At 38.6% G+C, this 72,089-nt stretch overlaps 3 protein-coding genes across 4 annotated transcripts; all 3 read right to left on the bottom strand.

The window, feature by feature from the left end:
• Nucleotides 1–12,604: 12,604 nt before the first annotated feature.
• LOC104417023 lies at nt 12,605–18,319 on the bottom strand. Its single transcript, XM_039299029.1, has 7 exons — nt 17,956–18,319; nt 17,410–17,496; nt 17,088–17,300; nt 15,764–15,928; nt 14,990–15,043; nt 14,747–14,893; nt 12,605–13,015 (listed from the first exon to the last, which is right to left on the bottom strand). The coding sequence occupies exons 1-7, from the start codon at nt 18,316–18,318 to the stop codon at nt 12,638–12,640; spliced, it is 1,407 nt and encodes a 468-aa protein (XP_039154963.1). The 5' UTR covers nt 18,319; the 3' UTR covers nt 12,605–12,637.
• Nucleotides 18,320–40,898: 22,579 nt separating this feature from the next.
• LOC104414162 (alpha-glucan water dikinase, chloroplastic) lies at nt 40,899–58,718 on the bottom strand. Of its 2 annotated transcripts, none has more exons than XM_010025187.3 (34): nt 58,559–58,718; nt 57,789–58,065; nt 56,433–56,477; nt 56,186–56,295; nt 55,999–56,077; nt 55,802–55,893; nt 55,524–55,674; nt 54,808–55,032; nt 54,327–54,671; nt 54,129–54,239; nt 53,887–53,985; nt 53,635–53,784; nt 53,435–53,523; nt 52,534–52,668; nt 52,149–52,311; nt 51,890–51,979; nt 51,635–51,820; nt 50,975–51,037; nt 50,833–50,895; nt 50,681–50,740; nt 50,442–50,594; nt 50,241–50,324; nt 47,863–48,039; nt 47,672–47,778; nt 47,273–47,486; nt 47,086–47,189; nt 46,775–46,913; nt 46,560–46,685; nt 44,847–44,957; nt 44,161–44,259; nt 42,655–42,828; nt 42,478–42,570; nt 42,180–42,295; nt 40,899–41,422 (listed from the first exon to the last, which is right to left on the bottom strand). In XM_010025187.3, exons 2-34 carry the CDS (start codon nt 58,047–58,049, stop codon nt 41,218–41,220), a joined length of 4,419 nt encoding a protein of 1,472 aa, XP_010023489.2. In that variant the 5' UTR covers nt 58,050–58,065; nt 58,559–58,718; the 3' UTR covers nt 40,899–41,217. The 2 variants fall into 2 exon arrangements, with proteins under 2 accessions (XP_010023489.2, XP_010023490.2); XM_010025188.3 differs by having other exon boundaries at nt 56,433–56,474.
• Nucleotides 58,719–67,198: 8,480 nt separating this feature from the next.
• LOC104414163 (putative pectinesterase/pectinesterase inhibitor 45) lies at nt 67,199–68,375 on the bottom strand. The gene is made up of 2 exons (XM_010025190.3): nt 68,115–68,375; nt 67,199–67,720 (listed from the first exon to the last, which is right to left on the bottom strand). The coding sequence occupies exons 1-2, from the start codon at nt 68,249–68,251 to the stop codon at nt 67,360–67,362; spliced, it is 498 nt and encodes a 165-aa protein (XP_010023492.3). The 5' UTR covers nt 68,252–68,375; the 3' UTR covers nt 67,199–67,359.
• Between the last annotated feature and the right edge of the window lie 3,714 nt (nt 68,376–72,089).

Below are 72,089 nucleotides of genomic sequence, written 5' to 3'. Positions count from 1 at the left end.
TTTAATTAAGAGTCGCCACTAATCTATTTTTTGTGGGTCGATTAGAAACCCAAGTAAAGTAATGGGAGATTTACTTTACTTCTACAAACTAGAGATTATGGGTACGGGGACTTGGTTACACTAGATTTCTCTAATGCCCTTTCGGTACCATTCTTTTAATTTCAAAAATGTTTTTGCAAGCAGCTTGAATTGATTTTAAATTCTAACATGTGAGGTGACCATGTCGGTGCGCAAACCACCAATTTAACACTCAAGAAAGCAAATGAATAAATTGCAGGATTTACCTCATAGCAACGAAAGCATCTGCGTTGTTAGATCGAATTCACATCAACAACCCTAGATATGATTTCTAATTAACACGCAATTTCTTTTTTTTTTCTTTTTTGTTTTCACTTAATTAATGAGAATCATGCTTTATGCAATGCATGTCACTAATTTAACATGAAATGATATGACATGGCAACATGACTTAGCTATATGACCTAAGCGATATGACATAACTAAGCATGTAGTCTATCCTAAGCATGGGATGATTTATTCTAAATAATTTTTTTTTGTATTTTCTATGAGATTCGAAATTAAAGAAATGCAACATTTAAATATGCAATCTAAATTAATCTAATGACCTAATTCTAATGACGGGCAATTTCTAATTAAATGCATCTAACAAAAATCACTAAATGACGTGCATTGTATGAAAATAATTCTATATGACGTGCACATGATTTTTATTTTCCTAATAAGCATGCAATGACGTATAAAATGTACTCTAACTCTACATGATACATGCATGATGATTTTTTTTGTGTTTTTGTTTTATTAATTTCGAAATTAAGAATTATCGAATTATTAAACATGCAACCTAAGTAAAAAAAAAAACTAGCAACCTAAATTGATTGATTTGATTTTTGATTTTTGATTTTTGATTTTTTTGATTTTTTTGGAATTCGAAATAAAATCTCTATTCTAAATATGCAAGATAACAAGAAATATTCTAAAACAAACCTAATCCTAACTCAAATATTTTTGGATTTTTTATTTAACAAAATAAAATTGATCCAACTAACGTGACGACAAATTAGATAAGATATGATTGATATCTACAAACCGGCGAACCATATCTCGCGCATGAGATCGGGTTGGCCAATTTTTAAATAAATCGCGAATCGAATCTCGAGCATGAAATCGGATTGGCGATTTTTCCGTGCGATTGCGAGTCATATTTCGAGCATGAAATTGGACTGTCAATCATACGCACGTTGCGAAATTAGAAAAATTTCCTAATTCATGAGGGATCAAGAGATCTTTTGGATATGGCAATATCGATCAAACATTCAAAGAAAGATTGCGATATTACAAATTAGGCAGCGGGATATATGAAAATCAAATTGATCGAGAGTCTTACCTAATTCACGATGTCACACGGGTGACATCTCCAAATTCGGATGGATGATGAGTCACGGGAATCACAGTGAGGAAGACTGACGGTCCGTAGCATGCAAGGGTGCACGGTAATCGCTAGACGTGTTCCACAAGTCTGAGTACTTTGGAATTCTATCCAAGAACTTCAGCTTATCTACAGGCGATGGAATGTTCTTGGACTTCTTTATTTTAATCTTCAATCCACCACTCAGCTTTTGTCTTCTTCTCTTCTACCAAATCTCGACAATTGATGGTGCCACTGTGTGGGATGGACGCTTGATGTCCACCAGAGAAGACAGTGAGCTTGCTGGCCGTGAGAGAGATCTTCAACAAACCTGCAAAACTGAATCAAATCCCAATTGGAAGGACTGAAAAGTAATCGTGGGTGTTAGGGAAATCCCTTATGATGTTTTGAAGATGACAAAATAAATCAAAGGCTACTAACATGTTTGATGGTTGAGTAATAGACCATGCAGATGTTAGAACATGTAAAGGATATTGGCAAAGTCTGAAGACGACCGAAGACGTGTCAAAGTCTCGAAGACTGCCGACTCAAGACTCAAAGTCCGAAGACAGACTCTATGCTGAAGCTGAACCGGGTACGGACTCAGATTGTAAAGTCTACGAGACTCAGATTGTAAAGTCTCAAGACCCAGATTGTAAAGTCTCAAGACTCATATCGTAAAGTCTCAAGACTCGAGACTTTACATCCAGATTCGATGAATCGTAACTCAAGCCCAATCATACAACGGCTAGTGATCTGGTTTGGATTCCACATCAAGATTGATTTGATTGAAGACAAGATCTTTCTATACGAAGAAGCTTTACTTATGGAAACCAAGATTTCGTTTGTATGGGCGATCGGAATCAATTTGGGATTTTACCTTTGTCACTCAACGGCTACCAAATCTTCTAAGATACGTGAGCTGTCCAATGGGTATATTGGAAGACGATTCTCCGGGATGCTGTCCAACGGTAGTTTGGAAGTGGAGGAGTATTTAAGGAGATCATGGACCGATGAGCAAGTAAGAGACGGAGCGTAGAATTTATAATTCCAAAGTCTAAGCGACTTTAGATCATATACTTGTCTCTTGAGAGCTTAAACGTTTGTAATCGTGAGAGAAATACCAAGAGAGTGACTTAGTGAGATAGTGTGATCTACTACTAAGTGTTTGCACTCGAAGTTGTAATCTCTTGTTGATTGCATATTGGAATCCAGCCAAGAAGGCTGTTATCGTGGGAGAGTGGACGTAGGCTTGGATTAAGCCGAACCACTATAAATTTCTGTGTTCTTATTCTCTTCCCTAACTCATTTATTTTGTTCATACTAGCACTCTCAATTGGTATCGAGCCAAGTGCTCGGTTTATAAAAGTGTTTTTTACTTTTGAGCTAAAGATTCTTTATGGCTAGTATGTTGGCACCAGTCTTATGGAAGGGCAAAGCAACACAAGGCCACCATATTTCGATGGAAGAAAATACAAGCAGAATGGCCAGAAAAGAACAAAAAGAAGAAGATGATGAGCAAGAAAATTTATGCTTGATGGAACATTCAGAATCTGAGTCTCACTCGGACAGAGACTCGAGAATCGAGTCCGATTCAGAACCCAGACTCGAATCGATGAGGAAATCAAGGGGGAGAAATCGAATCCAAAAGAAAAGGAAAAGAATCGTGATCACCTCAAAAGGCAACAAATTGAGGGGGAGCTTTGATCAATTATGGAAAAATCTTTTTGATTGATCGTGATCTTATTATGGATGGAAGGAAAGGTAATTGTGTCAGAATTTATTCTACAAAATCCGGTTAGTGCATCTCTTATTACCTTTTGTCATTAACAAATCTTTTATGACAAAAATGGTACGTAAATTTTATGATGCATCCGTGATTTTTATTGGATATTTGCTGATATGATTGAAGTGAGCTATATTGCATATCTTTAATATTCGATTTACTTTATAAAAGCTGATTTGTGAAAATTGTGATTCATGCAAGATATTTGTTATCATTCTCTACGTGAATCCATTATCGCTTTTTGATTATGACAAAAAGGGGAGAAGATATGAATATGCATATGTGCTAATTGGTTGATATTATCTATTGCATAATATTGAGCTGCGATTATTTTCTATATATTCTTATGCTCAATCTATTTGTTATCTTCTGATATCCTTTGATTTAAAAGTATGTTTACAAATCTGCATATTCAGAGATTGTTTTGTCATCATCAAAAAGGGGAGATTGTTAGGGAAATCCCTTATGATGTTTTGAAGATGACAAAATAAATCAAAGGCTACTAACATGTTTGATGGTTGAGTAATAGACCATGCAGATGTTAGAACATGTAAAGGATATTGGCAAAGTCTGAAGACGACCGAAGACTGTGTCAAAGTCTCGAAGACCGGACTCAAGACTCAAAGTCTGAAGACGGACTCTATGCTGAAGCTGAACCGGGTACGTACTCGATTGTAAAGTCTGAGACTCAGATTGTAAAGTCTCAAGACCCAGATTGTAAAGTCTCAAGACTCATATCGTAAAGTCTCAAGACTCAGACTTTACATCCAGATTCGATGAATCGTAACTCAAGCCCAATCATACAACGGCTAGTGATCTGGTTTGGATTCCACATCAAGATTGATTTGATTGAAGACAAGATCTTTCTATACGAAGAAGCTTTACTTATGGAAACCAAGATTTCGTTTGTATGGGCGATCGGAATCAATTTGGGATTTTACCTTTGTCACTCAACGGCTACCAAATCTTCTAAGATACAGAGCTGTCCAATGGGTATATTGGAAGACGATTCTCCGGGATGCTGTCCAACGGTAGTTTGGAAGTGGAGGAGTATTTAAGGAGATCATGGACCGATGAGCAAGTAAGAGACGGAGCGTAGAATTTATAATTCCAAAGTCTAAGCGACTTTAGATCATATACTTGTCTCTTGAGAGCTTAAACGTTTGTAATCGTGAGAGAAATACCAAGAGAGTGACTTAGTGAGATAGTGTGATCTACTACTAAGTGTTTGCACTCGAAGTTGTAATCTCTTGTTGATTGCATATTGGAATCCAGCCAAGAAGGCTGTTATCGTGGGAGAGTGGACGTAGGCTTGGATTAAGCCGAACCACTATAAATTTCTGTGTTCTTATTCTCTTCCCTAACTCATTTATTTTGTTCATACTAGCACTCTCAGTGGGATCGCTAGAAATTGAAGAATAGCTCTCGGAAAGGTGTTGGCTTCTTGCTGGGATCGTCTAGAATAGACACGTCGAAGATGCAGGAGTGCGCTGGGACTCCTTTAAGGTTTATTGGATTCGCTGGTCGTCTTGGTTGAGCAACTCTTGGTGGCAGGCTCAGCAGCAATTGGTCGTCACAGAAAGTTTGGCAACGATGCAAGAAGGTAGCAGCGAATCACCATGAACTTGCGGTGCAGCAGGGACGTTTCTTTCAATGTGTTCTCCCTAAAATTGCCGACGATGGTCGGGCATTGATAATTGCAAGAACAACGTGGGGCACACAACCGCTCGTGTTGGCCTGCAATGGAAAAGCAAAGGAACTTTCTCTTCCCCTCTCGTGTGTTCCCTGTATAATTCGGAATCCCCCCCTCAATGTGGCCGAAAACTTCGTGTAGTTGATCACGACCAGGCGGGAAGTGAACGCCGTTGCTCTATCATCGAGGAGGATCACTGCAAAAATAGGAACTTCGTGGATCGGCGATTGTGCGCAATTGGCAACGACAGGATCGTGGCCGCTTGAATCAGAACGTTGTATGGGATGACTTGTAGGCGAGGCGAACAGGTGGCCTTTGATGATGAGTGAACGCATCGAATTGTGGATTGATCCTTTTTGCCCACACGACTAAATTTGGAGTTCGGACTTCACCACGTTGGCTCGACATCTTTTGCAAGTCGAGAATGGATCTTCTTCATGCAGCAAGCGGAATTGTCTTCTTTGACTGGATAATATTCAACTTGAATACTTTTGGCAAAAGAACCTCTCCTGGAACTGCTGGAACTCAACGATGAGGGTAGAGCTCGGGCACGTCGGGACAGCAGCTCGAGCGGGGCTTCACGGCTTCATTGTTGACGAGGAGGCACGGCAATGGTCACTGTCTCATGGTGCACGCGATATGAAGCTCAGCCGTGGGTTTAGCAAGGTTGCAGCCACGTGATGCTTGGCCGAACCTTCCTCTCTCTCACATGTGTTTTCTCTCTATATTGTGACCGTATATTCAATGTGTGGGGCCTCCTCCCGAAACCCTACGTGAAAACCTTTTTATAGGCTGAAGATTAGGGTTTTATTTTCCTTTTCAAATCAGCATCCGCGAAGATTTCTTTTTTGCACGCAATATCACTTTTCTTTTATTTTCCACATCTCCTGATTTTATCACCTAAAGATAAGATTGCAACCCGATTTTCTTAAATTCCAAAAATCCACCGTAATATTATTTTAAATCTCAATTTAGGTAATTCTTATCATTAAAAGAAAATGGGCTCGGGCCAATTTACTTGCTTCGTGGGCTTAGTCTGGCCTGCCAAATTAAAGCTTAGAACCACTAATCCAAATCCATTCACCACCGATCCAATAAAATGCAAAAAATGTAAATGCACCTGAATCTATATGTAATGCAATTAATTTTTTTTTTAGGGATAAAATTAACCCATAATTTTCTATGCATTAAATAAACGGGCCGCCAAAATTTAGGTGTCAACAGACTTTTATGTCCATAAGACTAAAAGATAAATGAGTGAGTTTTGGGGAAACTTAGTAAGTAAAATTCCTAATTATCTACTAGGAAAGTATCTCATCATCGAAGACTAACAAATACAACACTCACAAATAGTGCCGATGACAGATCAATAACAAACTTATTACTAAATCTCGAATACATGCATATATCCATAATAACATGCTTCAATGCATGCTTACCTTCAGCTTAACAATGAACATATCAACATATCATGCTTATGCATAAGTAGCACTTATGCAAATTCATTTAGTTTTGTCTTGGCTTGACTAGGCCCCCTTATCTTGACTGGGGCTTCTAACTTCTTGTTAGGCTTCCTGACTCGACCAGGGTATCTCGACTCGACCGAGACTTCTCGAGGCTAGATTCTTGAGGCTTCCAAATTTGAGACCTAGGCATTTTGGCTCAATTAGGCCATCTCGTTCAATAAACGAGATATGGCCACCACGCTATGTGACGATAGGCGCTTTTTTCCTTTTTATGTGCACACACAAGTGCATCACACAAGTTGGTTCTTATCTTTTCTTCGTAGCCAACTCATACATGGCCTAAAAGTGTGCTCATTCATATGTATGTGCCATGAATCCTAATATTGCACTATACAACATGTTGGGAATGACTCTTGGTCTGTGACTTGAACCGAACACGCAGCGTCGATCCCTAATCGAATAAGGCTTGGAAACGACACGCCTCAATACCAATCCAAGACATTGAGGCTTAGGTACACCTCACTTTTGTGTAGATCCTAAGCTTGATGGACCTCAGTTTCAATCAGGCGTGAACATGCTTCATGCCATGAATGGCCTATGGATCATGGCTTGATTTAAATGCCTAGCACAAAGTCCCCGTACCAACCAAGGCATAAAACTGGCACACTTTAGTGCCTTATCAAGACCTCATGGGCTTGGTTGATCTCTATATCGATCAAGACTTAGAACCAACATGCCTCAATGCCGATTTAAGAACTCACGGCCTTAGGCAATCCCCATTCCGAACGAGACTTAGATTTGGCATGCTTGAATGCTGATCCAAGGCCTTGTGGCCTTAAGCGACTTTGCCTTGCATTGAACTTAACTTGAGCGAACCTCGGCCTCATTTCAAGCGTGAACAACTCAAGCACACATTCAAGCACAAACATGAGCAAAACCACACAAAAGATCCAACATCTTATCTACCGTTTGACGGGTGAACACCTAACTAGACTCAACAATGGAGTCTACTATCCTAAAGAAGAAATAAGGATCTTACTTGCTTGGATGAGCTTTGAGAACTAGCTTGAATGACTTGATGAGGGGTGATGGTGCGAGGTCGAGAGAAATAGAAGAATGGCGTCTAAAGGGCAAGAAAAGAGAAGAGGGCTCAAGGTGAGAATGTATGGGTGGTTCCCCTATTTATAGGTTCAAACCTCATCATTACCTTTTCAAGTGGCCCAATAGTCTTTCTTGAAGTGTCATGGCTATAACATTGAGGTGGCAAGCCTAGTTTGCAAGGTAGCACGCTTAGGGTCTTAAGAAAACTCTTGCCATCTTCTTATTGGACCACTTACTCCATGCTATCATGCCTTAGCCTATTTGTTTTCTAAGGAGAATCTTATAGTAATGATGACTATATCTTATATGAACACCTACACCAATAAGTCACCAACTTCTTCTTCAAGGTAAATCTTTTGGCCATCATTACAAAATCTTCAAGTGGACACTTAAGCCAATGACAGATCATTCTTATTAAATGCTTAAATTTGGTTAATCATGAGGTTTGGATATTTAGCACATGCCTAAATTAAAGAACTTTCTTTCTAAGTTTTGGTTTTCTAGAATATTCCACTAAGTTCTCTTCTAATCGTTCCACTTAAATCCTTGAATCCTTTGCTTCTTCCCTAAGGAAAATCTTGAGCCATCATTATCAAATCTTCAAGGGACATCTAAGCCGGGTGACCCATCCTTGTATTTAATGAGGCATTCTAGAATCTTCTATTATGTTTTCTCTTGATTGGTCAATTTGTCCAAGAGTCCCTTACTTAATTCCTGAGGTGAATATTTGGTAATCATTATCAAGTCTAAAAATATCTATCTAAAGTGGTGAGTCATCATTCTTCAAGAAGAACCTAGGATATTTCATAAGTTTTTATTTTGTCAATTTCCATAGAATATGGCAACCATGGGAAATAAGCCATTGAAAGTGCAATTGGAACAAGGCAATGGTTTTTGTATACATCCCCTCAAGACCATTTCGATATACCTGAGATTCACGGCGAAGCCACCCTTGGTGTGGTTGTCGTAGGCAAAATTGTCTACTTTGACTAAGTCAATGACCTAGGCCATGGGCTTAATGGCTGGCCATTAGGTCGACTTTAGCTAAGCATACCAGGCCCATGGCTGACTCGGAGCTTGGGATAGGCGTGGGCACAAAAACCTAGCACACAACAAGGTTCCTAGTTGGATCCAAGATCCATCACAAGGGGTCCTTGGCCAGTCCACGACTAGTCCATGGCTAAGCATACTTGGTCCATGGTTGGCTCTCGGTTGTTATGTTGCTATGTGGGTGCGGTCGATCCGTGATCAACGCACGACCGTACCAGATCGACTCATGGTCATCCACGTGACTAAGTGAAATCACCCATGACTAGAACATGACCGCTCTAGATCGATCCATGATTATCCATCGATCCACGGTGATACGTGACCATCCAATGACCAACCTTTATGGTCGAGCAACTGTTCCATGGTCAAATGGCTCAAGTCCACTTGCATGGTCAGTGGATTAGTTCACAGCTGATCCGTTGATCAATCCATGGCCAATCCTTTGCCTCCCTTCTAGTCGGGCTAATCTGTCCATGGTTGATCCTCGGAACAATCCATGACCAATTCTAATCATTGGCACACCGAACTTATAGCCATTTCTCATGGGTCAGAAACTGAATTGTTACACCCTGATTTTGTTGGACACTCTAAAATTCTTCGGATCATGCTCATGTACTTCTTTTGAATTGAACTCATATCAGTTTGATATGATAAATAGCTTATCCGGCGAAGAAGAAGCTTCTTGGAAGGTGAGCTTGCTTATCGAGGAAGCCAATGCCCAACTTAGTTTTATCTGGATTTTAGATAGTTTTTATTTGGATTTTAGAGTGATCCATTGTAATTAAGAAGCAAATAAGTTGGTGGACTGAGTTGACAAAATCTAACGTAAGGGAAGCCTTCATTCGAATTGAACTTTATGTTCCCTTCAAACCCTTTGGGCTCTAATTTGTTAAACGTCTACTTCCGTGTATGTTCATCCTTTATATTAATAAATGAGAACTATATTTCTAACAAAAAGCAAAAAAAAAAAAAAAAAAAACAGATTTACTTGTTGGTAGATTATTTTGGAGAATAAGGGTGCATTTGTTTGTGTTTTGTTTAAAAATTGTTCCAAGAAACAGAAATAGAAAAAAGTGTTTCTGTTCCGGGGAACAATTTTTGAACAAAAAAACGCGTTTGGTAAATTTGTTCCGGGAATAAAAAATAAACAGAAACACGTTTGGTAAATTTGTATAATTTTTTTATTTCTTTTATTTTTTAATATTTTTATTCTATTTTTCTATTTTTTTCTTTTTTCTTTTTCTTTTTTATTTTTTTCTTTTTTGGCCGGTCACCGGCCTCGGCCATGGCCGGCGACCGGCCGACGAGGGCCGCGGCCTCGCCCAGCCACGGCGAGGCTCGCCGGCCCTCGGCGAGGTCGAGCCTCGCCGTAGCTGGGCGAGGCTCGGCCTCGCCGGATCTGGGCGAGATCGAGCTCGCCCACCCCGGCGCGAGTCGGCCTCGCCGAGCCACCGCTAGGTCCGCGTCGCCCGGCGGTGGCCCGGCGAGGCCGAGCCTCACCGGCCAACCTCGCGCCGAGCTGGGCGAGCTCGATCTCGCCCGGATCCGACGAGGCCAAGCTCGCCCGGCCGGCGAGCCTCGCCGTGGCTGGGCGAGCCGCCGGCCCTCGTCGGCCGGTCGCCGGCGACCGGCGAAAGAAAAAAGAAAGAAAATAAGAAGAAAAAGAAGAAGAAATACAAAAGTGTTTCTAAGATTTGTTTCAGAAATAAGAAACACAAAATTTGTGTTTCTTATTTGTGTTTCTTTTTTGTTCCTGGGAACAAAAGAACAAAAAAGGAACAGAAACGCACCCAAACGCGTTTCTGTTCCTTTTTTGTTCCCAGGAACAAAAAAACACAAAAAGTGTTTAAAAACAGAAAAAAGAAACATAAACAAACAGGCCCTAAGTATATTATCCTTCCATCGGAATACCGTGGCCACTTCCACCGTACCGGATTCCACCAGTTTTGCAACATCGAAAGTGAGCACTTCGATCCTTTATTCATTTTAATATATATAACACCCACAATTTATGTTGACTGAATCTTTGAGTGATGATATTGGTTGTCTTCGTCTGGCAAGAAAAATGCGATACATGACAATTTGAATTAGTGGATATTAGTTTACGATTATATTTCTGATTCTCACGCACATGGACAATATTTAGGCAAACCGGCCTTTTGTTCATGTGATTAAGGGTGGGAAAGAAATGTTTGCATGGTCAATATTGAAGCGACGCCACGTGTATCAAGACGAATTTACGTAATCGAGTTCTTTCACACATTAATATCAATAATAATTATTTTGATAACTAGTTTAGAGCTAACGAAAATTGGTGTCGTCACACGCTTTATTATTCTCTAGATACAAGAGCTGTTACAACGCCATTATCATGCTAAATCGGGGGAGGTTTTTTATTCATAAAAAGATTATGATTCCCTCTATTTCTGAGTGGAGGAGACTTCTCTCAACCAAACTTTCAATTGGTTAGTTACGAAGGTAAACCTCATTTATATTTATACGTAGTTAAAATTTGCATGTGAGTGACGTCTGTAACTAGTGATCCTCCAATCATAAGTATAATTAGAGGCAGTTTCCACTGAGCAAGGATGCAGAAAAATATAGCCCTGCAAAGAAAATACTGGCCATGCATAAGCATCGTACGACCAACCACCAGGAGACAAATGGAAGTGTGTGATCTCTCGTATCTAGTATTTAAACAAAACCTGGTACAGAACTTTCAAAAAAGATATGTAAATTGATTTTTGGGCTCTCATTTTGGTGTTGAAGATTTCGGTTATAAGAGGGACCAAGCAAAGGCACTTTCGCAATGGCGTTGTTGGCCTCTGATTTCGAGATCAGACTCTAGAGGAATTCCACCTGGATGTCTGCTCCTCTCCAAGGAACCTCCTTCGAGAAGTCCACAAAAGAAGGATTTCACAGTTTTCGAAGGTCGATTTTTTTTTTTTTTTAATCATGTAGGATGTGAGATTGCTCGGTGTGGTTAATGACCATGCAGTTATAATCCTTCTTAATGTTCGTAGGCTAAACCAATTCATTGGCAGAGCAAACCTGGACTACTCCCGTATCGATAACAAATCAAATAGAGTATAAATTAGAAGGGGAAAAAATTAGAATATCTGCAGGGCAGAATCTTTTACAAATCAGTATGAAGATAATTCTGCCCTGCAAATATTCTGATTTTTCCCTATTTTATTTATTATCTTCATACTGATTTGTAGAAAACTCTGCCCTACAGATATTCTGATTTTTTTTCCCTGATATGACCGCTCTTGTTGTGACGAGCATCATGCAATCTTCTCAAGGGTCTTTCAGATCATACTGGGTCGACTTCTATTTAGCAGCCAAGTTCCAAGGAGCCCCTCCAAAGGCTAATCCCGAGCTGAACTTGAAACTCGACGAGCGGAAAGCACACTGCGTGGCCGTGAGGAAGTTCTCTGGGTTTGTTAGTGATGATAACATCGACGAAGGAATGGAGGCTCGTGTCAAACCGCTTGTCAAGTCAACAAATTCTCTCCACATGCATCGCAAAAATTGGAAATTTGTCTTGGGGCACCATTTGAGGAAAATTAAACAAATCTTTTTTTAATTTTTGATCGTCTCAAGGTGAGACTAATCATGGTTGTTCCCCAAGACGTGCTTCTTCATGGATGATTCGCTGGCCCCACGCCATAATCACATTTGGCATTTTCATATATACTTGGATTTGTAATTTTCTCATGAACATTTTCTACAGTCCCCTCGAAGTTGGCTAATTTATACAGTTTGATTTTTTTTTCCCGTTGAATTTCATCGTTTTAGATGGCCGCTATGTATTTTTAAGGATTCTGTGTAATTTTTTTCCCTTATGTATTGATGAAACATCACAAATCGTACAGAAAAAAGACCCACACAAAACAAAGATTTATTCATTACTTTATTTTCCAAGTACACATCATCAGCCCCTTAAAGGTGACATCATCAGCCCCTTAAAGGTGATGTAACTAGATGACTCGTTAATTGAAATATCGAAATTTTAAGATAAAAAAAAAAAAGACCCATTCGAATAGTCGAAATTATTCCCACCTTTTTTTATTCCCTCTTTCTTCCTTTGTTTTACCCACAACCCCAACTTTTTAGGGACAATTCCCAGACCTTCCGGGTCCTCCATAGAAGAAAGAGTACCCCCAATTTGGATCGTTCCCTCGTTCGAGGTCGTAGCAATTTGGGTAACTCACCACGGTCTCGGCGTTTTGCACAGGGAGGAGCTCGTTGCTCCCATCCACCACTTGCAATTGCTGAAAATAGGCGGCTTTTCTGTACCCTTCTTCGGCGAAATGCCCGCTCCCCATCTCGGTACTCGTATGTTTGCCCATGGCGTTTGTGTTCATGATCTCCCCGCCGAAATTCACCTCGCTCGCGTGGTCATCGAGGTGAGTGAACAAGACCGATGGCCAGTACCCGAGAAAGATGTTTGGTTCCAATAAGAGCCACCAATTCCCGGTATCCAGGTCCTATGCAAGGTGAGAAGGAGGACCATATGAGTACTTGATGTCTAAGGCAATCAAGCACACACTCAGCAAACTCTCTTTTCATGGAGATATTTCAATGGATCGGATGAGGATGTCGTTACTCTCATCAACTTTTCCAAACCCATTAAAATTAACAATTATAAAGAATTTTAGTGTACGCACTAGATTCACCTAATAATTTCTTCATTTCAAGTGCCTTGTTGCATACAAATGAATCAATGCTCAGAAACGGAAGTCCACGTGCATTGTGGTCCATCAAATCAACTTAAAACAACTTAGAAAGGTCTTTATTACTTCCCTATCAAAACAAAGAGATCATTCTTTTGTTTTTCAAGACGAAACCATAGAAAAATTCACACATTACTTCAAATGACTTTAAATATTTGGAATTTCTATTTCTAAATATCAGAGATGTGTTTATTAAACAAAATCAAGAGTAAACAAGAAGAACATAATAAAAGCAAAAAGATCATTGCAATCACCCAAAAATAAATCAACTTTTTCCTATCCTCGTATCCATTTGGTGAATGACACTATAGTATCCAATTTTCAAGACACTGTTCAAAACCTTGAACTTGTCGAATAAGTTGTGAGAATTCCATTTGCTAATACTCCATCACAAGTTAGAGAATAAAGTTGCATTTTCCTCAAAATTGGTATCAAAGCAAGCCAAAGTGATTAAGAAAAAGAAAAAAAGAGAGGGAAAAGTGGGGAGAAATCTTGGAAAGGCAATCAGAGTCATTGTTCCATATTTCCAGTGTACGCGTGAACATATATTTCAAAGCTGTAGCTATAAGCCTTTGTTGGTGACCATCAATCTTATTTTATTTTATTTTTAATTTTAGCGGCCAATTTTTACTCTTTTTTCCCACCTAAATTCAACACCTTTTGGAGCCTCTACAACGATTGCTTTTCACGTTTGATTGAGGCAGATGGCGTTGACATCAGATAGTCCAAGTGTTTGTTAGCGTCCAAGACCGACTACTTCTGTCCATTGTCATTCGCAAAGGTGGGCCCCCTCTAAATCTCTGCCGTCAGCTCATGGGGGGTTCGATGCCTCGTTTAAGGATGAAGACCCTCTTAGGTTGCCTTTTTGTTACAGCCAAGTGATGCAAGCATCGCCAAATAACGGTAAAAACTACTGACAGATAAAGCACTCCCTGGTGTTTCCCTCTGAAAAGGCGTAGCCCTCACCCACTCTATACTTAGTAATTCTTGGTTGTTTGTACACTTCCATTTTAAGTTTATCGCCACAAAAGCAAAGAATATTGCCCTCAATATTGGTATATTCCGACAATTGGTATTTTAGTGCCTAATTAACATCCGAAGTGTGATTTTACATAAATAATGTACACAAGCTACTTAATTCGAGGATCGGATGACATCAAAGATGCCAGTCTCGAGATCATTTTATATCAATTTGAGTATTACGACAATTCTAATTTTGTAAATGAAAATGTAATTTTAATTTATCATGAAGTAGAAAGTAGTTTTTTCTCTGTTATGAGCAGGGTTATTTTTATTCTACTTTTTGGCAACAAAATTACATTCTTTTCATTCAATTTTGAGTAGGTTTTGGATGATGGGTGATTCATTAAAAAAAAAAAAAACATATGTGAACATGTATGCATAGGCATGGACTTTGAATCATAATATCTTCCTTTTTTTTTAATTAAGCAAAAAAAAAAAGTAGGGCTCTAAATTAATTATTACCTTCCAAACCAGCAAGGTTATATCAATTTGAGCGCCACCGTAGGAGGACATAGGCTCAAGTGGTGACCCAATTGCAATCCCATTGTTGGTCTGGACAAATCCCGGGCACAGCAAGTTGTAACATCCTGTTTTTTTGTAGTCATCATTCTGCATGCAATCAAAGTTGCAAAAAACATTAATCTCATGATTTAAAAAAAAAAAACTATATCTAGAAAAATTATTTTATTTTATTTTGTTACTTACAGTCCAATAAATGAAGAGCCTCGTAGTGTCGTCCCCATACAATCCTGGATAAACCTGAAGAAAATAAAAATAAATTTATTCTCTAATTAGTAATCCCGTTCCACACATACTATAATCATGGCTGAAAAGACTTGGCAACATTGTCAACTAACCATTAATGCAATCAGTTGGGAAACTAAATTTGGTCTTTAATGTGTTTATGTTATATAGTCAGTGACTTGCCAACTACACGATAATTGCATGCCACAATAAATTGACCCAAGAAACATAGGATTTTCAATGATTTTGCTGAACATAGACAGAAATTTTTTGCTTCTTGGATTGGACCATCCAATTATGACAACCCTTTGCTTTCCTTAATTTCCCCAACCTTGACAGAGGTAGATAATATTGTAGTTTCTATTTCAAGTTTTTGGCACTTTGTTATAAAAAAAACATCAGTATATATTTTAGATTGGCTAAGTATATTTGAATTTGGCACTATCCCCTACTTAAGAAAGAAAGAAAGACAATGACTTGATTAAAAAAAAAAAACCCAACTTCTGGTGGAAAAAAATTCAAAATCTGTCAACTCAAAATTAGCCAAACATTAAGAGTAAATTTCCATTTAAGAAAAGAAAAATAATTTCAACCCTAAATTTATTTTGTAGCTGAAAAGGGGGACGAGACCAAGAGGGCTAGTCAAAGCTAATTATCTATAGGAAAAGTATAAAAAAAAAATTTAAAACTTTTATTGGGGGAAAAAAGGAAGATAAGAAAAAGATCAAACAGTACCTGCCAGCCAACTTCAATGGTGTTAAGGTCAACGCCATCAGTGCCGGCGCTGACCCACAACTGGGCGACGCTAATTTCATCATCTTGAGCCACATAAGGTTGCCACACATTTATGGTTGCTTGGGCTCCATAGTATTGATCTTGATCCACATACACTATCGCATACTGCATGAAAAAATATATATAATAAATAAATTAAATCAACCATTACACAAGAAAAACACAATTTATAATATAAATTTAAAAGAATAAAAGGAGGCGACTTTTTTATGATCTCACATTGAAATTGAATACCAGTAATTGTCTTATGGCGAAATTGTGTAAGATTCCCGCTACACTTGCCACTTTGGAAATTGGCACATATGCAAAATAGAGAACAATCTACTGAGGAATTTCTAAATTTAATAAACATTGAGTTGGTAAATCCACTTTGGCTTGATTGAGTTCAAAACTAGCATGTACCGTATGTTTTTTCCTTTTTTTTTATTAAATGAAAAACAGGGGAAGATGTTTTTGGTACAAAGTGAATGAATATGTTTCGCTTGCTTGATAATATATAGCCCGCAAAAATTGGAGGAAAGCGCAAGCAAACATAATGGCAAAATTAAAAACCACATTCTGAACGGTACAAGCCGAAAATAAAAAAAAAAAAAAAAATTCCTGTCTTCATGCTATGACTTTTTCTTGAAGCGAAATTTGACCAACTAAAAAAATGAAAAGAAAAAAAAAGGGGGAAAGAAGCAGCGAGACTAAACACCAACATAAGGAAGAAGGGAACAAAGAGATAATTATGTCTGAATTTTCTCCTCTACTTTTGAGACAAAAATAGGCAGAGAGACTTATTTTTAGTTATGAAATTTAGGGATAAATACATTCGAAATCCTAAAACTTTTCAACAAAGTGCATTTTAGGTTTAAAACTTTCAAAAAGTGCAATTAAATCTTAAAACTTGTCGCGAAAGTACAATTGAGTTCTAAACTTTCAAAAAGTGCAATCGAGTTCCGAATCTTATCAAATTGTTCAAATCAAGTCCTTTTATCAATGAAACTTTTTGAATATTCTGGGATTCGATTGCACTCTCTTAACAAGTTTCAGAACTCGATTATATTTTTTAAAAAGTTTTAAGATTCAATTGCATTTTCTTAACAAGTTTTAGGACTTCTAGTAAACTTATCCCTAAAATTTATTTAAACTTAGATAATAATAATTTTTCAATTTGAAATGAAATTGTTATGATTTCTTTTAAATTACTCAGAAAATAAAGACAATGCTTAAGATGTACTAATCTTTGCTCAACTTCAATGGCAAGGTCTCTCCTCTTTACCTCAGGAGAATTGTCTGAAGTGTCTGTGAGGGCATGGCTTCTCACTTTTTTCCCAAACGTTTGAATTGAAGAAGCCCTCAACACGTCTGCTTCGCTCATCCTCCGTATCGGCACCGTCCCTTCTGGGCACACCTCGCCCGACATTCTCCACGGTTGAAGAATCTCTATGGCCACAGTAGTCGAATTATACCCTTTCGGCATCTTTGGTGGATCCTGCGAATTTCATGAAAAAAAAAAAAGAAAGAAAGAAAGGTAAAAATTAAGAGCTTCAAAAGTCATAGAATTGATTTTCTTGTCATAGGTCAAAGAAACTGGGTGATACCAATGGCTTTTGTCCCTTTAATAGAGGATGATCAAAGGCTGGTTGCTGGTGAGATAGAATGCAGTCTATTATATCTCCATCAAGGCTCTGCAAATAAGGGAAAAAGAAGAAGAAAAAGAAACAGAGAGACAATAATGAGGGGAAATCAGGGTCGGTTGGCAAAGAAAATGTAGTTTAGCAGATGAAATTAGTTATATTATTAGTGCAGCATGCGATTGATGGATTCAGGGCGCTGGTCCAAGTTATTTTCTTTTTCTCATGATGATGTTGACAGTTTGATGTCCAAGGTCTCTTAAACACGGCAAATTCAGGGAATAAAAGGCGACATTCTCTTTTCTCAAAAGCAAAAGCAAAAAGAGACAAGTGGATATGAGACTAAGCATAGAAATTTAATTGGGAACGTAAATGGAGCTTGGTAAGATTTAAACCAAAGATCTTCAGCTCTCATACCATGTCGGATTTCATGGGACCACTGGCAGGTATTCTAATTTAAACTGTTAAATAAATGCGTTGTTTATTATTTAAATATTCTAAAAGGGGGTTTGCCTTAATTGTTTTGAGGGGAGGCTTATTGATGTCCTTGAGATGAGCCCTTATCATCTTCAGCTTCTGTAGCTCATCCCCAGGCTGGAAAGTCTGATTCGTGGCGCGGAAGGTGGCGGTTTCCAACGAACGAGCCTGACAAAAGAAGGGAGAAGGGACAAGGAGGAAAAGCACAAAAATGGGAATGATTGGCGACCGGGAGAGGGAGATCTTGAAGGAGGAGGAACGCCAACGACAACAGCTACAAAAAGAGCTGCTCGTGCCACAATCCATGATGACCTTTGAGAAGCTTCCTGCGAGGACCTGTCGTTTCTCTCTTCGGCTACACCCGGTCGCCCGCTCCCCTGCGCGCAGCAACATTGGCATTGCTCTCTTGCGCCCGCACCGATTTCCACTGAGAGATTGGACGCCCCGCACCGCTTTTTATAGTCTAACACGCCTTGAACATCTAGGCACAAGAGGAGCTGCTAATTTCACTTATTATATTTCCAAAAAGTCAACGAGGAATGAACGACGGGGATAGAAAAGAAAATTAAGCTTTTCGCCTTCTCAACATGCTTATCTTTTTAATTAGGATTAGCACCGTGAAAAATTTCAACTTAGTACATTTGTGACAAATTTATCTCAAACTAATTTTTGAGTCGTCAAAAACCTCAAATTGATAAAAGCATGACAAATTTATCTCAAACTAATATGAATTTTCACCTGGACTTGCCATATAAATTGAGTTATTGCTAGATGAGCTATAAAATTTGATGAAAGTTAATAGAGGATATATATGTCATGAGTATACTGATTTGAGATTTTTAGTGAGCTCACAAATTAGTTTGTGGTGAATTTGTCACATGTGTGTCAATATGGGATTTTTGATGACCAGAGATTAGTTTGAGGAAAAATTTATCATAGATGTATCAATTTGGGGTTTTCTGTGGTATTAACTCTTTTAATTACATGTAGGAAGAAGTGCTGCATGACCAATCTACATACGTATGGAAACAGAGAAAATCATTTCATTTGTTAAAAAACGAATTAAATGATTTTTCGCTCGATATGTCCACGAAACAAAAATAGTAAGTAATTTAGAATTATCAAGAAGTGACAGGGGAAGAATAGTCTTTCCTTAATGTTAAATTCAAGGAGTTGGCTAGAAGAGGGGTGTTTTAGGTTGGATTCCCTAGCCTTGACAGTAGAATATTAGTGAGTCTTTTGAACCTATTACAATAAGTTGCGAAGGCTCAAGGTTTGTGGCGCAACAACCCCTTTGTACTCCTTTTGGCTCCACGGCTACTTTTTAGTGGTACCAATTTTTCTCACCATATGAATTTCAAAAACTAAATATGGTTGATATTACCACCGAGGCACTCGACAATCGTAAAATTGACCATAGAAAATATTAATCATTTATTTTTTGACTCTATTGTCCTTGGCAAAAGTTTTGGAATACTTTGCTCAATTATATTGCCATTTTACCAATCATTTTATTATGGTGCCATGAGGAAGCAAATTGCACATGATCAGGGCCTGCAAGTTTCTACAAGTGCAACAGTTATATATGGAGTAGGTGCATGCTCATGTTCGACCCCCCTGGGCCGTGTTGCGATGGGGCGAGCGATCGAACAAAATATAGACGGAAGAAGAAAAATAAATCAGACACCGGATTTACGTGGTTCAGTCGTAAAGACCTACGTCCACGGGGACAAGTAGCAACGAATTTCACTATAGATCAAGCGATACAAGGAGATTACACACTCAAGTCACTCAAACACTCTCTCGGTGTTTCCCAAACCCCAATTTAATCCAAACCCAAGTCACGGCACAAAATTATCACACAAGCTCAAAACAAACGCTGAAAAAAAAAAAACTCCTTTTCTTGATCGTGCTTCAGCTTGAAGATATGTGGCTCCTCCTTTTCTCTCGGACGGGTGCAACAGCAACACCCAAGAAGAAGACCTCTTTCGCGGCTTTGGCAAGCGGTGCGGATGTGCGAAAAACTCCTCTAACGTGCGGCTCCTTTTCTTCTCGGCAGCATGCGGCTTCTTGCGGCTCGTACGTACAGCTGCCACCCACCGAGAAAAAAGAGACAAACCCTACGTAATACTTCTTTCAGCTTTTATACGCGTAGTTGTGAGTGTGCCCCAAGGTCAAAGTTTGACCTTGGGCCCACCTATTTTGTTTCACGCGGCTTCTCAGAAGGAAAGAAGACCTCAATAAAGTTGACTCTGAGCCCACCGTAACTTTCCTTCTTTACGTGCATGGGCTTCGGCGTTTGGATTCCACTAAATAATTCGGCTTCTGCAGGAGCATAAAAGAAAGTTTCCCTTCTTTTATTTTATTTTTATATTTCTTCTTTTCCAGCGAAAAACTCGAGACATAATTTCAACAATCTCCACCTTGGCTCGACGTTTGAGCCAAATTGTTAATCGCTTCGTAAAATTCAAATTCTGCTGCTACTTTCCCATAGCCCCGATGGGCTCAACCGCCACGATATTATCCAAGTTCAAGCATCGCTTGAACTTCGCCATAACTTGGATCTCATCGAATACCAACTCCACATGCACCTTTAGCTGCTCCGCAAGGATTTTAACGCGACCTCCTTAACCGCAGATAAAGCAAAACCATTATTGCATCCATATCTATCAGGAGATCGAAAACGTACCTTGTTAATTTCAGCAGTTACAGCAACCATTGGCTCTATAGGCTCCACCTCGCTACATGCACCATCTGTGTCAATTACTTTGCTAGTACATGTACTCGCTACCTCAGGAGTTTCTGGTTGCAACTCCACCTCAAGCTGAACACCGTTCAGATCCGTATTAACACTACTATAATCACTCCTAGCTAGAAGTATTTGAGACTTGTCAAGGGTAACTTCTCTGCTGTTAATAGGTGAATTTATATCCGGGCACCACAACTGATCACCTCGCTCACCTTGTGCATAGCCATGGAATATGCACCTTGCCCTCCAATCAAGCTTACCATCACTTACTTGAAAATAACACGGGCAACCAAACATTCTAATAATAGAATAATCAGCAACGTTACCTGACCACACTTCTTCAGGAGTCCGCCATTCAATAGCAGTTGATGGGGATCTATTCACCAGGTAGCTTCTTGTACTTAGCACATCAGCTAGGATTCTCCTAGCAATACCCACACTAGAAAATTTTTCGGGCCATCTCTAGTAATGTTCTGCTCATCAATTCTACAAATTGTTGTGATTTACTAGCACTAGTGCAGTGTTTCACTATGCTATCTTTCATGCAGAATTTATTTGTCAGCTCTGAGCAAAACTTCATGCTATTGTCAGTCTGCACATGCTTGATCAACTTACCAGTCTCTGTCTCGATCAAAGCTTTTGACTGCGAGATCCTAACACCAGCATCAAACTTGTGCCTTGGCACAAACACCCAGGTCTTCTTTGAGCAGTCAAAAGACTCTCGAACGGATGCATCCGACGTCTCGGCAGCGAAATTTATCATGTCTCACCTTGAAGTTTATACGGGCCATCATGCTTGATTCCTTTCATTATCACCGGGCACCTCGAACAATCTTCAGAACTCCACCTTTTGAAGAATACAACCAGCTGAATCTAGGGCACCCAAGGAAATTAAGTTCTTTTTTAATTCTGGAACATGCCTCACTCCAGTCAATGTCCTCACGATACCATCATGCATTCTGATTTTAATATCACCAACACCCACAACATCGCACTTAGCGTTGTTCCCTAACTGGACTTTATCACTACCCGTGCACTGATAAGTGATAAACCAATTTCTATTTGGTGTGACATGAAAAGAACAACCAGAATCCATAATCCATCCATCAAACGATGAATAATCAGTGACAGATAAGACATAATCAGCATTATCTGCTACAGCTGCAACATTATCTGTAGAATCAACCATAATTCCCTTACCCTTCTCATTCTTCAGCTTAAGGCAATCCCTTCTAAGATGCCCCATCTTGCCACAGCTCCAACAGACAACATTAGCAGTCCTAGATTGACTACGTCTGTTCATATTAGTACTACCATTACCCACACGTGTTACAGCTCTTCCTCTATTTTCACCTACTAGAGCAGTAGATGCAGATTCGCCAGATTCTCTTCTACGAATGTCCTCGCTCAGAATCAAATCTCGAACCCCATCAAACGTCAAACTTGTTGACCCAGAGGAATTACTAACAGCAGTAACGGTAGTATTCCAACTATCAGGCAATGAGGATAATAGAATCAAAGCACATACCTCATCTTCAAAATCAATCTCAACTGAACTCAATTGACTAACAATCACATTGAATTCATTGATATGATCTGCAACTGACGCACCTTCTTTCATCTTCAAGTTAAACAAACGTCACATCAAACAGACCTTGTTGATCGCAGAGGGCTTCTCATACATATCCGACAGGGCTTGCATCAAATCAGCAGTGGTCTTCTCCTTCAGGATGTTAAACGCGACGTTACGAGCCAACGTCAGCCGAATAACACCCATAGCTCGTCTATCCAGCAAATCCCAATCAGCTTGCTTCATCGTCGCTGGTTTCTCCCCAGACAAGGGCAAGTGCAGTTTCATCTGATAAAGATAATCTTCAATCTGCATCTTCCAGTAAACTAAAATCCTTCCCATCAAATCTGTCGATTCTCACTTTTACTTCTTCTGTCGCCATCGATTCGCTTCAACTCAGCCAAGTCTGGCTCTGATACCACTTGTTGCGATGGGGCGAGCGATCGAACAAAATATAGACGGAAGAAGAAAAATAAATCAGACACCGGTTTACGTGGTTCGATCGTAAAGACCTACGTCACGGGGACAGCGGCAGCGAATTTCACTATAGATCAAGCGATATAAGGAGATTACACACTCAAGTCACTCAAACACTCTCTCGGTGTTTCCCAAACCCCAATTTAATCCAAACCCAAGTCACGGCACAAAATTATCACACAAGCTCAAAACAAACGCTGAAAAAAAAAACTCCTTTTCTTGATCGCGCTTCAGCTTGAAGATATGTGGCTCCTCCTTTTCTCTCGGACGGGTGCAACAGCAACACCCAAGAAGAAGACCTCTTTCGCGGCTTTGGCAAGCGGTGCGGATGTGCGAAAAACTCCTCTAACGTGCGGCTCCTTTTCTTCTCGGCAGCATGCGGCTTCTTGCGGCTCGTACGTACAGCTGCCACCCACCGAGAAAAAAAAGAGACAAACCCTACGTAATACTTCTTTCAGCTTTTATACGCGTAGTTGTGAGTGTGCCCCAAGGTCAAAAGTTTGACCTTGGGCCCACCTATTTTTGTTTCACGCGGCTTCTCAGAGAAGGAAAGAAGACCTCAATAAAGTTGACTCTGAGCCCACCGTAACTTTCCTTCTTTACGTGCATGGGCTTCGGCGTTTGGATTCCACTAAATAATTCGGCTTCTGCAGGAGCATAAAAGAAAGTTTCCCTTCTTTTATTTTATTTTTATATTTCTTCTTTTCCAGCGAAAAACTCGAGACATAATTTCAACAGGCCGAAAGTGTGTAGAGTCAAATAGAAAAATAAATGTCTTTAATAAGACAAATGACTCCTCTAATTTTGACCTTTAACTATTATTTATGTGCCTCTAGATCATTTTTCTATAGCACGCGTCTTTATATAACTAAAATGGAAGCATAAGTAATTGTCTCCAAAAAAAAAATTTCAAGCATGTGAATTTCTTGCTTTTGTTGAATGATTGATGTTTGGAGGTAAATGAATATTACCAGTTTCAAACTAATCACTTCAAATTTCTCATAGACGTACTCCACGTTTAAAGTTCTATCTTCTACACAATTATTAATAAGCTTAATTTTAGAAATATGGACTTGCAGCTATGGCTGTCGATGACGCCAATGCCAAGGTGACCTGGATGCTATCGGTAGTGGTTAGAGGGTGGAATGTGTGTATAAATTATGGCATTTAAAATTAAGGTTTTGGTGATAATGGCATGAGATTATGGTTTCGAAGAGAGTGGTGAGAGAGATAAATTATGAGAACCTTAGATTTTGTGGATCTCATGGTAATGTATTGTCAAAATGGAAATGATGTATAATCAATTTATTACATGTTATATGGTCCGATATATTAAGGAGAATACACAAACCTCAAATTATCGTGTTATAAGCCAACCGCATATGGTATGTGCTCTTGCCCGAATCAATTATTTGATGTTTGATCTTATTCTATGAGTAACATTATATCTTTGCGCCCTATAAATATGTGTATAGATAATGCATCTACGGTGATAATATGGCATCATCAAAGGGATAACGAGACATTAGCCCCTCCTTTTTTGTTAAAAGGAAAACTGCATTTTATCTCTCAAATAATTCACATGACAGTAACGCATGAATAAAGAAGTCAGTCATATACAAGAACTATCAAAGTTTGAAAGCAAAGCTGGTCTCAATTCACATCACCTACAAAATTGGACGGTTGACATGTACAAGAGTATGTTTTCGATAATTTTTTGAAAATTGGACATTCCTTCATTAAATATGCTTGATAAGTACTGCCGAGAGGCACGGGGCACTCGTAAACTTGACCATAGAATATATTAATAATTTATTTTTTGACACTATTGTCCTTGTCGAAAGTTTCAGAATACTTTGCTCAATTATCTTACCATTTTACCAATCTTTTTGTTATGGTGTCATGAGCATGTGAATTGCATATGATAAGGGCCTGCAGGTTTCTACATGTGCATTAGTTAAATATGGAGTGGGCATATGCTCATGTCCAACTTCCCCCTCGCCATGCATCCATGTGGATCATGGAGGGTTTGCCGTCCATAATTAAAGTTTACAAAATTACTTATCAGTATATCAAATTGTGGCCAAAAAACTTTCGGCATGTAGAATAAAAATACCATTGACTTTTCAAATGACCAAACAATTTCTGCCAACTTTTTATTCAAGGGATAAAACCTCACCATTAAATTTATGGTCCAAGCAAGATGATGTGACACATGATATGAGAAAAATGACATTTTTTATAAACAAATTAGTAGGAAAAAGTGCCGCATCAATCTCAAGAAATTTGTGTAATGCAAATGAGTCCTAATTAAGAAGAATCATAAATGACTAAGGCTTAGATAAAAAAATGTCTTCGAGTTTTTGCTGACGTGCCCACGTTCTCTTTTTACCTCAAGATAAGGAGTATTTTTATAAACATTAGTCTAATCAGCCTTGTCATTTACCACATCAGTTGTATCAGTGGATACTTTTGCCCATCAAATTAAAGCTTGTGATTTCTTCTTTTTGGATAATTTGAAAAGCTAAGGTATTTTTGTCTCTTCAGTAAAAGCTGATAGCTTTTTTTTTTTTTTTAGGAAGTGAGATTTATTAAGACCAAAACTTACATACTACAAAAATAATGACTTATGTGGTAAAAAATAATTTGCTTTTGCAAGACAAATTTTTGTCCAAAAATATGTAGAGTCAAATAGAATAAGAAATGTCTGTAGTGAGGCAAATGAATCCTCTACTTATAACCTTTAGCTATTATTTATGTGCCTCTAGATCATTTTTCTAAAGCTTATGTGTCTTTATATAACTAAAATGGAAGCAGAAGTATTTGCCTCTAAAAAAATATTTTCGGTCATGTGAATTTCCCTCTAAAGATCTGTTCGACAAGAATGTGTTTTGCTAATTGCCGAGTACAACTGTTCTTATCTCAAGATTGTTGAATGATTAATGTTTGAAGGTAAATGAATTTTACCAATTTCAAACTAATTAATTCAAATTACTCATAGACGCACTCCACAATTATCTTCTACACAATTACTAATTGATTAATTTTACAAACATGGACCCGCCACTATGGTTGTCGACGACGACAGTGCCAAGGTAACACGGATGCTATCGGTAGTGGCTAGAGGGTGAAAAGTGCACATAAAATATGGAATTTGTTTTCGTGATGATGGCATGGGATTATGGTTTCGAAGAGAGTGGTGAAAGAGTAATTATGAGGACCTTAGATTTTGTGGAGCTCAAGGTAATGTATTGTCAAAATCAAAAGGATGTGTAATCAACTTATGACATGTTATATGGTCCCTTATATTAAGAAGAATACACATATTTCAAATCATCGCATTATAAGCCAACGGCATAAAGTATGTGCTCTCATTCAAATCAATTATTTGATGTTTGATCATATTTTCTAAGTACCATTATATCTTTGTGCCCTAGAAATCTGCATATATACAATGTATCTATGGCGACAGTATGGCACCATCAAAAGGCTAACGAGACATTAGCCCCTCCTTTTTTAAAAGGAAAAATGCATTTTATCTATTGAATAATTCGCATGACAGTAACATATGAATAAAGAAATCAATCATATACAAGAGTTGTCAAAGTTGAAAAGCAAAGTTGGTCTCAATTCACATCACCTACAAAATTTATTTTTTGGCTCTATTGTCCTTGTCAAAAGTTTCAGAATACTTTGCTCAATTATCTAGCCATTTTAACAATCTTTTTGTTATGGTGTCCTAAGCAAGCGAATTGCATATGATCAGGGCCTGCAGATTTCTGCATGTACCTTAGTTAAATATGGAGTAGGCACATGCTCATGTTTGACTTCTCCCTCCCCAAGCCATGCATCCATGTGGATTGTGGAGAGTTTGCCGTCCATAATTAAAGTTTAAGAAGTTTTTTTATCAATATATCAAATTGTGGCCATACAACTTTTGGCATATGGAATAAAAATACCATTGACTTTTCAAATGACCGAACAATTTCCACCAACTTTTTATTCAAGGGATAAAAACTCACCATTAAATTTTCGGTTCAAACAAGATGATGTGACACATGATGTTAGGAAAATGACATTTTAGAGAAACAAATTAGTAGGAAAAAGTGCCGCATCAATCTCAAGAAATGTGTGATGCAAATAAGTCCTAATTAAGAAGAATTATAAATGACTAAGGCTTAGATAGACAATGTCTTTAGGCTTTTGCTGACATGGCCACGGTGTCTTTTTAGCTCAAGCTAAGGTGTACTTTTGTAAACGTTAGTCTAGTTAGCCTTAGTCATTTACCACATCAGTTGTCTTGGTGGATTTTTTGACCATCAAATACAAGCCTGCGATTTCTTTCTTTTTGGATCATTTGAAAAGCTAGGGTATTTTTTGTCTCTCGAGTAAAAGTTGGTAGCTTTTTATTTTTAGGAAGTGAGATTTGATAAGACCAAAACTTACACACTACAACAATAATGACTTTTGTAGTAAACAATAGTTGCTTTTTGAAAGACAGATTTTTATCCCGAAAGTTTGTAAAGCCAAATAGAATAAGAAACTTGTTTAGTGAGGCAAATGACTCCTCTAATTATGACCTTTAGCTATTATTCATGTGCCTCTAGATCATTTTTCTAAATCTTATGTGTCTTTATATAACTAAAATGGAAACAGAAATATTTGCCTCTAAAAAAAAATTTTCAGGCATGTGAATTTCCCTCTAAAGATCCATTTGACAAGAATGTGCTTTGCTAATTACCAAGTACGATTGTTCTTATCCCACATTTGTTGAATGATTTATGTTTGAAGGTAAATAAATATTACCAATTTCAAACTAATCAATTCAAGTTACTCATTGATGTACTCTGCAATTAAACCTCTATCTTCTACATAATTACTAATCAAGTTAGTTTTACAAATATAGACTCATGGCTATGGTTGTCGACGACGGCAGTGCCAAGGTGACTCGGATACCAGCAGTAGTGGCTAGAGGGTCGAAAGTGCACATAAATTATGGGATTTAAATTAGGGTTTTGGTGATGATGGCATTGTCACAACCTAGCCTCGGCACTTATGGCCTAAGGATAGGGTTTATAGGTACTCAATTATGAGAGCTCCCTCATGGTACATTACTCCAAAAGATGTCATCACCTCATCTTTTGGGATCAACCACATGAGTTTGCTCGGTCATAGTTGCAAGCTCTTCCAAGCTCATACGTTGCATGACAACAAAGTAGTGTTGTGATTCATCTCCATACTTATGATGCACCTTGAAAAGGGAGATCGAGTGTGAAATGCAAATTTAGAGGTGTCATCATGGTAGCCCTTTCACTAGCATAACTACCAAAGACGGCATCACTTCATCATTTGGCTTAGACCCGTCGAGTATGCTAAACCAAGATGAGTCTTGTCGAGACTCACACCCCGCACAACGTGTTCATTTCATTATTAGTTGTATTAAACAACCTAAAGAATTAATCTATGAGTCACAACTAGTCTCGTTTTTAGGAGTCGCCTAAAAAACTCAATCGAGGGTCGGGAGTGGTCCCTCGATATTGGTGCAACTAGAAATTCTAAGGTTTGGAAACTCGGGTTACGTTAATATTTCTATTAACGCCCTTTCGGTACCTAATAGATTGTCGTGTTTCCTAAGGTGTTCGTGTGTATCTTTTTACTTTTTCGTGCTAATGAGAAACTAACTAGGTGATCATGCATAGATGACCGGTTTCATGTCATTCTATTTCTATTAAAGAACAAAAAGGAAGAAGACAATTAATTGAAATTTTAAAGATAGTGCAGTAAGTAAACACTCAAAATAATTTCGAGAAAGCAGTAAGTCTAATATGCAATCCAAAAACAGAAAGTAAAACAAAAGAAAGGAACCCACAACTCATCGGGCATTAATACAACACAAAGCAATCCGAAAAATATATCGAGGATGAATGATACAATATAGGGTCAGATTGGATATCAACCAATATCGTCTTCACATCTTTGGGATCACAACCTCCAAGAGCCTATTCTAATTCACCTCCAAGAGCCTATTCTAATTCTATCCTAAGACTAAGACCATGGAATTTACAATATGAAAGAAATGTACATATAACAAGACAAACAAAAACAATCACAATCACAAACAGGCAAAGACAATCACAAGCAAGAAATCAAATCAATGTATTTAGCTAATCAAACATGGTCTCAAGGTTGGCCTTTCATTTTTCGTGCAATGGGTCCTACTAAGACTCCTACCCTAATTCATCATTTATAATGATTTATAGCCATTGGCCACCATTTGTGTTCTCATGTGGCAACCAATGCTAAGAAATTCTCAAAACGGTTTCTAAGTGTGACCCAAGATATCTCACGAGATCATGTCATACATCTAAAAATTATATGCATAGTTAAAAGTAAACATGCATGCAAGCCATCAGGCCTTAGTTCCCAATCAATTAAGCAAATTAGAGAGCCAACATGGGATCACTTATTCAGTCATCAAAAGCCAACTGCAATCTCATGCGTTTTATAAAAACGAACACATCAAAAGCTAAAAGATTCAAGTGATGCCCAAAAGTCATTTGAGAGATAACCAATAAATAGATTGTAAAGAAAATTGTTAATGACATAGCATAGTTACATCATGGCTATGGAACACATTTAGCCACCAAGGTTAACTCAGGTGCATCAATGAGTACATTGATCGAGTTTCGTAGGCGCCCTAAATCTGGTCCAAACCTAAACAATATCAATGCCAAACCAAAAATAATAATTTTGGAAATTTCAATATAAAGCATAACATGAAAGCTTGGATGAAAGGGTGACACGATTTCATCATAACTATGAGGCACATTTTACTGCCAAGGCTAACCAGGGTGCATAAATGGGCACACTAATCGAGCTTCGCAGACATTTTAAATATGATTCAAACTTAAACAAAATTCATGTCGAGTCACTATTCAAACCATGCCAAGCATTTTTAAGAATAAAAGTTTCCCATATGGGCATCACTTGAATGAAAATTAAGTTTGAATCAATTAGAACATGAAATTTTAGACTGTTTTGCAACATTTGGAGAGGTTTGAAAAGTATGGCAAAAAGTTTTTTATTTTCTAGGAATTTTTGTGCATGAAATTTAGAAAATGATGATCAAGACTCATGAAGACAAGTAATCTCAATTCAGCATGCAAATCATTCTAAAAAAATCCTACAATAGAATTGCAACAAAGAATCACAATAGTAAACATCAAATAGGGCAATCAAGATCAGGGCAATTGGAGTATGACCCACGAATAATTGGCTCTAAGAAAAATACAAGACATCAAGCACACATAAGGAACAACTTCCATGAAGGAAGTTTCTTAAGATAAGTTACACGTGAATTTATAAAAATCCAAGAACACGGGACAGTGAACAGAACAGGGCAACGGGACATCATCACAACAACATAATTATGAGGAAGATAAACAAATTTTGTTAGAAACTCAATATCAAAGTCCTCACCAAATAATTCAGACAAAAATGACAAGAGGTCTAACTCAATGAGGGCAGAACAAGCATTTCGAATTTCAATCATGACAGATTTCAAAGCGAAATTTGCAAAAATGGAAAATGAGTTAAATGACATGCAAATGAAACAAATTTGGCATCATTAGAAAGCTTAAGACATGCTCTAAGACTTTCTAACAGACGTCGAGTTCAATTAAGATCAAATTCATGCTCAACTGATAGTAATTGCAAAAACACGCAAGTCAGTCATAGGCATGGTAGAGGACAATGCATAATAATAGGCTCACTAAGCTACCTAAATGATGCATGAAAATGGTGATATTCAAACATGACATAAGAATAAATGCGACGAAAAGGTTTGATTAAAAGATCTAAACCTAGATAGTGCACAAAAAATCAAACAAATATATTATCAATAGAAGACTTATCATTAAGAAGCACTTATGACATAATGCATGACAATTTCAACAGTAACATACTTAATAAATGGTTTTCACATAGCAAACAACCTTCAAATGATGCATGCTATAACCGTTTTGAAGCTTGTGATGTGCTCTAAGTATGTCTAGAAGGCATCATCTACAAATTTCTCTCTTAAGGAGCTCAATCGAAGACATTTTCATAGAGACATAATCGGTCACAATTACAACAGAGATGATATAGATCATGGATGATTTTCATTGATCTAATGACATTGTAAAAATCCACGAAAATTTCTATGTATATAATGCAATGTCATGATCATTTTTCATGAAGATATCGAGGTCTAATTTGACTCACAAACATTTACATGGAAATGGAAAATCAGAGCAAAACATTCAACATCTCAAATTGCAGCAGCCCAAGCATGACTTTGTGCAAGCAATTGAACTACCAAATGATGACCGTTTGATACAATTTATACCTTGTTAGAAAGCTTATAAAAGTTCTACAACTTTCATGAAGGATAAAAATCCAATCAAGCATGTTTACTAGCTTATTTTTTAACAACACACATCAAGCTCAGATAGGACAAATCAGTACAAGGACGATTTTTTGAGAATTTTCCTAATCAAATATATTTCAAAAATTCTTGAAAATAAAACAGATATATCATGACCAAAGAAATTTCACGCAACTTTCATGAAGAAACCATTTTCAAAATCAGAACACAAAAATTGGCAAAACATTAACAAACATTACAGACCACAAATCAACAAAACAACAAGCAAATAGCTGATTCTAGACTCAACTTTGGACAGGCAAAAATCATATCAAACAACATGGTGCTTGCTGAACCCAAATCTGACTTGCTTCCATTCTAAGTTACGCATTTTGATTGGACTTTCCAAAGTCACTTAGCGATAATGATACGCTACACACACACACACACACATGCATGCGCACGTGCATGTAGAGAGGTGGTACTTAGAATATATTGACAAATTAAAGTGGAATAATACAAATCAAGATAGAAGTTTGAATGGAATCAGATATTGGAACACTGTTTAGGATCTGTTATGCAGTAGAACAGACTTTATGAGTAACCTGTAAGTGTGCAATAGACTATAGCATTGACAAATAAGAACGTAAGGATGAGAAAAATTGCACACAATTTATAGTGGTTTGGCTTTAGTTAAGCACATATATATTTTTCCACGCTAATAGCTTATTGGCTAGATTCCATTATATGATCAGCAAAAGATTACAATTTTGAGTACAACACTCAGTAGTATATCACACTATCTCACTAAGTCAATTTCCCTATATTTCTCTCACAATGACAGATGGTTGAGCTCTTGAAAGACAAGTGTATAATTGAAGTACGCTTGGACTTTGGAATTTCATATTCTACGCCTCGTCTATATTTTGCTCATCGGCACCTTGATCTTCTTATATACTACACTTCCAAACTAGTCATTAGACAGTCTTTTGAGGATCGTTTTCCATTCTAAGGGATGGACAGTATTGTATCAAGAAGATTGGGTTACCGTTAAGTGACAGAAGATGAACTCCCACTTGACTCTAGTCGCTCGTACAACTAGAGTCTTGGTTTCCATAAGTAGAGCTTATTCATTTAAAATAAACTTATCTCTAGGATTGATTTGTCAATCAATTTGATTGAATAAACCTTTGATATTTGTATGAAATTCAAACCAGATCACTAGCCATTATAAAATCTATAATGGTCTCATTTTGGACATGTTTCCTTGGATGCGTGCTAGGTTCAGAACTTGTTTTGTTCTAAACTATCCACATATTGAACTAACTACATTCTGAACATGTCATGATGCAAACAAGAATGTTCTTCTTCGTCTGAGTTTAGAGTGAAAACTTGAGAATAAGTCTGAGTGAGTTCGCTTTAAAGACTTTACGAATTGTACGAGATATTTCCATTTCTCAAGCATATACCTAAATTAACATTCTTCAAGACAATTAACAAACTTAATAGAAATTATTTGACAATTTTGTCAACTTCAAAATCTATTAGGAGTTTTCTCCAACAACACACACACGTAATCTTTAAAATTTTAATGAGCTTTACTAGCATGATAGTCTTTGAGCTACTTTGTGAGAAATAATATATTGTGAGCTACAAATTCTTGAAAAATGGAGCCCATAACAATTTATAATTATTTGTTATTCATTTTTTTTGTGGTCTAGAACAAAATGTTCTTCTTATAGTAGATTAAAAACTCTCACTTAATCATTTCCCTTTTGTTTTTTTAATTTACCTAATCAAGTTGTTAGACTTGCATAATTTGTCAAATCAAATTTCTTTGGCTCACAAATCTGTTTTATTTGGAAATATTACATCTCCTTGTAGCCAACCAGATTTTGATATGGAAATCTTGAGGACAACACCAATTTTGAGATATTTTATTGTTTTTGGTTAAGTTACAACTCAATCTTCAAGGTTATGTTACCTATTAGTTTACGATAATAAAAAGTTTTATTAACTTATTCTCTTGCTAATTCTAGCTAACACATCATCTCTAATTAATTGGACGTGGAATGGAGGGGCTTGAATAGCAAAATTATGCAATTTCTAGACTTGATGAGGCAAATTTATAGTTCTAGGATTTGATTTAAAAAAGTTAAATTAAGGATTAAAAATGGACTTATACCAAAATAGTTACGTCCTTCACTTTATTTGTTTGTATAATTCTCCACTTTATCAATTAGGTATAAGTATACCATAGTTCTATACTTATAAAAAAAATACAATTAAATTCTAAAAATCTAAAAGAGTATAACCAAGTCCCCAAAATTTGTACAAATAGATTGAATTAACTTTTTTTTGATACCTTTGTCCATTCTAAGTGGCATAAAGTTCTGATGTGACTTAATTCAATATTTTCAAGGACATTCGGCGCTAATATAATACCTAATAGGTGTCACGTCAACAAAATATAGAGGGGTGGGGTGGGGGCTACCGATGGCTAGGGCTAAAGGAAAGGCCTAGAAGGTCTCAAACTCATGACATGGCATGCTGGTTGTCCTAACAGAGACTCAAGTGAGGGTCATCAACCATCATCATTGAAAGAGGGCTAGCAGCCCCTCACCCTCCCTTCTCTCTTTGGTTTATATAGCTTTTACTCTTATGTGTTGGTGTCACACCATTTGATGATATTTTAACATCAAATGTCCTTGAAAGCACTTAAAACAGTCATGTCAGATTTTTTAATCATCACAACAAAAACAAAGAACTTACTTATTGTTCTTTTAAGACAAATTTAGGATTTGAGTTTTCACCTTTTTGAAATTTTAGAATAATATTTTGATTGACGTCAATTGTATTCATAACCGAACTTAATTTGTTGCCGAAATGCACTGCCAAAAATTAAATCCAACCTTTGACACAATGATATCAATTTTGATGCTTAAAAAATCAATTACTCATTAAGGTCTCTCGTCTGAAAGTTATGGTAAAGTTAGAAGACGGGCAATGGAGAACTACAAATGAAAGCTTTTCATTCATAGAAAGGGAAAGCTTTTTCAAAGGAAAATTGCACCCGATCCAGTGTGTACTCTCTACAATCCGCACCTAGAGATGATTAAACATGTTCTACTGCTTTGCCCCTTGTCGTCAAAATTACAGTGTCACTCGGCCCTAAATGTCAACATATTTGTCTAGAATTGAGGAATGATTGATTAACTTTCAAACATACATCGGTGTCTTTCGGAATTTTTTTTTATGTTGTTCTATGGTTAATTTGGAAGGAAAGGAACAATTTTAAGTTTTGAGCTCAAGTCCCAAACTTAGGGAAGCTATTGGAAGCTACTTCCACCTTGTATGATGGTATTGCTTGAGGGACAGCTAGATCTAAGAAAAGAATTGAGCATAGACAAGCTTTGGATCGAGTTTGAGAAAACCTTAACATAGCGCTTTGAGGGAAAATTACCCAAAAAGTTCTCAACATATTATAATTATACAAATTCAATCATAATTTTTTTTTACCAATTGAGTCCTAAACGTTTTATATTTGTGCTAATGTAGTCTATCCAATCAATTGTGGCCGGAAATCACTCACATGAACACTAGCCGTCCTACGTGGCATGCCAACACTAATATGGACAATTTTACATAATACTTCAATTATTTTTCCTTCCTTCTTTTGTTCCTCGTTGTGGACGACGAGAGTCGTTGGAGTTCACCGACCACTAGGCAAGGCCATAGCAACAGTAGGTGAGGGGGGCCTCATCGGCCATAATCGAAGGTGGCTTCACCAGTGGTTGGCAAGGCCATTACTGCCTTCGCCCGCAGTCGGTGAGGCCCTAGCGAGGTTGCCCTCATTTAGATCTGGGCAAGGCCAGGCAAGGGTCGCCACCCTCGCTGGCGATCGGCAAGACCTTCGTAGCCCTTTCCCAATGGATAGTAAGCTCCAACAACCCTCGCCAGCCATAGTGGGAAACAAAAGAAGGAATAGGTGGCCAACACCACATCAGTGATTTTCAGCCAAAATTTGCCAGATAGACTGAATTGGCACAAATATAAAAATGTTTAGGACTCAATTGGCCAAAAAAAAAAAATTAGGACTAAATTGTCACAATTGTAATAGATTTATGATTTTTTTGGTAATTCTTTCAATGGCTTGAAGTTAAACATTTTTGGAGCTTACATGGAAGGGACTTATGAAGGAGCCATAACATGTGTGTGTCGTAATAGCTCTTCTAGTGCATGACTTTGCACGAATTTATGATGTGTCTATAGCACAAATTGAGTAGCTCTATTGAAAACCCTAAAATTCTTCATATCACGCTCAAGTACTGCTTTTGAAATGAACTCATATCAGTTTGGCCCCATAATGGCTTATCCGGAGAGGAAGAACCTTCTTGGGAGGTGAGTTTGCTTATCAAGAAAGCCCATGCCCGACTTAACTTTTATTTGGATTTTAAAGCGGCCCATTGCAATCAAAAAGTAAATAAGGTGGCGGACTAGGTTACCAAAACCCAATATAAGGAAAGCCTTCATTCTAACTAAACTTTATATTCCCTTGAAACCTTTGAACTCTAATATGTTTAACATCTACATCTATGTATGTTCATCCTTTATATTAATAAATGAGAACTATATTTGGGGAAAAAAAAAACCCAGAAAACTTAGTGGTAGATTATTTTGGAGAATATGTAGTGGTAGAAGCCAATTTCCCTCCGCTGGAAACTATCTAGATAGCTTCATTGTTGGTCGCATAAAAGATAACGGCTTCATCCAATTGAACCCACACTAAAAGAGGACCACAGTGTAAGCTCCGTTGCCCGAACACAATTGGTGCTGACCACCGCGCCGTCTCCAACATGGACCCGGTGAAATCGAATTCTCCATATTGAAATAAAAGTCTTTTTTTTTTTAATTTAATATAAGGGCTGCAATGTAAGTTGGACAAAAATGGGGTGAATTCGAGAGTCTTGTGAGCATCTGTTACTTTTTTGGTCTGGGAGTCCTTACTTTTCTTTTTCTTGCCCTAACATAATTCGGGGCTATCAGTTCCGTTCTTCTCTCTCTACCCCTTCTTTTTGACCTAACTAACTTCAAAATCTTTTATGCCCGGTCATTGTCTTTCCATCGGAACACCATGGGCACTTCCTCCGTACCGGATTCCACCAGTTTGCGAAATCAAAAGTGAGCACTTTGATCCTTTTATTCATTTAAAAAATATGACATCCGCAATTTATGTTCTTGACTGAATCTTTGACTTATGATATTGGTTGTCTTCGTCTGGCAGGAAAATGGTGACATATGACAGCTTGAATCAGTGGATATTAGTTTATGATTATGTTTCTGATTCTCACGCACTTAGACAATGTTTAGGCAATCCAGCCTTCTGCTTATGTGATTGAGGGTGGGAAAGAAATGTTTACATGGACGATATTGATGGGATGTCACGTGTATTCAGAGGTATTCGTGTAATTGAGTTCTTCCACACGTCAATATCAATAATAATGATTTTGTAAATTAGTTTAGAGCTAATGAAAATTGGTGTTGTCACATGCTTTATTGTTCTTTAAATACGAGAACCGTTACAACGCGGTTATCATGCTGAATGGGGAGAGGTTTTTCAGTTCATAAAAGGATTATATTTCCCTCTATCCCTGGTTGGAGGAAACTTCTGCCAACCATTTCAATTAGTTAGTTACAAAGGCAGACCTCATTTATATTCATACATAATTAAATCTGCTTGTGAGTAATGTCGGTAACTAGTGACCCTCCAATCAAAAGCATAATTAGAGGCAGTTTCCATCAATCAGGAGAAAAATATAGCCCTGCAAAGAAAAAACTAGCCATGCATAAGCATCGCACGACCAACCACCAGGAGGCAAATACAAGTGTGTGATTTCTCATATCTAGTATTTGATAAAACCTTGAACGAAACTCTCGAAAAAGAGATGTAATATTAATTTTTGTGCTCTCATATTGGTGTTGAAGATTTCGGTTATAAAAGGGGACCAAGCAAAGGCACTTTTGCAACTCGTACCAAAACAACAATGAAGAGATCCTCAAGTATATTGGCTTTGTTCTTGGGTCCACTAAGAAAAATCCCTTCTGATCATGCAATCGAATCGCCTCAATACGCAGTGGCGTTGTTGGCCTCTGATTTCGAGATCAGACTCTGCAGGAATTCCACCTGGATGGCTGCTCCTCTTCGAGGAACATCCTTCGAGAAGTCCATAAAAGAAGGATTTCACAAGTTTTTGGAGTTCGATTCTTTCTTTGATCATGTAGGATGTAAGGTTGCTTAGGGCCTGTTTGGCAACTTGCTCCAACAGTGCGTTCTGATTTTTGTTCCCGAATCAGTTTGGGACGAGAATCGCGTTTGGTAAATTTTTTTGTTCCGGGAACAATTTTGGACAAGATTTGAGAATCAAAAAAATTTGATTCTCGTCCGAGAATCAAAAAGAATCAAAACGGTAAAACCTTATTCTTCTCTTTTATCATCTCGGTTGCCATTCGCCATCGCCCGCCGCCGTCCGCCGCCGCCCGCCGCCCCGCGCCGCGGTCGCCGGTCCGCCGCCGGCCGCCGGTCCGGCGAGATCGCCGGAGGCTCGCCGGAGCCGGGCGAGGTCCGCGGCGAGCTCGCCGGAGGCAAGCCCGGCCACCGGCGAGGCTCGGCCTCGCCCGGATCGCGAGGCCCGGCCTCGCCGGTGGCCAGCCCGGCCTCGCCCGGCCGGCGGGCCGGCAGCCCGCCACCGGCGGGCTGGGCAAGCCTCGCCATTTGGCGAGGCTCGGCCTCGCCGGATCGGGCGAGGTCGAGCCTCGCCCGCCCGCCGGTGAGGCTCGCCCAGCCATCGGCGAGGCTCGCCCGGCCCGCCGGTGGCCAAGCGCCTCGCCGAGGCCGGGCAAGGCCGGCCACCTGCGCGAGGCTCGGCCTCGCCCGGTCTGGCGGGGGCCGGGCGAGCCTCGCCCGGTGCCGTGAGGCTCGGCCGACGAGGCCGACCTCGCCGAGGGGCTGGCGGCGCTCCTGGCGTCGCGGCCTCACCCTCGTCTGGCCCGGCGACCGGCCAAATGAAGAAGAAAAAAAGAATAGGAAAAAGGGGAAAAAAAAAAAAAAAAAAGGAAAAAAAAAAAAAAGTAAAAAAGTAAAGAAATTATTTAAAATTTTATTTAAAAATCAAAATAAATTATTTAAAATTTATTTAAAAATCAAAAGAAATTAATTTGGAACATAATCAATTAATACGGTACCAAACGCAATTCTATTCCGAATAAAAATTTTGAATGTTACCAAACACGTGTTTTTACTCGAGAATCGGTTCAGGGACGAATCAAAAGAATCGGTTCTTATCGAATCGGCTCAGGAACGGAATCGTTCGCGCCCTTAATGATCATGCATTTATGGAATCAGGTTGTACCAATTCATTCACGGCGCGAACCTCAACTCCTCCCAAACCGATATGACCTCTCCTGTCATGACGAGCATCGCGCAATCTTCTCAAGGGTCCTTCAGATCATACTGGGTCAGCTTCCATTTGCCATCAAGCTCCAAGTTGCCCCTCCACAGCCTAATCCCGAGCTGAGCTTGAAACTCGACGAGCGGAAAGCACAATGCGTGGCCGTGAGGAAGTTCTCCAGGTTCGCTAGGGTTGATAACATCAGCCAAGAAATGGAGGCTCTCGCGGCCAACTTGGACAATTATACGTCTAGTGGGATTAAATGAAGTTCGCCTTAGGGTTGGCTTCCGTGGTTGCATATAACTGTCAACCTCAAGCATGGGTGCAGACAAATGTCGACTCTAAGCATGTTTGCATGTACTATAGGAATAAATGTACGTGACGAATGTCTGTGTATTATGAATGCTTGCTTGGTGATTGTAAACGATGGAATCTCGTAGCAACTTAATCAATGCATTTGAATTGTGATAATCTCTCTTAAGATGGTTTTGATACTCAAAATTCAAACCATAATGAACCATCATAAGGCATTCGTAGATCATTTTTTTGTATTGCGTTTTCGATTAAGTGGATATAAACTAACTATTGACAGAGAAGATATCCAGTGATTTGATATCACCATGTCAGCATCCCATGTGGTGTATATTTTTTCACTTCTACCCACTAATATATTGACATGTGTCCATGGATCCATGTCAATAGTTGAAGTGGAATTTAAATAAAATATTAAAAAATCTCCTCTCTTTCACCTCTCAATGCCCCTCTCTTCCTCTTCCTTCACCCACCCCCGTCGGACCTCCACTCCTCCTCTATCATCGCGAGTGCCATGATTAGGCCGACCAACGCTGCGTCCAAGCCAAGCATGGCCGGTTTCCTTTGTTTTCTCCGTTTCTTCGTTCTCCAAAACCCGAGTCTGGCCGTCAATGGCAAAAATCATCAGCGCCGCTTGTCGCTTGTCCATGGCCACCTTCCTCGCCATCTATTCCTCTATTTTCCTCTGCCTTTTCTTTTGTTGTTTGAGCTCACAATCCATGATTGTCGGGATCTTAAGCTCGCTGTCAAGGCTCATGGCCCATGGTGGACATGCTGCTGTCACCAAATCTGTGGAAGAGCCACTTTGTGAGCCATAAATGCACTAGGCTTGCGGCCATGGATGAGACCAGATCTTGACAGGCAACGATTGCGAGCCATCTGGTGCATGGAAAAACTCCAATCACGGCTCACTGCAGTATCATTGCTGTTAGGGCTATATCTATCACCTACAATGGGGTGAATAGGTGACAATAAGAGATTGAAATAAAATTAAGATTACTGCAATAGGACAACGTCTAAAGACAAACTGTGCAGTGCTCAGATCTTACCAATGTGCAACAATCTATTACAAAATATAAGTAAGAGATATAATGATAGAAAAATTACACACAACAAGTTTATAGTGGTTCAACTTTGACAAGTCTAGATTCACTATCTCACACTGATAGTCTATCGGCTGGATTCCACTATAATGAATCAATTAGAGATTACAAAGACTGAGTATTCACTAATCAAGCTTGTGTAAAAAGATTGTTTGATCTTACACTCACAACCTTCAAGACATTACAAAGTATAGCTCACAAAAGACGAATTTATTTGAGAATAAAACTGTGTTGAACTTTGGAATTCAAAACTTCGGAATTTTCTTCTAATCCTTAAGTATTTACGACTTCCTTTAATACTCCTCAATATCCAAGCTGACCGTTGGATGCACTCTGAGGATCATCCATCCAATCAACCCGTTGGACTTGAATTTGAAGGAAGATCTTATCACTTTTAGACTGTCAAGAATGAAGTTCCTTGAAAGATCTACTGCCCATACAGCAGATGGGGCTTTCATAAGTTGAGTCCTTCCTTTGGAGAACATTCCATCTTTAATTGATTGTTTCATTGATGAATTGAGATATTCCAAATAAATAAGACTATATCCAATATTTTCTTTTCGGACAATCAACATATATAAGGCGAGGAATTTATGCCAATCTTCTAGCCGTTTACACAATGATTTATAGGTCGGATCAATATCCTTATTCCATTGATATTGAATATGAAGGATAAGATTAACGCTGACATGATAACGCTGACATGATAATATCAAATCACTAGATATTTTCTCGACTTTGACATGATCACATTGAATTTCCACGATGGAGGGTCACCCGCACCATCCTCGGCAAAGGGGGATGGAGAATCCAGTTCTTTATAAGCGATCGTCATAGTTGAGCTCTTCATCCCCTGAATCGACATATACATTCTAGGAAACTATTCGATATATGAAAACTTACTTGAATGCGATTAAATGAAGGATGCCAGCAACCAGGGTGCAAAGCTTATTTCCTGGTCCGATATGATAACGGATCGATCAAAGTATTACATAATTGAATAATTGGAGGACCGAACTATACATGGCTATAATCGACCATCCTAGTGGAATCATATGGGCGGCATATCCTTTATGCGGACCATATGATGATACTTTACATAACCTCCCGTTATATATCTACTCTGTCATGTATTGAATTTTCTGTATATCGATATCTGGTTTGCTATGTCAGCTCTTTTATATAAGCCACGGATACATGGGAAAGAATAATTCACAAGATAACCAGTAAGATCACATCTGAGGCCGTGTCTGGACAACATAGATTTTCCCATCCTTCACGACGCCTTCAATGTCTTGGGGAGAGCCATATAACTCTTCAATTGCACTCCCCGCACGGGCAATGCTGGAGAGCACTGAATGCTGAAAGTTTCCATCAACGAGCAGCGGGTCAGATGTGTAGTCGAGCACGACCTTTTCTTCTTCGTCCATGGGAACACTGCAACAGGCAACTTGATGCATAAGAATCATTTGAAACCGAAATGGAAGACTTGATGTATGGAAGACAATTTGTCTAGGATTTTGAGGTTTGGATACACTCACACACATGAGAAATTCGCTCAACTAGAAACTAACACACTCATATAGGCGACATCTATTGATTATGTATATTACAGATCGATTTTCTAGTTTATACAGAATTGGAACGAAGGTTGAACAATGTTTGGGCAGATAAACATGACTAAACTCCATATCCCAGTATCTATGCCTGAGCTTTTGCCAGACCATGTTCTGATTTTGCTGTGAAAATTTCACAGTTGACCAGCATACCGACACTTTGCACATAGTCAACTAATTTCAGGAGTTCTGACCTTTAAAAAAAAAAGTTTTAAGAGTGTCAACTTATAAGACACGGCCTCATTAAATTTTTAAGTGCTTCCCAAGTTAGGATTTCTTAATGGGAGCTCTTCCAATGTCTGAATGGCAAAACTTCATCAAGTGCGGATTACTTTTTGCGAAATCAAGAACCAATTGGCCAGTGCAACTGACAACGACAATAGACCATCTGGTAATAGGGAAAAAATTGCATGATTAATGAAGCTACTAGCCTCCTAGTGAAGGATGTTTATTTTGTACACAAGGCTAAATGAGGATGAGAATCATTTGGCAATTAAGAGATTTAATGCCCTCCTGTATAGGGAAAAGAGAGGAGAAATGCTGAGTTGGTATAGAAGAGTCATGTAGAATGATTTTACCTATCATAAAGGCCTGCACCAGCATAACCTTCTAGATCCTCACCGTTTGAGTCAGATCGGAAAATAATGGATTTTCTGATGAAAAGTCCAATTGGTTTGCTTGGGTAACCCAGTAACTGAAATAAGTATTTCAGACCAAAAACTTTTTAGAAAATTCAAACAAGTCAGATACTCAAGGGAAAGATAATTCCACTATTTCCAAAAAAACGTTTCTGTGGGTCATCAAATTTGTTCATCGTCAACAGAGAGAAATTGCATTATCTCGCCATTCAGGCATATCTTATGAAAAGTGTGTCACCTGAGGAGACGTCAGATCATTTTTCTTGCAGATAAAGCTCAAGGCACGACCTGGATAAGCTCCAACTAGAGTTTCACCAAGTCCCTTGACAACCTTCACAAGGAAGACCAGAATAAAATTCCCTCACCATTAGCAACTATTCGGAATTAACATTTACTATACTGAACATGAAAGTACCTCCGCATATATCTCTTCTGAGTCTCCTGAGGACGGATTAGTCGTGTGGATAACAAATGCATAATCAGCATTTATTATCTCTTGTACCAAAACAGCCATGCTAAGGCAATCATGATCTAATTTCACTTTTCTGGTGCTGAAGTAAGCTCTTTCATTCCACTTCGAAGCCCAAACCTGAAAATTTGTCGAAGATGAGGACAAACCAGAAACAGATTAATTATCATCACCTGGAATTATTCACCTAGACATACCAGCAACAGGATTTGGAAATGGTCACCCGAACCCAAATAAAGGTTAACCCAATATTCTCTATATCAACCTCTAGCTACATTTGCACTACAACAACAACATGCCATATGAGTACAAGTGATGTTGTATTTAGAATAATTGCTACTAGATAAAATTCCCAGAGATTTTTTTGTCACGATGATTTCGGGACCTCTTATTCAGAAGTTGTCTGAAAGAGTTCCAGAAAAGTCAAATTAGAGTAAACTTCCCCTCAAAATCGTGAGACAATACACGAACAATGCCCATAAAGAGCGACATCACTCTGAACTGTAAGTTACTTTAGAGATCTAAAACTTAGAAGGAACTTTTGAGAGTTTCCATCATTTTAGTTTTAGAATTACAACAACTGACGTGTCATGTAACATGGTACTAAAAAACCAAGTGAAAAATGTTCTTTTCCCCCTTAAAAACACTTCTGAAGAAGTAAGCTTTTACATGGGGAGGATGAAAGAGAAACAGAAACAGAAACGTAAACATTATTGTATTCATTTTCTTCTTCAGGGTGGGGGCGGGGGGAGTTTAGGAAGGACCTAATGTATTAAAATAGATAAACATGTTTTAACATGTGGAAAAGAAGATTTATATTCAGCTGGCAAAATACAATATAAAATGCAATGTTTTTAAAACTATAATGGTGCAAGAACCGACAATGTCGGCAATACATAGTTCAACTAGTCTTAACAGGATTAAGTGGCTGAGCTGAACAATCCATTTTGAGTTAAAGAGACGTTTCAGAGTAAAATTTTGATAGAAAATAACGCTATAACAAACAACCATTCACAGCCCAGATGGTTAAACACACCTTCTTAGATATAGAGTGTAATAATTTCAAATCTCCATCAGTGAGGATGAGCTTTTCATTTCAGAAAGGGCCAGATGCTAATAAAATCTGTTTGCTATTAAAGGACCAAAAGAGAGGCTTGGCTCTAATTGCTATGCATACGATGGAATTTCCATAGGACGAGATTGAATCCTTCCACCACCAAAGGGCTTTTGTCTTTTACAAACTCTACAGATCCTGTTCAACTGTTTGACCAGTTGAACCTGGTCAACTCTGGGTTTTTTAGTGGTTCCAGGACTAAAAGGCATAGGGTGCTGGATTCCAGGTTCAATCAGACTGGAAGAATCAGTCGAACTGGCTGGTCCAACTTTAATAACACCATTGAAATATAGATCATAGTCTTCAATATTGATGCTACTGTATTAGTAAAGTCTGACCTTCTTTATAGCCGTCCATGCTTGTTCCCATCGCAGCTCACCTTCATCACCAGGCCATGGCATTCCTGAACTTTTCATTGTCAATTTCAGTTCCTGAACCTGCAAGTGAAAAATTGAGTGTGGGATTAGAGCACAGATGTCAAATTATGGGTCATGCCTTGACAAGCTGGAGTTACTTTACAGCTGTCAACTCTTTAATTTGGCATCAGCATGAGGTTATAGGTAAAAGCTTGCTGAGAGCATCAGAGTGACTGATTCATCTCTTTCTACTAACTAACAAGAACATTGGTATGGGAATAGAAGCATGGAAACCTCATGAACATAAGATATTTTTCTGCCACATAACCAAGTCAAATGCTTCTTCGGATGTACCTAACTTGGTCATCAATAGAGTGAGTGTGGGTGCAGAGTTGCATAGGTGTGTGTATGTGATTCCCCTTGCCACTTTCTTTCTTACCCTTCTTACCCTCCAAGAGTGATGCCACTGTCGAAATTGCATATATGTTCACAGAAAGTCTTTACTTAAGGGCATTACATTTTCCCACTATGACATTTGATGAATGTAATAGTCAATGTAGCAGCTACAATTACTTGCTATTCATCCTGACAACAATCTACAATTTGGCATTACAAACAATACCATAACTTCACAGCAAAAGAAAGGTCACAGAATAAAAAGAACCAACCAATTGCTCTGGTGCTCGCAGCTCTAAAACTGTTTCTCGTATCTCTCGAAGAGCACTGAAATCACCCTCTTCCAACTTCCTTTTCAGGTTTTGCAACTTTTCCGCAACCACCTGTGCAATAATGATGAATATATGTCAGTTTAACTGAACACCTTTATGATTGAACAGGTCACTTTATCTGCAGAGCTTGAACGATTACTTACAGGACAGATATCCTGCAAGTTTATAAATTGAGGATAAAAGGCTTAACGATCGTAAAAAGTTGAATGCACAATGTGTCTGTTCCAAAAATTTAATTTTTACTGAACAACAGGGATCATTTTTTTTTTCATGCCCCATCTTATTAAGTCCTGAAGTGTGAATTGACAAATATGGTCAAAGAATGGTTGAAAACACAATGTTTAAAAAAAGGAAAACTCATTCATGGGTTCAAGAACTCAAGACCTCCGACTTTAATAGTAAGTAAAAGGTTGAATGCCCAATGTTCTGGTCAAAGAGCCTTAAAACCTTAATATTTGAGAACAACATAATATTTCTTATCTTTAGAATTATGCATGGTCCATCAACTGTTTTGTAAAAAGTATGTTGCAACCTGTCAAAAGCACTAATACTTCAAAGAACAGAAATGACCACAAAAGTACAGTGACAATAACTAAGTGTGGTTGGATATACAGATATACCAATCTATAGTTGTATGTAACTCTTATTTAATTTCTCCGCTCTTCTGTAAAATAGATAATCACAGCAGTAAAGACAACAAATTCTGTATGCCATTTCATTCACAATCACATTTTTAGCCCACTTTCTGTTCAGATCTTTATTTGTTTTGGCCATATAGTACAGATCACTGTTAAGGCTGCCCAACAAAGTAAACATAGGCATCACTTAAGCAGCCAACATTAAAAAGTGAAGCAGTTGATAGTCAGCAAATTATTTTTTCCTTCAAATCAAAATAGAAAGATATAAGAAAACATATGATCCCAAATGAAGACAAGTGTGTGTTTCATATGTGCAGAAGAATGCAACTCATACACAAAAAAAGTTAGCATGTTCAAGTTTATCGTCATGATTGGTAAATGGGTTGTCTTCAGATTCAAACCTTATAATCCTAACTTGGATTGTGTCTATCAGATTGAATTGGACCTGTCTTGACCCCTTGACCTATATAATGGAATTATTATTTCTTTATGAGGCTTTACTATTTGTTGACAAGACCACAAATGACCTAGCATTTTGTTGCATTTTGTTGCATTTCGTTAATAAAAAAGTAGAAAAACTAAATATGTAGGTTTTCAAAATCATTTGAAAAGTAGATTTGCAGATCGAGCATATTGTGTCCACAAATAAAGGCTAATAGAAATAAAATTTTATTTCAAATAATAGGTTGCAGAGAAAAATTTACCAACCAATTAAAAATAGCACGTTTTCCAGTTTGAGATTGAAACTTTATTAATCGGTCAGATGACACTATTTTCTTTTCTGATCTAATTATATGTTTGACCATCTCTAGTCTCTATGAAATAAATTCTATATGAAATTACTGCTCATATACCCTTCAGCTAAACTATAACCAGAGAACTTGATTTGGACCACTATGTAATAGTGTAAGGCACTTAAGACTACGAAGCCGGACAAAAGACAGAAGAAAGACACAAAGAAATCAAGAAAAAAAAAATTGTTCTTGCAGCTTCTTGGCTTCAGAAATGATAATACCTTATTAGCACTTTCTGATAGAACCCTTTCAAACACTCCAAATGGTATGGCAACTGAGGTGGGAACTCCAATCCAGGATGGTAATTTCCCTTTCATATGGGCGATGTTACGGGACTTGGCTCCAACCTAAAGTTTTCAGCCACATAGAAGAAGTAAAGACAAACTTCATATGCATGATTTTAATGCTAATTTGAAGCTGATTTTGCAAGCCTAACCATTTCTCCCGTGAACTTATCAGATGTTATGGCATATCTACCACTAAACTTTTTCTTAGCCAAAGTCAAAGATGGAAAAGAACCGCCCTCCTCAGATTCAGTTGCACTTGCATCCAGTATCTCGATCTCCTTTAGCTCACTGACATAATGAAAACTTTTGTTAGCTGTTAAGAACATGACAGAGGTAAACGATTTTGAGCTGAACTCAATTCCATGGAACTTATGCATATGCATTGCACCATGCAGGATCTAGAAAATACCGGAAAATTTTTTTTTAAAAAATGCCTAATGAGCAAGACAAATGAAATTACTTGTACAGGATGGCTGTAGATGTTGGTTTCAGGCATAATAGCTTCCCTTCATTTGCTTCAAGATCAGCAAGAATCTCCGGATCAAAGCATGTGGCAAAGCAGACCTGTTATTGCTTAAATGTTCAGTGAATTGTCAACCAAAAATCAGATACAAGAAAATTCTTCATTTGTACATGCAAATCATTACTTTGCTATTTCTTGCACGCACGGAAACATGAGATAGAACATCTGGCATGTCAGGTGTCAAAACAGCAACTGCACCCTCTGGAATTTCCTCCTCTCCTCTTACACTTTTTGCCACCAAAATTGTCGGTTTTTCGTAAGATTTATTCTGAACTGCTAACAACTCTTTCACAACTGAGACATATCCCACAACTTCAAATGAGCTGATTACCTGCCAACTGAATAATGATGATCAAGTTAGGACATTCGTTGCACCGTGTAGTCAGTGAGATCAAGATTCAAGTCCTCAACCCTATTTGTTGTGATTAGACAGCTACTTCTAACCAAGACTTACATGCCAGATTCTATTATTAACCATTTAAAAATCTGCCACAAAAGAGTAACGATAGGAGATTAGTAGAACCTTCCAAGATTAGCAGTTTTCCGGAGAATTGGATCAAGTCGATTAAGAAGTGAGGATAATGATGCAGCTGACCCAGCCCGAATAATTTCTTCAGTGAATATATTGATCTGCATGAAACATTTATAGACACAGTTGAGCAAAATTATGGAAATGGAGAAACATCAGAACAGATGTTAATAACTGTCACGTACAGCCCATCGGTCAACTCCAAGCGATGATCCCAGGTACTCCGCAGATGGTTGCAAAACTTGCTGGAACCACTCTGCCATGTTTGTAAGTGCAAGACGGGTTCTGTCTAGTACAGATTTCGCATATAATGCCCAGCTATTACTTCCAGTCTTGAGCATGCTCATTGCATCATTCCATCCCTTGACAAGTAGATATGTGATTAAGGACATTACATTTGCAAATACAATAATAAATGAGTTAGAAAGTCCAATCCCAAAGCTTAAACTAATAGGTGGAGGGAAACTACATGAATATAGAGAGCATTTAGGACCCATTGTCAAGCGATGTAAGATACATTTCAACACCTCCTCTCAAGTGCAAGTCACATTACAAGCTACATGTAGAATTTTGACTATGCACATTCACGTGGAAGTTTTTACCACACCCCTTTGCGTAAGGGATAACTAGCTCTGGTACCATATTAGAAAGTCCAACCCAAAAGCTTAAACTAATAGGTGGAGGGAAACTACATGAATAAAGATAACATTTAGAACCCATTGTCAAGTTATGTGGGATAATATTTCAACAAGATGCTTACAAGGACTGAATTGATCTCAGAAATCTTTTTTGCCCATAATCTAAAAATGTGAAGACTATTGAAGTTGTCATACATTGCTTTTCTATGGGGTTTATATAGGCCTTTTTCACATGTAGTTACCCTCTAGCTTGAACTTTTGATCAGACATTCTAATATGGTATCAAAGCCAAATTCCACCTCATTTTATGTTGAGTGTGTGGCTCCTCCTCAAATAATTCCATATGGTTTTCTTAGTCCAGCTTGCACGTGCACTAAAAGTGTCCCACGCTGCTTGCCTATAGGGTTTATATAGGCCTTATATGCATGTGGTCTCTCTCCAGCTGATTGCTTAAGCCATTGGGTTGGGCATTTTGACATAGTATCAAAGCTAGGTTTCACATCCTTCATTGCCCAACTTTATTTCATGTATGTGTGGCTCATTGTATGCAAATTCCACTTGTTGTTCTTAGTCTAATTTGCAAATGAGATGAGATGTTAAAGTTGTCCTCCATCCCTTGTCAAAGGGGTTTATATGAGCATTTTTTTATTGGACATTCTAGCATGGTGGGCTATATATCATAAGAAGATTTCTGATGAGATAAGTGGCATGGAAGAAATTAATACAGACTACTACTAGTTGGAAAAAGGTTCAATTACAGTTGCTAAAGACAGAATTATTCATCCTCAACAAAGAATAGGTAACAAAATCATTTATTAATACTAAGGATGCTTGGACTAAAATTCTTAAAATGTAAGAACAAAGTTCAATTGAGTCCTAGAAAACCTGAAGTCTTTCATTAGTCGCTCAAATCATTTAAGTATAAACATTGCTTAAATCCTTTATGCAAACATTGACACAATTGCCGAGGTAGTAATCTTCTTCTACCTCCAAATGGGTTGCCAGGCCCGTTGTCCCGAATAATTGGGTTTTAAAAGTTTATTGATTTTTAGTGAATTTCACTCAATTAAGGCTCAAGGTATTGTTTAATTTTCTTTTTATCTGAGGGTTAGGCAAGATCGTGATTTGTAAGATTTTTTTCTCATTAGTTATAACCAGTTTGTGCTATGATTGCATGCATTAATATGAATTGAAAAGGAAAAATAAGTGCCAAAATAAAGCTTAAGAGGCATCATCTTTATTTTTTGTTAGAATTTGATGGAACACTAAAAGCAGGGGCCTGGTTAGCTTTTTCAGTCGAGCAAAGGACTTCATATGATAATCCAAAAAATATAATAAACCAAAAACTTTCATCACCTAATTAAATCCCACACATTTTTGTAAACTCAAATTAAATTATCTTTCTCCAAATAGCCTGCCATACTGCCTTGGGGCAAGTGCAACCTCCTCAACAATCAAGTCCCATATATGGTATGTGAAGCTTGTTGAAGTAATGAATTCTCCAACAAGTAAATTGTGAACTAATGAAGCAGACTCAAGGTCTTCAAACGTGTTCAAATATAACTACTTCTTTCTAGTCATCAGTTAAAACTTAATTTTTGGATGCATCCTGTTACAAAGATGTAGGAGGAATAAATTCCTGCCATATCACCATGAAAGATAGGGAAGTTGGTGTCCATGAAAGCTGAAAGCTCACAAAGAAGCTACAAGATTCTTCTTCCACATAGCAGAAACAGTACCCATCATACTAAGTGTCATGACAAAGAAGCAAAGTTAATGCAACTTTCACTATTCTTGTGGGGACTATTGCATTAGGTTGAGAGCTTTCCACACACACATGCTTTAAATGGAAGAGCCCTAGATTTTACTAACTACAGTTAATGAAGCCTCTAGGCAGCATAAACTAAACATTAGTAGAAAATTACCTTCAGGCAGTAGATAAGATCCTCATTGTCATCTGACGAGAGTGCAAGATTTTCCACAACCATACTGATAAAGTAAATAAGTTTCTGCATGATGTACAAGCTATAAACATCCGATGATGGAGGGAAAAACTGATTATCACACAAGAATTATTATTTAAGGATACCAAGCAATAAAAGCAGCCACTTTAAATTAAGATGTACCTCAGGCCTGGCCTTATTCAGCTCCTCGTAACCCCTTTCAACTGCAGTCCTTACAGTAGAGTCAAGGGCAATGTCCAAAAACAGAAGGTCCTTCAAACGAGCATTGGGTTTGAAAAGCAATGGACGAAGCTCTTGTCGAGCCTCAAGAAGACCCTACATTGAAATTATTTTAGAAAACATAAACAGTAAAGAAGGGCTATGAACGACAGGGAGAAATAACATTTTTAAAAATCTCAGACCTCAAGCAACGGTTCAACATTCTTATCTTCAACATGTTCAAGAACAAACTGTAGCAGTTCCTGTTACACAAAGACATAGTTGAGAATTTATTTTGTCTTGCAAACTTTTATGCCAATCCTAAGCACAGAAGATGTTGGAAAGAAAGCATTACAGGAAATCCAGATGGTAAGCCAGGGATCGAATTTATGTGCACCCCAACCATGAAACCTTGACCCTGAAGAAAGAATGAACCATGATTCATATCCATGACACAAAATCCTCTTCCAAAAGATCCAGAAATTTATGCTAATTACCTCCGCCTTGTAGCCCATACAATTTGCTATGGCAGACTCAAGATCTGCACCTGAATGAACAGCCTGCAATAGACCATCGGCAAAAGTTATCAAACCTGTCCTGTTTAGGGCTTAGACATGCTATAACGCAACATGAGACAGCAGCATACATAATCCACTATTGTACAATAACGACAAAAATACTACTCAAATACAAAAGTCCCTCAAATATTTCTCAGTTGAATTAGTCTTCAATCTCCCTTTCCACCTCAAGGACAGGTGAACCCTGAAGCTGGTTCTCCCCTATCAGCACGTAAAACGAAGTCGGGGAATATAGTGCTGAGAATAATTTAGTAGAGAAATGGCAATGAAGGGGATGCACACATCCCATTTTGAGTGTAACCTGCTCGTGTCAGAAAAATTCACTTTCTTGTAGAAATAAAATAGTAAATAACTGATTAAGCAATCTTATAACTCCATACAATAAAAGTCAAGTCATTGGAAAAGCCTCTTTTGTTCTAGATGGAAGTAATCAGAAGGCATTTGCTGCATACTATGAAAGAGAACATGGTAGCGTACAAATGAAGTATTCAATGAGAACAGATTGTGTATGACATACAAACTATGAAGAAACCCACACACGTGACAAAGCCCAAGCAAAGGAATGATAATGACTCCAACCTTCAAGGTTCTCATGTAGTGTCCCAGATCTCGCAGAAGACCATCCTTCTGATCTCTCCCAAGATTTGGTTCAGAATGAATTGCACGATCATAACTGAGAAGGCGTTCTTTAGTGATTCCATTCTCATTCAATGTTTTCCAGTAGACTCCAATATCAAAGTCATTCTCGATATAGTCAATCAGTGCCTGTAGAACAGAATATATAAGATCTTCTAGAATCTAAATATACAAGCAGGGAAGTCCATTGCCTTGTACCTGACAAATAACAACATCATCCGGACTAGTGTTATTATGCAACTTCTGATGCCATTCTTCCATCATTCCTCCCTTGCAGTTATTGTTCCTCTGCCATTGTCCAACCAAGTCAGAAAACTCCAGCACTTCTTTTGTGTTAAATGAGATAAAAGAGGAACAAAACTACAGAAGAATCAAGCCCTTGGGTGTCCATAAGACCTCTACAATAATTTCACATCAACAGAAAAATCCCATTTCACACAAGATAAATTATTTATACCTGTATAACCAGAATTTCATCTCTAATTCGCTGTCCAACATCCCCTTCACCTCCACGACCAACAGTAGACATGATCATGCGTAGAAGTTCCCGATATTGTGGACGGGTCATATAAGTATTCTGAAGCTTATCTGTTAGCCTATCCTGAGCTTTACTGATTTCTCTGCACCATAATGAGAAGATGACCGCAGTTACAAACTATGAACTGATTACCACTGGATAATTAAGATGACGCATTCAGTCCATGACATGGCATTGAGCAGATACAGAAGCAGCTTAAATTGATTCATGGGAGTATGCTGGCATTTGACATTCAGAAGTCATGTAATGTAACAAAAGATCCATTTATCTGACTTCAAAGTTTATTTTCTTATATCAGCCATACCGTGGTTTCACATTGTAGTTCTTGTTCCAGATCAGCTGTCTTGTAGCCATGAACCTCATCCACACCAAAATTCCTGCAAGACCCAACACACCTGCATCTTGGGCTTGATCTATCAGATCAGCAGCAATGTTGAATCTGGAAGAGAAGATTGATTCGTTTAGTCAAAAGTTACAAGAGAAAATATCAAACCATTTAATGTACTCAAACTACATAAACTAATGGCAAATTATAGATAAGCACATATCAAAAAACACTCATGGCAAGAACAATATAGATATTCCTTCCATCCAGGCAGCATACACTGAAAAGCGTGCAATAAATAGCATAACTCCCTATTCCAAACATCATCATTTATCTTCATTAATTTTACTTTCAATCTAAGAGACTTCCACATGGAATGATCAGAAAGACATGTCCAACCACTCAGAAAAAATGCATGTAAGATAGCTTCCTGTTTTGTTCAACGCTCGCAGTTACGAAAAATTTAAACTACATTCAGCTGCAAAATTGCTTATTTTCTCTGAAAAATTCGACAACAGTAGACAGTAGTCAGAAGCATCTAGCTTTTGCATCTAGTAATCTCCATCTTTATGTTCATCAAGTTATGCTACTGGTACTAGAAAACATCAAAGAATTTCCCTAGCAGAACATGATGAGAAACCATTCTCCGAAATCAAGAAGACAGCAAATTCGTGGGATGTTGGATAATCGTTTATTGTCTTTGGTTTTGAGCCCAGTGAAAACTAAATTTTCCTTGGGTATCCTAGTTCAATAAAGAAAAGAATCGGACATGTTTGAGCTTGTTCAAAGTTATCAGTTTATCAGATGATAGCAAAATTATCACTGAATGGAAGGACATTCCACCTTGGTTGAATAAATGAGAGCATCAGATATTACTCACCGATGCATAAAAGATTTCTGTGCTTCACTCTCCATTGATGCTATTTTGTCCAACAAGCCCTTCGCGGTACCCTTTCCATCACCAATATTCTTGCAACCAAAAAAGCTAATGTCGTCAATCATTAAGACCGAAGTAAGGAGGCCACCAATCAAGGAAGACGACACACAATTCAAGAAAATATTTCTGCTAAAAGATCATACAGAAATAGCCTTCTGGACTTGCTTAGGTTCAGCAACAAATTGAATATAGAAGTCAGAGCCTTTATTTTTTATCCAATTCCCATTGGCACGAAGAACAAATGGCATTCCTATGAAGCTTTCATCTCCAAGCTCAATTTCCATGCATTGGACCTGAAGAGTTATAAAAGAGATTTATGCTGGAGTACTAAGAATGATGAAAAAAATGAAGAAATCTAAGGCAAATATGAAGATCCAAATAACTGCATCACATGCCTTGTAAGGAGGGTTGTCGGAAGGGATGTTCGAAAATTGTGTTTCAGCTGCTCCATGTTGAGAAACTGATCCTGGAGGGAGGATGCTTGGAGGGGGTGCCTGAAAAATGTCCAAGAAGCGAAACCAATCCAACATAAGAAAAGCTAGAAAAGATGTGGAAAGGACAATATAACATATGTTTAAACCTCTGGCTAGCCTATGACCCACTTGACAACCACGAAAAATCCTTTTGCGAGACTCACCAACCACTCTCCAGCATTTTTTCTAGATAAAGCCCAATGGAGAGCAACAGGCTCATTGAGATCAGTAACAAAATGAACCTTCATCTTTTCAGCAAGCTTTGATACCAGCACCTACACAAGATAGATATTTAACATATCTCAAGAAACTATGTGGATGGTCTGAAATGGATATAAAACCATTACAATACAACTACACACCAGAAGTTCCTTGTCACCAATCTTGTAGATCCTTTTGCTGACAGGACTACCAAGATCGCGTTCCTCTATTGCTTTTGCAAATAGTTCAACTGTGGTCAAGGATTTTGGCTCGTATTCAACTGGGACATTTCCTTCTTCAGGTTTAGCTCTACTTTTATTAATCAGTTGCATGACATCCCTCTTTTTGCGCTGAATTTTTTCAACATGGAAATACTTTTTCTTTTGCAATTGCTTTGAGACCTTAGATTCTATCTCCCCTTTGCATATCTTCTTCCTTATGTCTTCAACTGTAGAACCCTTCTCCAGTTCAGCTTGCAGCTCTTTTCTTGCTTCCTCGAATTCTCTCTGTGGTTGAGAGGAAAAGAAAGACAAAATTACCGAGGATGAACTGGGTAACTAAGATATAAGTTATGACTGGAATTTCCATTAGATGTGCACGCACAGAACAGGAAATGCAAATAAATAAGAATTTCAACCCTACCGATTGTTGGTCTGCTGAATAACTAGGTTTTCCCGCTTTCTCCCACCGTATATAAGCTTGTATCTGCGCCAGTTCATCAGGTATCTTACTCTTCTGTGCTGGAGGAGACCGCTTCTCAGTTTTGTTTTCGTCACTTTTCTTAGTTATTTTTGCTCGGAGGTCCTCAATGGAAGTACCCCGTGCTACTTCCTCCAATAGCTCAAAGCGTGCAGCTTCATATTCCTCCTATGAAAGAATCATGGCATTAGCGTTGTCCATAACGTTAAAAAATTGTAATAGTCTCGCAGAGCTCCCAGAAGAGAGATCAAAAGAGGAAAAACAAAATCCATGATCTCTTTTCTATCTCTTCAGCACAAGACTCAGGCCCTATAGTAAGTAGTGAAGAATAAAGTGGCACCTTTGAAAGGATCAAAGCTATTAATTGGTCAGTTGTAAATTCAAGTACAAACAATATTCAACCAGTAAAAAATAGTACAATCATCATAATCTGTACTGCAGAACGTGCTGCAGATTCTGCCTGAGGAAGAGCAACAGTTAAATAACATTTTTGAGCGATGAATCCAGTAAGATATTATTGGACTGGTCTCCACCTCTTACACAAAAGTCACATATCATGAGTAAAATGAACAATCAAATAGAAGTGGCAATATTGCAAGAGGAAAAGGAACCAGCAGAACGTGTAAACTATTGAATTATGAAAAATGAAGAGAAAGTACCTTTTCTTGCTCAGGAGTGTACATTTGTTTCCCCTTTCTCTCCCACCTCAGATATGCTTGGATTTGTACAAGGTCCTCAGGAATCCACACATTTGGTATCTTCTCTCTCAGAGGCAACTTGACATGAAAGTTCTCACCATTATTTTTATACCTGACAAATAACAATGAATGGAGGGGAAGATCTCAATCCATTTTAAAGGGAAAAATCTGAAAATCATGTTCTACAAAAACCACCAAAAAAAAAAAGTTAATTAGAAGAAAGGATCAAGAAACCTCACCATTTATTTTGGGCTTCATCAAGTATAAGAAACTCCACGGCTTTAATTGCAGGATCATCAATCTCTATTTTGAGGAATGACTTCTCATCCAACTAAAGTTGAAAATTAAAATCACAAATGAGCAGTTTATTTTTGCAGTTAGGATAAATGAAAATTTTATATCCATGAGAAGGCCCATCCAGGGTAGAAGGACTTACTTTGACGAAAGGAGTTCTAAGAGCCCTATTCTTGTATACTTTGGTCCCATCTGGATGCCGTGATGGAAGTATCCACTTTCTTCAATAGGGAAATAAAGCAGAGAATAATACTTCAGAACTGTGATGGGTCGAATACCTAGTTTTATAGCTGGTAGATGAAATTAAGAACTCGAAAACTTCTACTCACTCCTTTTTATCACGTACTGCACCCCAGTGTAATATCAGAGTATCACTACTACATGCGACGTGAATTTCTACTTGAGTCGTAGACCCGGGACCTGGGGCACTAACTTCGACCTGAGATTAAATTGCCGGTCTGTCAGTATTTTCTCATTTATTTTGACTCCACAATAGCTGATAATCAACCTATTCGGAAATATACATCCCAAAGTTATGCACGAACTATGTTAGAGAAAGAAAGAATTTAGCGATACCTTCAACTCGATATCTCCATCCAGGTTGAATTTCCCAGCAAGCTGCTAAAGTCGGAGCTTTTTGTCAGTATATCATCATGTGAGAACCGAACACAAGAACTCTCTACTAATTTTGGAATGCAAAAAACTATCAGTCACACAGACAAAGTTTCAGAATTATCCAAGTGTTGGTTAACCAGCCAATGTGTGCACAAAACATCGATAACTTTTATTTATTTGATCTAAAGCATCAAATTCCCACATCCATCGAAATCCCCCTTCCAAAAAGAAGGTGAAATAAGTTCCAGTAAATATAAAATGAAAGGAGCAGAAAAATGGATGTTGAGCATCGTATATTGGTGCTTGCAAGCACCAATTAAAGTAATTCAATAGAGACTAACCTCCAAAGAAAGAATGAGAAAATGCAATTTGAAATCAACTCACAAAGTTATCTAAGATACAGTTACTTTGAGATGTCAAATACTAGAAATGGGCAGAAGGGGGAAAAAAGGTAGCCAGAGCTAACTTGCCAATTGCATGGCGAATAATTAAGCATATAAAACTTAGTAATACATCGATAGAAGACACTAGCTCACAAATCATACTGCCTAGCACTGACAAATCCAAAAGAAATGAACATCCTTTAATCTTGATGAAATGCTAATAAGGAATCAAAACTCAAGAAAATCTGTCTGAAGTAAAATAATAGTGTGGCGGTACAATAAAAAAACCCTTCATATTCACACTTGAATCCATCGTTCCTTTTTAACAATGATGAAATCAAAATTAAGTTTTTTGTCAAATTACTTTGGTGTAAAAACTTAAGAATCAGATAGCAGCTTTTGCCTATCCTTCTTTCCTCACAGTGAAGTTCAACCCTAAAACATTGCCGAATTAGAACACAAAGCCATTGAGATGGTAAACAATGTCCTTTAATCGCCACTCTCAATACAAAATGGTTTCCTAGCCAAAGCATAAAAGCTGTAAGCCCCTTTTTTTTCCAACTTAACCAAACAACAGCATCATTCCCGATCATCTGTTGAAGAACACTTTCTAATTACCAAGCCAAATGTTAGACAAACATGAGACTTTTTAGAGATTCAATGTGCATAAGTAACAAAAACTCAACCATACTATGATAACAATGCAAAAAGCATATCATCCAGGCATTCAACTCTAATATTTCCACAGTAGAAAGCCCATATGTGACTTCTTCAATATAGCCTAATGCCCTAAGCCATATGTCACCAAGAGTCAAATCCATTTGTCAGATTGATCAAAGTTTTTTTGAACCAAGTAGGCACAACTTGTCATTTGTGTACTGCACCCCCACACTTTTCATATAATTCAAGCTCAAAGAGAGTCACACGCACTTACCTCTGGAGCTGGATTAGTGGTCAATACAGCTCTAGCAATGAATGAATAAGCGCGACCGTCCCCCATGGTCAATTTTGCCTTCCTCTGGTTAAGACTGCTCCCCATAAACTTTGTAGACAATTTCGGATTCCTGGTCTTAGGTACCGCTTGGTTGGCGGATGTGGCCTGTAATAAAGTGTTGGCGGGGATGGCCGAAGTATTCAGTTTGCTTTGATGCTCCGAAACCACGGGGCAAAGCAAGCTCTGGCCAAGCAAACTCATGTTCCTCGATGCAATCCTTAGCCCCGAAGCAAAACACAAGGATCAGGGAACAGTAAAATTCGAACAATGCGAAGAGAGCTGGCGCGACAAGGCACGCCGAGAAAGCACAATTCCTAAGGATACCCCGCATCAGAACTTTCCAAACGGAGAAACGACCACAATTTCAAATCTTTCCTCGATCAACGGTCGACAGACCAAGCGCTAATCTCAGTTCCCAAACATCGAATTCTCAGCAGCCGAACCTACTCGAGACGGAAAAATAGAGGCGCAGCTGAACAAACTCGAAATCCTCGCGAACGCCGCGACGAAATCCGAACTCCACGCGGCGAAAAAACTCGACGCGGAAGAACGATCTCCGGAGCACAACCGGCATCATCGCAATCCACCAAGCGAAAAACGACAAAAAAAAAAAAAAAGAACCGAACACCACGACGACGGAGCAAATAAGCCTCCGGACGAAGGCGACGGCATGCTGACACGCGGCAGGCGCGGACGAAGGCGATGACTACCTGCGACGCGACTCGGGGAATGCGGCCGGCGGCGTTCCGCGGCGGAGCTTCGGTGGAAGAAAGCGTGAGCTCGAAGGAAACGGCCTCTCGCCGGACGGAGAAGGAAGCTCTGCGCCGGTGCTCTGCGCCTGGCTCGGAATCTGAACTGGAACCGCGCACTGCGACATTGCCACTGCTGATATTTTATTATTAGTAAATAATAATTTTTCTTTTCTTTTTTTGGGGCGACCTTTTTGTGAAGATGACGATGACGTGGCGGGCCTCTCCGCGCGCCACGTAGACGCGGCGGGGGGCAGCTCGGGACGGAGCTCCCGTCACGTGACGGGGCGTCGGGGCACGGGCGAGAGATCCGCCGGGTCCGCGAGGGGGAGACGACGACTTGGTGGGGCCAAGATATTTGAGGGCGGAGACCCCAAAACGCCCCTGGATCTGGAGGATATTATCGGGCGAGACCACCGGCCGGTGGCCCCGGCTGCTCTGCTTCACTCCTTTTTTCTGATATTTTTCCTCTCATTTTCGGCTAATATTTTCGGTCGTGTAGTTTTTTTCTTTGAATTGATTTTTGTGTGGAGGGGAATCTGGCTCTGTGGCCATATGCAGAGTATGAACAGAGATGAGAAGATATTCAGTGAGTAGACAGCAAATCAGCCTCAATTTCTTTCTTATTCTTTACGTATAAAAATCATCATATTTGACATTATTACTCGAGAACTAATAATTTTGAAACCCTCTAGTGGTATTTTACTTCTAACTTTTCAAGGCATACAAATAATGAAATGCATAATTTTATTAGAAAAAATTTTCATGACTTTGTCATAGCTATCCAGTTCGGAGTTTTAAAGCAATTAGCATTGGAAATGAATTTTACTTTCTCATATTTGAGATCATGCATTTCATTTTTCTTAACTTCAGAAGTCGAAATCGATGCTTTTCTTTTGACAAGGAAATCAATCAATTTACTTTCTGCTTTAAGAAAGTGAAAACAAACAACGCCAACCTGGCCCCGAAAATAGTGCAATTGCCCCTGTTTCATGTGTGGGGACCAGGAGTGGAAGGAAAATGCTACATCGGTCCCACTTTCGAGAGCCGAGCTCGAGAATTCTCTCACGCAACTCGGTCCGGCCTTTACCCAGCGCCAGGGGACGAAAGCTTTTCTTGATTCCTCACGTGGGGTTTAGGAGCCTCAATCGACATAAAGTAAAGGGCTACAGGAGTTCCCATCACGATCGCCCTCTGCCCCCAACGTCGAATCGAGATGCGACCAAAATGGTCAAGGAGGGAATCCGGATGCTTCTACCTAAGGACATGGGATTGTATCCTTAGGGCGTGCATGGTTGTATTCTTTTGTTCTGTTTATGAACAAAAGTTTTGTTTTTTCGTTTTTGGAACAAAAAAAAAAATGCGTTTGTTTGCGTTGAGCCATTATAAGTCACACCTCAAGGGGCAGCTTCCCAAAATACTAATCGGGGATGGTTTCCAGAAAGCTATTTCACTTAGTTGACAATGTTGAACTGGACAAATTCATAAGATAAGCATTTTTTTTTTTTTTGCTTCACTCTAAATTTTTATAAACTATGTTAAGAGCGGTAATGCTTAGTAACTCTTGCTTATTTTATTTAGTGGAAAATAAATTATTTGAAAAATATTTTTTTATAAACGATTTTTATATTAAAAAAACAACGAAAAATATCTTTGTTGATAATGAAAAAAATTATTAATTAATTATTTAAGTGATATAAATGATTGTTCTGATGAAAATATTTTAAAACAATTTACTCAACCTCCCGTATCCATTCAAAGAACGTTCAATTTGATAAAAGATCGCAAATCTTTGATGGATCCAAGAAGAGATGGATCCTTCACGTTAAACTCTCCCACTTCACGAGGAACCCCTTTTTCTTTTATATTTTCTTTTGCCTAATATTTAAAAAAAATTAAATAAATAAATAAAAGAAGAAGAAGGATCTAGTGTTGAAAATAGGATAAATTACTTCATTTCCGCTATCCTAGAAGGAGGTCGCCGACCAAAAAAAAAAAAAGGAGGAGGAGGTCGGCCTGGATCTATTCCGCCCGTTCATTTTCACTTTATATTACTAAATATATAAAATCTTTAATTTAACAATACCAATAAACAACAACATCTTGTGAGGAAAAAGGCCAAAAGGCAGACAAAACAGAAATGTAAGGACAACGAAAGGTATCGAATACAAATCTTAAGAACTTTCACATCGATTCGCGAGCTAGAAAGCGAGGCTTACAATGAATATTATTATTATTTGAAAAAAATTGATATAAATAATTCATGAACTTTAAGGTAATATATAATATGATTTATCAAATTTTAATTTATTTAATGTGTTTATCAAATTTTGGCCTAATATATAACTGTCTTATGAACTTTCAATTCCTTGAACTTTTTGTATATATTTAATATAGTTTATAAACTATGTAAAAGTATCCGAAGTTGTTACTAAACTTAAATTAATGAAAGGATAATATTAAATATCTTCATAGAATCTAGGGATTAGATTGAATAAGTAATAAAAATTTAGGAATCACATTAAATAAATTCAAAATTTAGAGATAACATTACATATTTGATTAAAGTTTAAGAATTATATTAATAAATTAAAAAAATTAGGAATCATGTTACATATCACATTAAAATTCGAAGATGATTTGTGTCATTATCTCCATATCGTCGGCATCATAAACTTTAGGCAAGAAAAGGAAGGGGGGAAATTGATTTTTGGAAAAGGTGAAGATACACGTGCTTCTTGGGAGAGGACACTTATCTAACCAGGCAAGCAAATCTCATCACCTTTTGGGTCCCGCTCAGCGCCTCAAAGGTCGTAATTTGCAATAATATTTTCCCACGAAAAACGTGGGTGTTAAATCTAAATCGAACAAAGGTCATGTAAAAATCAGGTTCAATTGATATTTATATATTTTTTTGCTGCAACCCCCCAAAAAAATCGCTTGAAAATGTATAATGAAGAGCACAAATAAATTCACCTAAATCAGTAAGGACAAGTAAGATCCTTTAATTTTCTTTTTCTTTTTTTGCAATTTAATCTTAATTTTAAAAGTCAATATTTTTGCTCCCAAATTTTTGTTTATTATCGATTATTTTATCTTTTTTTCATGGGAAGGAAATGATTTGAAGCATTTATCTTTTTCCAAAGTAGCTTCGTACAAAACTTTTGAATGCTTCCACGCCCGTTCGATGCCAAAGGCATTAGAATAGATTGGAGTGATTCTGGTAGGGAGGAGAAAACTTTTAAACTCTTTTTATTCATCTTTATTTTGTCAATATAATATATCTATTGCACTGTCCTCAATCAGGGGAACTAAGTCAACCTGTGATTGAGGACAGTACCGTAAGGCATGCCAACCCGGATGTGGACATTTAACCTGAGATAGCTAGTATAAGCACCTAGAGGGGGTGGTGAATAGGTGTAAAAATAATATCTCGAGATAAAAGAGCAATACTAAGCAGACAATAGAAATGAAGTTTTTCTTTGGTTAACAAAATGAATTATGATCAAAGTAAAGCAGAGAGTAGGGAAGAGAAAATTGAACACGTTTATAGTGGTTCGGCTTATTCCAAGCCTACGTCCACTCTTCTGCACTAACAGCCCACTGGCTGGATTTCACTATGAACAAAAGAGTTGTTACAGCAAAGCTCTCCCTTGATTCCATAGTATAGAAACTCTACCACACTTCCTCAAGGTCTCTCAAAGAAATAGACTCTCTTTTGCGTACAAGATTTCGCTTAACAAATGAATTGACTAAGAACAAAGAGCTTCAGATTTTGAAATTCTTCTATCGTGCACACACTCGAATAATTGGAACGTCTTCCTTTTATACTCATTTATGCCATCATACCCGTTGGCACTTACCAAAGGAATTCCTCCAATCTACCCGTTGGACGGAATCAATCGAGCTCGATAACCCATCAATCATGCTCGCCCATATAATCAGGATCTCGATTTCCATAAGTAGAACCTTCCAAGTATACTTCGCCAATCATCGGATTCTCAATCTCTGAATCAATCATGATCAAATAAAAGATTCCGTTATGTCATATCCAGCCAAGAGATCTTCTCCAGTCGATAAGGTCAAATCCTTAATGAAATACTCAGTTCTAGATAACCCTTCTTCGACGGTCTAGAAACTGTCAATGCGGATAGACTTTGAGTCTTGAGTCTGGCAATCCAGGGTCTTCAGACTTTGAATAGTAGAGTCTGCAAATCTTCAGACTAGACTGATGGAAATGTTTTGTCAGCTTCAAAATGCTCCAAGAAGATTTCTCCAACATAACCCACCCTCACTCACTCTAGGCTCGGGAGGCTATTATACCTGCCTACCCGGTAGTAACTAGAATAGAAGTCCCGACGTAGTGTCTACATTCACCACCATGAGACTCCATAATTTCATGTCTATCTTTGTCTTCCCGATAAAGAGGGAATAGAAGGACAACGCGGGGTCTCTCACCCTAGAGCAATTCTCTCGCATATTTCCTCCATGAGCCTTTTAAGGACCTGCTCAGGTCCATATCGCTATTAAGTAATTCATATAAAAAGATCAAAACCTTAATTTAGAAAGTGCCACCGATTGTCCTTCAATCATTCCACCAATGAAATTTGTTGACCTGGACTTAGTGCCGTTAAATTGTTAATGTGGACTTTTTTTCGAAAAAAATTATCGACGAGAGTCATCCACGGACACTCGAGCTCGCACTCTAGCCTTTAGATTCAAGCGGCAACAAGTACAAGGGTTAACATTGAAGAGGTTAGGAATGAGTAGTTTCAAATTTCACCCGAAACCTGAAATCTACTCATTATAATAGGTTTTCTAATTTTTAGAATTTGGAACCTACCTTACATAATCATGAACTTGAAACCTATATTGTCACGGATTTCAAAGTGAGCTCTAAAGGTTATATAAATCCTACTTATATTCTTAATTTGACGATTGCAGTGAATCATCACTTCTAATAATCACCATTTACTATAATTTAATTATCACAACTCATATTTTTATATACGAATATTATAAAATATTAAATAAAGTACAAATTTTAGTCATGTATATCGCCGGAAATGGAAGTCCATACTAATAGTTTCAAATTATACATACATTATTAGACACCATGGAATGTCTCAAGATAGCATGAAAACATAAAATAAAGAAAACACAACACTTATTCTAGATCCTCAAAACTTGAACTTATCCATTAGAATAAGTTTTTCAATTTTTAAAATTTGAAATTTATCATGCATATCTTAAAACTAGGCTAGTTCCCACATGTTCGATTTTCGGGTTCCCAATTCTACTTTGGATCTGTACTAATCCTTAGGGAGGCGGTATGAGGCAAGAAGGGCATTCGGCTCTGGTGATGAAGAGGGTTTGGGTGTGAGCGGGTTAGGATCAGGATTTAGGCATCTTTGTGGTGTCATGTAAAATTTTCGAGCAAACCATGGCAGAACATTTGTACTATGATGTCCACGTCATCAATCCGCCACTCAATTCGACACGAGAAAAAGGAGGTGAGGACACCCTGTAAGCTTGGCATAATCCTCAGACGCCGACACTTAAGTGCCATAACTTTAAAATGGTACACTTAAGTGCCATCATCGAGCAAAATGGGACACTTAAGTGCCACTCCGGCGAAAATCCGGCCAAATGGCTGACGTGGCAATTTTCCGGCGAGTTTAGTCCAAAATGGCGTCGTTTTGCATGCGACGTGGCGGAGAAAACGCAAAACGACGCCGTTTCGTGTCTACGTGTAATTAATAATATAAAAATTAATTAAATTATAAAGTATTCAAAAAATTAAAAAAAAAAATTTAAAAATTTAAAAAAAATTAAGAAAAATTTAAAAATTAAGAAAATTTTAAAATTTTTAAAAAATTAAGAAAAAAATAAAGGGGGGGTCGAAGGGCGGGCCGAGGGCCGAGCCCTCGCCGCCGCCCGCCCCCCGTCGTCGCCGGGGAAGGGCCGGCGACGGAGGGGGAGGGTCGGCCGGGTCGTCGGCCCTCGGCCGGCCGACGACGAGGGCTCGCAGCCCTCGCCGGATCGCGGCGGGCCGCGACCCTCGCCTAGATGGGCGAGGGCTCGCGGGCCCTCGCCGCCCGCCGGCCGGCCTCGCCCCCCGGCCAGGCCCGGCGACCCGGCCGACCCTCCCCACTCCGTCGCCGGCCCTTCCCGGCGGCGGGGAGGGGAGGACCGGCGGCGAGGGCCCGCGAGCCCTCGCCGAGATCGGGGCGAGGCTCGCGGGCCCTCGCCGCTGTCGGCCGGCCTCGCCGGCCTCGCCAGGGCCCGGCGACCCGCCTGGGGCCGGCGACCCGCCGACCCTCCCACTCCGTCGCCGGCCCTTCCCGGCGGCGGCGGGGGAGGCGACCGGCGGCGAGGGCCCGCGAGCCCTCGCCGAGATCCGGGCGAGGTCGCGGCCCTCGCCGCGATCCGGTGAGGGCTGCGAGCCCTCGCCGTCGGCCGCCGGGGGCCGTGACCCGGCCGACCCTCCCCCTCCCGACCCTCCCCCTCCATCGCCGGCCCTTCCCGGCGACGGCGGCGACGGCGGCGGCGAGGGCTCAGCCCTCAGCCGCCCCCTTCGACCCCCCTTTTTTTAATTTTTTTAAATTTTCTTATTTTTTTAAAATTAAAATTTTTTAAATTTTCTTATTTTTTAAATTTTTTAAATTTCTTAAAATTAAAATTTTTTTAATTTTTTTTAATTTTTTTAAAATTTTTAAAATTAAAATTCTTACATTTTTAAATTTTTATTATTTTTTTATTATTTTTTATGCTGATTTGGAGCTCCTGTTTTACGTAGCAAAAAATAATAATAAAAAATTGCCACGTAGGATTTCCGGCAAGGGTCGCCGGAGGTGGCACTTAAGTGTCCCACTCGAAAAAAAAAGTGGCACTTAAGTGTACCGTTTGAAAGTTATGGCACTTAAGTGTCGGCGTCTTCGAGTTATGGCAGACTTCAAGCTGTCTTCGCCCGAGAAAAAGTATAACGTAAGGATTAAACAAAGAATATTTTATATAAATAGAGGGACGCTTTTGGAACAAAAAGAAAAATAGATGGGCTGTTCTGTTTTTTTCAGCAAAGTACTGGCACCACCGGTGACATTTACTCTATTGTCTCTTATCTCTAAGTACATGAAAGAGCCATGTAGGTCGTGCGCATTCTTTTCATTCCTTTCTCTCATAAACAACCAATTAAAAAGATAAATAATTACTATTGCATTTTTCCTACAAAGGTTGTATAACTTTTTATTAACACAAGCCATCTCCGCTGCAATTAAGATGGACAACCATAATTTCATGGAAAAGAAAAGGAACAACTTATATAAAATATATCTTTACCAAAAGTAATTTCGATATTGAAGAAAAATATTTGAAATATCGAGATGGTTCTCCGAGATTGCTTCTATAGTTTCTCTTGGTAGACTGCAAGGCACACGAGATGTACTAAAATCACTCGTCGGTTGTCACATGTAAGACCCAAGCCGACTCATTTTATTTTTTATTATTTGATATGTAAATGTCAAGTGAGACTCACTTTGCACAAGATTACTTGGAATCGGAACTAGACTCTACACGGGACATGACTTGGCCGATGTCTGACTTCTTCAAAACAACTTACTAAGGTGATGAATCGGAAGAAATAATATTGACGGGCGCCATTGATTGAGTATAAATATTATCTTAGAAAATAACTTATTAAGGTGACATGTCATAAGAGGAACCGTTGTAGCATTAGGAAAAAGCTATTAAAACTAGCGATGATATCCTTTTCAGAAGTGGATCGAACGTGTTTTGAGAGGGGATATACTAAGATCGAGTTCTAGCCCCGAAACTGGACTGGATTTGGCCTTTCTTGCGCAACTTTTTATGGACCATGGCTTGATCATGAGCTGGTCAAGAAAGTCTGCAACTGCATCGATCGAGACAGTTGTCGGGAACTTTCGAATGTCTTTTGCAATCCTTCCACAATGTACTCGAGCGCTGTGGTGACGGCTATGTAACAGTGGGTGTTGGAACTAGTCTGACGATGGTGATTTTTTTGTTTAGAATCAGCATATAGAGTTACCAAAGGTGGGAGGAGGTGATGCTTGTGCTCAAGTTCCTTTGCTGCACCACTAGATATATGGACAAAGGTCGAAAGCACTGGCATGATGTTAACCTCCTGAAAGTCCTCCGGGAGCACGCCGTGTTTCGGTTTTCTGATGGCCCGACCGTCCCTATTACGCAGTTTCTGGGAAACCCATTTGGTAAACGGTGCACAAAACAGCGAAGCAGCCCGGAGAAACTTATCACCAAAGAATTTCTCTGTGTATCCTATCTTAAAAGCTTGTGCAACTGAAGCTAGGGCATTGGGTTCATGCCTTACGCCATTTAGGCGACCCCTTTCCAGATTTTGTTGCTTGTTATGTCTAGGTTGATCATTGCCGGTGACAAGGAATAATCATCTGCTTCTAGCTTATATTCCTCTTCCGCATATCTGCGGGTCCGGGCATTTAAGTGAAAAGAAAGAGCTTACTTGAGCACCAGAAAAGCGTCAAGTTAGATCAATACTCTTGATCTTAAATTTTATTGGCATCAATTATCAAAGATGCATAAGTTTTTAAACTAGGGAATGCATGAAACTCGATGAGTAACTCTTCTCGTTTCACATCCCAAAACATGGCTTCCCTCTCCCTCAATTGATCCCCACAACACAACTCTAAAACACCAAGTAAATTCGCGACGACAATCCTTTATTCTTCTTCATGTTATGATCATATGATTTAGTGAAGCGCATTGGCCAAGGCCAAGGAGTTGCTGGTCATCTGCTGCAGGTGCTCGATCAACTTCTCGAAGGGGAGTTTGGCGCTGGCGTCGATGAACGTGTCCTTGCAGGTCTCTAGGTTGGAGATGACGGCGGAGAGGTTGGTCTGCAGGCTGGGCTTGTCACCGGACTTGAGGTTCTGGAGGCTGGTCGTGAGGTCTGCCAAGGCGTCATCGTACATCTCGGTGCACACTTCCAGTAGCGACTTGTCCGCCTTGGCCGTGGAGACTGTCACCTTCGCCTGCCTCATCTGGACGATGAGGTAGTTGATTGCGCTCTGCGTCGCCTTCTCTGCATTCACCTTGCTCTTCACCATTGAGCTACAATTCATATAAGATTGAAATAAGACGTTATTTTCTTGCTTTCATTATGGTTGTAAACTTTGTCAATTTGGGGCAATGGTAAGAAATTCTATGGGTAATTGATTCTATCTAACTTGGCCTCTTCGCAATCATGAATCGATGCATCTCGCTGATCTGGAAATTTTCGAATGTACACATTGTGGCCAGAAGATTTGTGATTGAGGCGATTTTAACTCTGAAATTTGAAAAGGTTACAAGCCATGCGAGAACGTTTATCAAGGCGATCGGATGTTCGACTTTGGGCTATATCACATCAGCGGGACACAAACATCAAATCCAAGAAACACAATCCGCATGCCAATTTTCCCCTTTTCAAACCACGTGAAATCTCCTACATCGCCTGTCTTTTTACCTGCAGAGGGCCGGATAGTCGGTGTTTTTGCAGAGATCGCCTAACAAGACTCGGCCCGCACTGGCGTGGTGGGCCAGCAAGAGGGTGGTCGCGGCAGCGATCAGGGCCACCAGGGCGGAGCTGCGGGCGGAAGCCATGTTTGATTGAATTCTTGATGACCCCTTTCTTTTTTCTTCTGCAGGGTCTTGAACAGGGAAGATCTCGTTGTGGGGGTGGGGATGTTGGGTCTTTATAAAGGAAGGGAGGCTCGTTAAGCGGTTGGGAAATTGGCCGTTTTCGGTTTGTTTATTGTTGGCCATTTCGATCGTTTCTTCCATGACAGCGGCTTTCATTGTACCTTTGATTTCTGAGGTTGAGCATTGTTTTAGGGAAAGGCTTTTAGTGCGCTGGTTTCACCAACCTCCTAATGACACAAAAGCTCGAATTCTTGTTAGTTATTTTTCGAGACAAAAATAATTACAATACCCTATTAAATTGATTTATTGTTTGAGAAACGGATTTATATACGACCCTTTTCGTGCAAGTGTGATAACATCATAATGGTGCAGGAGTAGGGTCATTTGCGTCATCGATAGAGAGGATCCGATAGTTGCTCCAATCTCAATATAGCAACGCGAGAAGGCAATGGCATGTGTGTGAATGTGAAAAATAGTCCAAATCAATATGTAGAGGTGGTTAAATGAGTCAAAGAGCCCCTCCCTAATCCAAATAGGTCGAGAGAGAATAGAAAACGGTCAAATAGATTCAAAGACCTTTTTCTATAAAAGGAAAGTTAAGGTGGGTCATGGAAATAAATCATCCAATAAAATAGGCCCTCGTGAGTGTTTAAGTTAGTAGACCCCGTCAAACGAATGAATAGGTCAAAAAAGATTTGATTCAAATTTAACCATTTAATCCATATTTAGCCATTTCTATTTAATACAATTTTAACAACCTGTACCCGACTAAAAGCCAATCCGAACCAAACCTATATTAGACCCAGCCCGAGCTCCAATTTTTAGCAATTTTCTCCAAAAACTGTTGCACTGAAGAATCGGCAACTCCATGACCAACTCAGGAAGTCGGTAAGAGAGCTCAGGTGCTCAGACTGAAACGTGGGTCAAGACTTTGCATGTCACATGAGCAATGCGGAGATGTAGGTGATCACGGTACTGACAAAAAAAGAACACCTGCGTAAATGGGTTAGGGGTCAGGTTCAGGTTACAAATCTTCACATTATTACTCTTGGAGCTACAAATTTGATCTAAATTTAGTAGAAAAGACCATGTCCGAAAAAAGTGCAAAAATATTTAAAGGTTTGACTTCGTTCATTTTCCAGAAAATAATTTCTAAGAAAACTTTTTAAAAATATTTCGGCGTTCATTTCATGGAAAATAAATTAATTGGGGAAAACATTTTTCATGAAGGAAAAAAAGTATTCTAAAATAGAAGAAAATGTTTTTCACTTTTCAAATAAGGAAAAACATTTTCCCCACTCACTCTCTCTTATCTCACATCCTTATTAGCCCCTAATTCTTTATTTTTCTACTTGTTTTTCTTTTTAAAAAAAAAGTCAAATCTATTTATTCTTTTTCTTTTTCTTTTCTTTTCTTTTTTTGGCTATTCTTCTTTGGCCTATCATCGACCGTCGGTCAAGGACCGGTCAAAAGTGAGCTTAGGCTTGCCAATTTGGCAAGGCTTGAGGCTAACGAGGTCGAGTTCGCTCCATCGGCAAGCGAGAGCCTCTAGCTCGCTAATGTGGCAAGGTAGCAAGTATGAGCCTAGCTCTAAGCTCGATGACCTCAGGCCTCATCAGATTAGCAAGCCTCAAGCCTCTAGCTTGCTTGTGGCTAATTGTTGGCCAGTGCTATGGCCAGCAATCGACCGAAGAAGAAGAGGAAAACAAAGAAATAAATAATTTAAAAATGAAATAATAATGAAATTATTGAAATAGAGTGTATGGAGAAAAATATTTTCCTTACGAATAGTAAAAATATTTTTCACTTCATTTTCAAGTTTTAACCGAACACAAAAAAATAATTATATATTTTTTTGCAAAATGACTTTTCTAAAAACATTTTTAAAATACATCATTTTTTCGCGAAACGAATGAAGCCTAGAAACGCCCAAACTCATCAAAATTGGTAACATTAAGAAAGAAAATGAGTACATGTAATGAACACCAACCAATGAGGGAAGGCGACGGTGCTTGCGCGATGAGCAACGGGGTCGATGGCTGTCCCTGAGGGACGAGCAACATTGGCGAGTTGTGTCTCTCACATCGAGCTTCGCAGGCCATGCCAGAGTTGGATTTCACATTGTGACATTTTGGACTCAAGCTGTTATTATTTTTTATTTTTTATTTTTTTTTATCAAAAATAGATATTGCATTCATTCATGAAAATAAGCGAGCCTTACAAGGCAACGATGGATAAAATTCTGAACATAGAATTTCCGAAAGGAGGAGAGGAGGATAAGTTACCCAATTTGTAGGGAGATTTTTGGACTCAAGCTGTTATTTTAAATGGGTTAATTATGGTCTGCTGTAAATCCATAATAACCCTTATAGAGTCAGGCTTTGATGTTTAATCTCATTTTAACTCGTTTCTAAAACTCTCTAAAACTAAGTGAAAAATGAGTATCTAACCCAATTCTCCATTTTTAAAATTTAGCGCACTTTGAATCCATGAAGCAAAAGCATAATAAATTGAGTAGCATGATGTTTCTTTAAAAAATACCAAAAAATTTCTAAATATATTAGATAAGTGCTAATTCAGTTTCAAAATTTTCCATTGTACCAATTGTGTTTTTGATAATATAATCTATCCAGTTAGTTTTAATCAACAATTACTAATATAGAGGCTAGTTATCCTACGCGACTCAATCGACGTTAGTATTGACAAATTTTTATTTTTTTTTAACTTTCTGAATTTTTTATTTGCTTCTTTTCTTTTCTTTTCTTTTTCTCTCAATTGTGGGTTGGAGACCTCGACAGCCACAAGCAAGGGCCAGAAGCCACACTTGTTGGCTAGCAAGTGTTGTGACTCTCTCGCTTGGTATGGGTGAGGCCATCATGGCCCTTGCCTAGATTTGAGCCAAAGCTTGAAACCTAGGATCCTGGGGAGGGTGCCGAGGCCCTCATTTGGCTCATGGAATGCTAATTTCCTTGGCTTGCGAAACACCAGAGTGGGTGAGCTTAGATAGCTCGAAAAATGAAACTAAAAGAATATTTTAAATATTATAATTTTCATATGACGTTCACTTTAACACTAAACCTTTCAAACGATCACTTAAATATCACATTGGTGACCAAATAATTACTTAAATATTTTTTATAATAAATTCTAACGATTAATTTTACATGATATTTTATGCGTATCTTTTTATTTTTACTTGACTTTCTAATAAAACAAGAAGACGAACATGGACAATACCTGTCCTCATGTTAAAACTTATTTCCCCCACCCCCCTTCTACTGAGCAAATCTAGAACAATTCATTCAAATAAAAAAGATCACCAATGGTGAAATTCAAGACAAAAGGGTCCCTCGACAGACCGATAAAACAGAAATTTCCCTTGGCAGAGGCAGATGATAATGACCCAGTTGAAAATAGCAGTCATTTTGAAATTCGGACTAACTTGACAAGGAATTGATCTGCTGGACATAAGAGAAGATCAAAAGTATAAAATTTCAAAGAGAGACCAAGTGGCAAATGCCTTGTAGGGGAAATAATTCGCATGGACCCCGTTACTCTTTGATTTAACTTGGGAAGGCCCAAAGAGCATCGCCTATTAGCCCAACCCATGTATAGAATCCAATAGCGAGGCATGGGCTAGTCCAGATTCAAAAGAAAAGGCCCGAATAACTCCTTTTTTTTTCCCTTTCTTTTTTTCTTTTTTTCTTTTTGAAAAATGAGTACGCTACAAAGTTCTCTAGCCCGGTATGGTATGTACTTGAAAGGTGAAATATGTAATTTTCAGAAGGGCTAATACCCA

Source organism: Eucalyptus grandis, chromosome 8 (assembly GCF_016545825.1).
Source record: "Eucalyptus grandis isolate ANBG69807.140 chromosome 8, ASM1654582v1, whole genome shotgun sequence".
NCBI lineage: Eukaryota > Viridiplantae > Streptophyta > Magnoliopsida > Myrtales > Myrtaceae > Eucalyptus > Eucalyptus grandis.
This window is presented reverse-complemented; position numbering and strand designations above follow the sequence as displayed.

Excerpts from the sequence above, each read along its gene's own strand:
- LOC104417023 (XM_039299029.1), bottom strand. The coding sequence starts at position 18,318 with ATGCCAATGTTGCTGCGCGCAGGGGAGCGGGCGACCGGGTGTAGCCGA. Across the intron at positions 17,497-17,955 it reads CTCCCCTCAAAACAATTAAG|AGCCTTGATGGAGATATAAT; the intron begins GCAAACCCCCTT and ends CCTTATTTGCAG. Across the intron at positions 15,044-15,763 it reads CCATTGAAGTTGGCTGGCAG|GTTTATCCAGGATTGTATGG; the intron begins GTACTGTTTGAT and ends TATTTTCTTCAG.
- LOC104414162 (XM_010025187.3), bottom strand. The coding sequence starts at position 58,049 with ATGAGTTTGCTTGGCCAGAGCTTGCTTTGCCCCGTGGTTTCGGAGCAT. Across the intron at positions 56,478-57,788 it reads CCACTAATCCAGCTCCAGAG|CAGCTTGCTGGGAAATTCAA; the intron begins GTAAGTGCGTGT and ends CTCCGACTTTAG. Across the intron at positions 50,741-50,832 it reads GCTTACCATCTGGATTTCCT|GAACTGCTACAGTTTGTTCT; the intron begins GTAATGCTTTCT and ends TTTGTGTAACAG.
- LOC104414163 (XM_010025190.3), bottom strand. The coding sequence starts at position 68,251 with ATGGCTTCCGCCCGCAGCTCCGCCCTGGTGGCCCTGATCGCTGCCGCG. Across the intron at positions 67,721-68,114 it reads GACTATCCGGCCCTCTGCAG|CTCAATGGTGAAGAGCAAGG; the intron begins GTAAAAAGACAG and ends TATGAATTGTAG.